The 58,099-nt window shown below is 46.2% G+C and overlaps 4 protein-coding genes and 1 pseudogene across 4 annotated transcripts; 2 read left to right on the top strand and 3 right to left on the bottom strand.

The window, feature by feature from the left end:
* Positions 1-1,185: 1,185 nt before the first annotated feature.
* CCT7 (chaperonin containing TCP1 subunit 7) lies at positions 1,186-19,094 on the bottom strand. The gene is made up of 12 exons (XM_043603687.1): positions 18,933-19,094; positions 13,575-13,728; positions 12,840-12,946; positions 10,704-10,829; positions 9,867-9,919; positions 9,342-9,513; positions 5,489-5,653; positions 4,456-4,644; positions 3,669-3,766; positions 3,155-3,287; positions 2,492-2,698; positions 1,186-1,558 (listed from the first exon to the last, which is right to left on the bottom strand). The coding sequence occupies exons 1-12, from the start codon at positions 18,936-18,938 to the stop codon at positions 1,337-1,339; spliced, it is 1,632 nt and encodes a 543-aa protein (XP_043459622.1). The 5' UTR covers positions 18,939-19,094; the 3' UTR covers positions 1,186-1,336.
* Positions 19,095-20,087: 993 nt separating this feature from the next.
* On the top strand, positions 20,088-24,162 carry PRADC1 (protease associated domain containing 1). Its single transcript, XM_043603689.1, has 5 exons — positions 20,088-20,254; positions 22,175-22,275; positions 22,802-22,911; positions 23,193-23,360; positions 23,611-24,162. Exons 1-5 carry the CDS (start codon positions 20,188-20,190, stop codon positions 23,729-23,731), a joined length of 567 nt encoding a protein of 188 aa, XP_043459624.1. The 5' UTR covers positions 20,088-20,187; the 3' UTR covers positions 23,732-24,162.
* A 440-nt stretch (positions 24,163-24,602) lies between these two features.
* SMYD5 (SMYD family member 5) lies at positions 24,603-36,512 on the bottom strand. Its single transcript, XM_043603688.1, has 13 exons — positions 36,380-36,512; positions 32,452-32,560; positions 31,585-31,724; positions 30,996-31,117; positions 30,534-30,603; positions 29,817-29,921; positions 28,978-29,040; positions 28,690-28,760; positions 28,280-28,386; positions 27,833-27,889; positions 26,888-26,982; positions 26,169-26,239; positions 24,603-26,072 (listed from the first exon to the last, which is right to left on the bottom strand). Exons 1-13 carry the CDS (start codon positions 36,473-36,475, stop codon positions 25,928-25,930), a joined length of 1,251 nt encoding a protein of 416 aa, XP_043459623.1. The 5' UTR covers positions 36,476-36,512; the 3' UTR covers positions 24,603-25,927.
* A 1,845-nt stretch (positions 36,513-38,357) lies between these two features.
* On the bottom strand, positions 38,358-43,306 carry NOTO (notochord homeobox). Its single transcript, XM_043603690.1, has 3 exons — positions 42,844-43,306; positions 41,099-41,313; positions 38,358-38,693 (listed from the first exon to the last, which is right to left on the bottom strand). Exons 1-3 carry the CDS (start codon positions 43,193-43,195, stop codon positions 38,535-38,537), a joined length of 726 nt encoding a protein of 241 aa, XP_043459625.1. The 5' UTR covers positions 43,196-43,306; the 3' UTR covers positions 38,358-38,534.
* A 13,641-nt stretch (positions 43,307-56,947) lies between these two features.
* On the top strand, positions 56,948-57,968 carry LOC122466997 (annotated as a pseudogene).
* Positions 57,969-58,099: the final 131 nt, after the last annotated feature.

The following is a 58,099-nucleotide window of genomic DNA, read 5'->3' as shown; positions in this document are numbered from 1 at the left end:
ACTGTCCAGTCCCTCAATGGCTTGGCCACCTCTGCCGGAAGTTCTAGGCAGCCAATAGGCTTTAGCCTGGGAGAGACCAAAATGCCCGTCACTGGCCTTGACTACCCCAGCTTGCAAAATGAAGTCGCGCCACTGATTATTACTCAGGTCTTGAAAGATTTAAAGCCAGTAAAAAGACCAGGTGCTTAGGCTTAAATTGTGAGTGGCTCTAGCATCAAACAGGTAGATGAGCATAACTCTGAGCCAGCTACTTTTATGTTCATAACAAAGGTAGAGCAGCTGAGGCTCAGAAAAATTAGTTTACCCAGAGACTATCAAGTTAGAAGGGAGGTCAGACTCCACAGTCGGGACCTGATCACCACCCCATCCCTGCTTTTGAGTCCATCTAACCAAGAGGGGATCAGACTCAAGAGACTTTCTTTCTAATCAACTTCCAGTTGCAGGCAGCAAAAGCTTCCATGGCTCAAAGTGACATAGTTACTCACCTCTACCTTCAACAGTTACTAACTACAGCTAGCTGCAGGCCAGCTCTGAGGACTAGTATAAACGAGAACGCAGTCAAACCCTGCCGGTTTCTAGTTGATCTGTGGTGGCCACTGCAAACCTCCATTGGTCAGAAGAAAGCAAAAGGAACCCCCAAGACCACTGGTGGTCAAACAGAGAAGACCATGTGGGTGCTCCTTCAGCCACCTCTCCTCAATGGACTTTCAAGATAATCACTACAGAATTTAAAGGGAATGTGGCCTCTTTATACATTCCTCCGAGAGATCTTGAGTAAGAGAGACCAGGACACTGAGCCAAAAAGAATATACAAGTGGAAGGAGCAAGCAAGGTAATAGAATACATTGATTCAAACCCACAGAAGTCCTCGGAGCACTGCCTGGCAAGGCCAGGGCTAAACAAGATGACGTCAGAAGAAAAGGAAGGGACTCCACATCCCCTAACTACTTCTGGGACTAAGAGAGCGCTCAGAGTGAAACTTCTGGACGGAGGCCCCTCAGGTGGAGCTCTGCTGGCAGAGTGGACCCTCTGCCTTAAAAACCAGATGCTGTTGAGGACTCAGTCCGATAGGAGAGAAGAAAACTTTTCCATCTGTCAGGTGAGTACATACAAAAGTAAAATCCTGAGCTGGAGTCAAGACATTTAGCAGTAAAAGTCCGGTGCCCAAATAATTTGCAAAGTGAATTCTAAGTCTTAAGCTTTATTTAAATAACCTCAGTGAGAACAGAGTGGGCCAATTACGACCCCTTCCTTGTAATACCAACTAACCAAGACGGGGAGAGTAAGCATACCCTGCAGCCAGCCCGCCGGCCACTCATGAGGGACCGGGTGCCTCTCAGTGGGGGCGGCCCCGGCCCCGGCCCCGGCCCGCAGCTGGGGGAGCGTCCACCGTTGAGCGAGGGTTTTTGATGGTTTCATCTACCGACACGATAAGGCAGGCAGCCTCAGAGGCTGCGGTCAGGGCATTGATGCGCACCATAGCTGGCTCCCACACAAAGGCCTCAAAGTTGTCAGCAATGTCCTCGTTGTTGATGTCCACTCCATACCACATGCCCCCCTGAAAGAGCAGGAGAGGAGGGGAGGTTAATAAGGAACTACTCTCAAGTTTCTTCTTGCAAATCCTCCCAAAGACAAGGTCGTTAGGAAACCTCATACTCTGAACTTGCCAGCATTTCCCTAAGAAAGACGGCATCTGTCTGGCATCACACAAAGAACCTGAAAGTGCAGGTCTTCTCTTCCCACTCATGCCCCCAACGACCACCCCCTTCAAACCCTAGACATGCTGCTCACACAAGAGCTCTGGGCCCTCCTCTAGGCAACATGCCGTGTTTTGGGGAGGTCCAGTCCTCAGGTCACCCGAGGACCGTGTATATCACACCACAGTTCTCAAGAGGAACACTTTCCAATCCCTTATCTCGCTGCTTCCATCAGTCCCCACTTCGGATGAGGGAATGGAGATGCAAAGAAGTGAAGGGACTCTCTTAAAATTCTAACAAAGGCAGAAGCAAGGTCACGGAGCGCTGCTGTCACAGTACTGAGCACTTAACAAATATCTCTAAACAAATGTTTGCTAAATAGCAAACGAACACATTTAAGTTCTCACAGAGATCACAACTTAAGAGATGGTACCGCCGTGGCTGGACTGCCCAGCAGCAGGGCTCTGGCATGCCTCGCCACCACTGGGAAACCCAGTAACGTGCTCAGCGTGTGCTTCCAGGGAGGAGGCTGCAGGGTCCCCCTGGTTCCTCTGATGGCACCACAAGGAGCTATGATTATACTCTTGGTAGAAGCACTGAAGAAACCCTGGAGGCTCCAGTCCTGGCACTGTGGCTTTCCCTCTGCCCTCAGAGGACACACAGTTGAGTCGGTACTAGGTTTAGTTCCAGCCCTGTCATGGGCCTGAACACTCTATGGAGCTTGAGTAAGCATAGCACACACTCAAAATTTAGCCCCATGCACCCAATCCCTGGACTCAAGGAGAAGGACCCACCTGAGCATGCCGAGCTCGCAGCTTGTTGAGGATGTTTGTGGCATCAAAGCCAGCATTGTCACACAGCTGGCGTGGGATAATTTCCAAGGCCTTGGCATATGCCCCAATTAACAGCTGCTGTTTTCCTGGAACGGTCCTTGAGTAATCCCGCAGGTACTTGGAGAGCTCCATCTCAATGGCCCCGCCACCAGCCACCACTGAATCGTTCTGCAGAGACCAGACCCACCTCTTAATGCTAACAGGCCCCTGGCTCAAGGTCCAGCCACAGCAGAGTTGGACCAGCCAGTCAAAAGGTCCTCCCAGCACAGAAAGGGAGTAGTTCCTCATTCCTCCCTCATCCCAAACCCCAGGAAGCCTAGATGTGGCTCTTGTCTAGCACATTCCAACCTCCATCTGGTGGACCTTATGGTTTCTGACTATCTCCAAGGTCACCTTGGACCTCAAGGGCATTGGTACAATCACTGAGATGGCTAAGGACAGTAGCTCCACTGTTTGTTCACGAGAACAAGTCTTAGCCTTTAAGGCAGCATGACCTATTTTGAGAGACTGAGGCTGTCTGTCTATGATTTGTGAGGCAATCAGGGCTAACAGGCCACCCAGGGAAGGATAAGTTATATATGGCAGAAATCACCACAAAGATCCAGGAAACCCCCTGTCTACTACCTTGATGGCCCTCCTGACAATCATGATGGCGTCGTGCAGGGACCGCTCCGTCTCCTCCATGAATTGCTCAGCACCACCACGGAGGATGATAGTACAAGTCTTGGCCTTGGGGCAGCCAGTGAAGAAATTATACCTACACCCAGGATCAAATCATACATGTAAACTTCTTTCTGCTGCCAACCTGTTGTGTATGACCTCACCACGTTCGCCCAACACTCAACAGCTGCTCTTTTATTCCTCACTAGGGTTTCCAATCCTACTCTTGAAGAGTTTTGGGGAAGGTCTGGGGCTGTAACCCTAGGGCAGAAGATACTGTAGAGTCAGACTTTAGACCCAACTTGATCTTCTGCTCTCCTGAAATAGTTTATATCTGAGTTCTCTATGTCCCAAAAGGTGAGACCTTAAAAAAGAGCGGCACATGTTGTATACCACACCCAAAAGATGGCAGAAGGCCAGACCCAGGCAGGTCTCATGAGCTCTGCAAGCAGGCAGCCCAGGCCTATGGCTTGCTTACCTCTCGCCCCCAATCTGGGTCTCTTCAAAGACCTGGCAGCGGCCCAGCACATCTGCTGACAGAGCATTCACACTGGTCTGGATGGAGCCTCCACAGGCCTGAGGAGCACAAGAAGATAAGATCACCTTCACGTGAAGCCAGAAGAGAGCTTCCTGCCACCTAGTCTCAAAAGCCAATTCCCATGCTAGACCCTGCCACAGTGCCCCAGGACTCCCTGCACTGGACAACCTCCCATTTACCTCCCTAAAAGAGGAGAAAACAAAACAGAACAAAGACCTACGAAGGGCAAGCAGGCCTGGTCAAAAGGAGATGGAGACCTTTTACTTCACCCAACACCCACGCCCCCAAACTAGTGTGCCTTGGGCCCAACAACTAAAGTTATGATCAGTGCTTTAGACCTAACATATCTTGTGGAGATGCTCAAAAAGAAAAAGGAGAAATGTGGCCGAAAACATCAGTACTTGAACTGATCTAGCTGATCAGAGCATCACTGCTAGGTTCCCTCACCAATCAGATTTCCTGACTTGCTCTGGTTACAACGAGCACATGCACATGGGATTGGAGTGCTTCACAGCAAAAGAAAGAAAAAGAAAAAGAAAAAGAAAAAGAAAAAGAAAAAGAAAAAGAAAAAGAAAAAGAAAAGAAAAGAAAAGAAAAGAAAAGAGAAAAAGGTTTAGACAGGCCTAGTCACAGGCCAACCTGACAGTGCACTCCAGTATACCCGTAGTAAATTAAAACCCCTCCAGGGCCACAAAAGCCAAGAAGCAGCCTGCGAATGTTTAGTTACCATCATTGTCCTCTTCAGATCCTCCTCTGGCACTCGGCCAGCACAGAACATGTCCCTGTCGGCAAAGTACTGGGTGGCCACATCCCCGATGGGGAGTTTGGACAAGACGACTTTGGCTCCGGAGTGATGGATCCTCTCTAACTTGTCATAGAGAATGTTCCACTCAGCATCAACAATTGCCTGATAATCCTGAAGAGAGACCCAGAAAAGGATAAGGATGCTTGGAGAGGGGAGGGGCGTGAAGGGCAGGGGGGAGATTAGCATATATGGTAGGTTAAAATATACTCCCCAAAATAAAACGTGCTGATATATTTGGGAATTAAAAAGGGTAAACAAAATAGCCTCTCCTCAGTCCAAGTAACAAGAACCCTACATGAGAACTCAGGAATCACCTAAAACTTTCAGACACCAAAGTAGAAAGAAACCCCAGGACTGGGAGTTACTCCACAGCTGGTATGCCAAGGTGTGAGAAATAGTTTAGCTTGGCAGAGTTGTAGATTCCTCTAAGATGCTGTACCCATGGAGTTCCAATAACAAGATCCATTTCCTCCAGAGGCCACTGTGTTTTGGCGACACATTACCCAACAGCACCTAATTATAGCTGGATGACACTGCTACTCGAGATAGCCTTGGTATTATCAGTGATGGGAGCTCACCTAACCCTACAGTGTGGGACCCAGTGTAGGAGGAGAGGGGCCCTCAACTGCCCAGGTAAGAGGAATCAAAACACTGGGCTCAGTGTATGGGTGGAGGGCAGCTGCCAGCCCCTTCCCTGGGGCCAGAGAATATTTCAGCAGGTCTCCCCTATCCAAGTCTCCTCAGGTCCCTATCCAAGTCTCTTCACTCACAGAGAGAAGAGTGAGAAAAGAAGTGGGCCTAGTATTTGGACATCAACATATTCAGGGGGACAGGAGGAGAATGGGGCTCATAAGGAGCCTGAGAAACAGCTGGGCCCAAGAGAGCCACAAAGACCCAAGACTTTGGCCCAGAATGCTGACCAGCTCCATGCCTCTAGCCAGCTGGTGGGACCTACCTCAACTGTGTGGACTCTGATTTCAGCATTATCTTTTTCAGCTTTCAGCTCAAGCTCAACATTTAAAAGGGCAATCATTGGATTATTGTACTTTTTGGGTTGCATTTCAAACCCAGCGTAAGAGAAAGTCTTCTTGAACGCGACGCCAGCTACTAGCTGGGACTCCTGTTTAAAAAAACAAACAGTTAACAGTTCAGTCACTACTGGCATGAAATGAAATCAAGCTAGTGCTATGCTAGACTAACATGTGTCCATTTCTGCAAACATGAAAGAGTTAACCACGTCTTTATTTCACTGTTACAACAAAGCCTTTCCACTTTCATAAAAGCTAGGAAAAATACAAAACATATTTTGGTTATCCCTTCAGTATAAAGAAAATCAATCATTCAGCTTACAGGGACTAAGCATGGGAAAGGCCTGTTTGGGCTATTTTCTAAGACTGGCCTTCAAAGCAGGAGCCAAGGGCTAACACTGAATGTATTTACCGACAGTGCCAGGCAAGGAACCAGGCATTTATGAATAAGGCACAGGCCTCTTCAATCCCAACTCACCCCCCAGTCTTCTACTGGACACACCTACACACGCTCCTACTGCACGCGCACACACACAGTCCTGTGTGCAGCATCCTAGGTCTTTCCTCTTCCCAGGAGATGAAGCCAAAAGATCTTAAGAGTCAGAAATTCCCTGTACAGTTCCCAAGCCACCACTGTGGCTTCCCGTGGGTTGGATTTAACAGCAGGGCATACATAGTAAGAAAGCATGTTGCACTTGGGACTGACTTTAGGACTATCTAAAGACCTGGGTTCAAATCTCAGATCTCTTTCTTGCTAAATGACCAAGTCATTTCCCACACGATAAAAAAGGGTATTTCCGTTCAATACCTCTATGTTCTCTGCCAGTGCTAACCTAGAATACTGTCGTCTATCAGTGAACACATACGTGCATCATTCAAATTCACAGCCTCCTATAGGGGGTGATGCCTGAGACAAATCAAGAGGAGCAGAAATCAGTCAAATAGAAAATGGAAAGGATGTTCCCAAGAGGCAGAGGCAGTGTGGTGGCATCAAACAGTGCATTTGCCGTTGTGGGAATGTAAGGTAGAAGGCAGAGGCCAGTTTAGGAGAATCTTACAGGCTCTGCTAAGGACTACCTCTTATCCTGTACGCAATGTGGAATCCCAAAAGGCTTTACACAGGACAGAGTAAATTGTGGAGCTTCGCCTTTCAACAGAAAATAGGATTGATTTAGGGGACATAAGACTGGAGGAAGGGTGACCACTGCCAGGACAATGGTCTTGGGAATAAGTAAAAAGACAGCTTGAAGAAATAAAGAGTAAATTGGTAGACAAAATAAGACAATGGTGACTGAAAGGTTGTGGGAGTTGGGAAAGATTTTCAAAGATAATCCTGGATTTCTGGTGAGTGAGTCAATGGTGGCGATACCAACTCGTCAAGAAACACAAAAAACGGTTTCAGGTTTGGAGAATGAAATAATGAGTTCAGTAGCAGATACAAGAGCATGAGGTTCAAGGGAAAGTTAAGGGCTGAAGATACACATCAGGAAGTTCTGTTAATCCTGAAAATAAGTCAATAATCACTACTACCATTTATCGAATTCTGTGTGTCAGGTTTTGTGTTAAAGGTTTTACATGCATTTAAGGAATGGGGAATAGTCTGAGGAAAGTGGGTTGGAGCCTCTGGCCTTCTCACTAGATAAATTAGTTTTATTTGTTTATTTTATGAGAGAAAGGGAGAGGGAAGGGGGTGGGAGAGAGAGACAGCGCACGCGAGCCCAGGTGTGAATGAGAGGGGCAGAGTGCAAGAGAATGTTAAAAAGCCTCCATGCTCAGTGCAGAGCCTGACACGGGATTTGATCCGATGATCCTGGGATCATGACCTGACTGAAATCAAGAGTCAGATGCTCTACTGACTGAGCCACCCAGATGCCCCAAATTATTGTTTTAAAAAAAAAAAAATTTTTTTTTATTCATTTTTGAGAAAGAGAGAGCGCAAGTGGGAGAGGGGCAGAGAGGGGCAGAGACAGAGAGAGAGAGAGAGAGAGAGAGAGAGAGAGAGAGAGAGAGAGAGAGAGGGAATCTGAAGCCAGGCTCCAGGCTCTGAGCGGTCAGCACAGAGCCCGATGCAGGGCTTGAACTCATGAACCTCAAGATTATGACCTGAGCCGAAGTTGGATGCTCAACCAACTCAGCCACCCAGGCGCCCCCACCAAATTATTATTTTTGATCCCTAGTTGAGTGAACTGGCCAATCTAATCTCAAGAGTCCAGGGAAATAGGAAGGCCCAGGAGAAGATGGATGACTGTTACCAAAGTAGTGGGTAAAGACAAAGTCAGTAAGCCATGATGGGCCAAGAAAGCACTGGTACCTGGGGCCAAAGACAGGGGAGTAACTCAGATGACCTCCAAACTCCTCACAAGTTTTATTACAGAAAGAGAACCTCAGTCCACTGACATGTGCCATGACAGGAGGAAGGACAACAGAGTGGGAATGCAACTCAGAAGGGTAAAAGTCAAAGAACAGAAAAGTGAAGGGCCAGGCCAGGCTATAATATTTGAAGCAGGTCTTGCCCCATCCAAATCCCTTCAAGCTGGGTCACGAAGATAGAGAAAATTAAGTAGGGCAGGCCAGAGTGGAGAAAGGCCAAAGCAGCATAGAGATACCAACAGAATGCTTCCGGATACTACTGTGTTAAAAAAGAACAAGTTACAGTTAGGTTGTGCAATGCAGTAGCCATGAACCACATGTTGCTATTTAAATTTAAATAAATAAAAATTAAATTAAAAATTTAGTTCTTCAGTTGTACTAACTGCATTTCAAGTGCTTGGTAGCCACACATGGCCAGTGGCTACCATAAAATGGACAGCACAGACATGTAACAGTTCTACCGTGACAGGAAGTTCTATTGGACAGCAATGAATTAAAAGCCCCACATGCTGATATGGATCAAATTCTAAAATAAGTTGTTAATGGCGCCTGGGTGGCTCTGTCAGTTGAGTGTCCAATATTGGCTAAGGTCATGATCTCATGGTTCACGAGTTTGAGCCCCACGTGGGCTCTGTGCTGTCAGCTCAGAGCCTGGAGCCTGTTTCAGATTTTGTGTGTGTCTCTCTCTCTGGCCCTCCACTGCTTATCCTCTGTCTAAAATAAACAAACATTAAAAAAATTAAGTTGTTACATGGACAAAAGTGAGTTACAGAACACTATGTATTATAAATAAGCACTTGTTTTTAGGAAAGCAGTATTTACATATGTATTTACAGATGCGTAAAACAATTCTGGAAGCACCTGCTCATACACACACACACACACACACACACACACACACACACACACTCACTTATTAGTGGTTGTATCTGGGGCAGGAGTGGTGAATGGGATGTTTATTTTTTTCCTTTAGGATTCTTTTTACATTTAGAACTATGTATCATCTATCCAAAATAAATGAATAAAAGAAGGGACATGGTCATAACAGCTTGGGCATGTCACTTGGAGAATGGACTGAGAAGTACTTCTCAGGCTTATTAACTGAGAGGGTCATAGATAATTTATCAGATGGAGCTAGTCCCATCCCCTCCCACGTTACACTAAGATTCTAACAATCAACTAGTTCAAACTGCTGTTCTGCTGACAAGTAAATATAGGTCCACAGAAATTACAAAATATATCTACAGTCACAGCCTGCAGAGACAGTATGGGGAATACAACTCCAGTCTGACTTCCAGCTCAACACGCATTCTCTCTATTCCTGTAACATGTGTTCATCTCCTGTACCAACCTGTGTGAAGGGTCAATATGAAAGCATAAGGCCTCCTAGGGAGGATGTAGCAGGCTTACCTCTAGGGCACCACCCTGCACCTTTTTGATTCCAATCATTTTAAGCTGCAACAGATCATCGAGCATCATCACCGCATCCACCACCATCTTAGCGAAGAAGGCTTTCTGCTGGGAAATCAGCTTGGAGCTCAGAGCGGTCATGGCACACTTCTCCAGCAGCTTCCTCTGCTCCCTGGGACACAAGGATAGGTGGGACTTGTGTCAGGTCTGGAAAGCCCCTTGTCTGAGTCTATTGCAATGTGTAGGGGGCTTCTGTTCTAGCCTCTAAACTCAGCCCACATCAACTTCATCTTCTACAATCTTTAGGGCAAATTATCATTGACAGATGGTGACTGCAGTCAAAGACCTTGTATGTGACAGCTTTAAAATTACAGTCTACAGCCTCTTTTGTGCTGTGAGCTGGGGCACAGCCAAGGGTCTAGCAAGAGCCAAATAGCCCCAGGCCCATATAGGGTGGCAACACGCTTCTACATCCAATTTGGCCACAAAAAGTCAAGGCTCTGACAAAGCCCACTGCAAACTTACACTTTGTCTTCCTTCTTCACGGTCACAGCAATCTCTTTGATCTTGTTAACTGCCTGCCAAGAACAGAAGCTGAGTGAGTCCCTGGTGCCAAAGGCAAACTGGAGAGGTGGGTCCCAGTCTCTCTTGCCACTCTCCAATCTGTTTACTCCCAAATTGTAAGCATTTCCACTCTGCAGCTGAAACACACTTCTGAGTCTTGTTGCTGCCCGGAAACACACAGCTCTATGGTTTAGAAAACTCCCAGCGACAAATATACAGTAGGTATAGTTCTGAAGAATCATCAGGATATTTCCAGGACTTAATTCTGAATATGCAAGGAACACTAAAACAGATGAGTGGAAACAAGCTAGGACACTCGATTGGGCCAAACCTTCTGGCTTAAGAAAAACACTCATGACAACTGCTAGCACTATATATTATTAGACACGTTATGTATGGCATACATATCTGTATGTTATCTTAGTATCTTTTCAAAAGCACTTCTCATATGTGATCTCATGTTACCACCCTGAACCAGATATTTAAGGGAGAAAGTAAAGCCTAGAGGGACCGACTTGCCTAAGATCACACAATGAAGGTCAAAGGTGAATAAAAGCAGGGTCTCAAGATATGTGTCATGAGGAACTTTAGATAAAACGAAAAACCTCTCACTGAGTCAGGAAACCTGAGGCTTAAAGAGATTAAGGAAATATCTAGTCAAATAGCTACCGAATGGCAGAACAGAGATTCATAGGGAGAATTGAGAAAATGTCCAGGGAACCCTGTTACCTCTCTCTATACTCCGCTAAAGGTATTATCCTGAGAAACACAAGGCTAAGGTAGCCAGTATTCCCATACCAACTGGGTGGCAGTGCGGAAAGCTCGGATGATGATCTGTGGGTGCAAACCTTCCTCCACATAGGGTTTCACCTGCTTCAGAAACTCTGCAGCCAGCAGGGTCACTGAGGTGGTGCCATCACCGACCTGGAAGAGGATGACAGGAAATTCACATTTCTCAGAGTGAGGAATAAGGCCTGAGACTCCATTTTTAGGCAACCTACCCATTTAAACTAGGGACTGTTTAAATGGGTGTGAAAAGTTTTTTCTGGAAGCGTAGGTGATTGCAATGAGTACAAGGAAGGTGACAATAGTTAGGTATCTATCCCATCAAATGGCTCTGAGCTACAAAATGAATTCCTCAGCCAGGCCCATTCTCCAAAAAGGGCTGATTTTGACAAAGTTCTTCAGGATATGAAATCATATACACAGACTAACCAACAATTTATTTATTACATACAGGCACTATGATGATTAAGACAATCCCAGTCATGCTTATAATACAATACTTATGTGTCTGGTAACAAGAGGCATGAGACAAATATTCTTCAAGGAGCACAAAGTACTATAGGAGTTTACATAAAGATAATTTACAGCCAAATCCTACTAAAACAAACCTTCCAGGACCAGCCAAAGTCCTTTATATTTTAAATACTGTTTGGAATTGACAGATCACTAGTCTGCTAACCTTTCTAATGTAGTAATATTCCACAATGGGATCTAAACCCTTTATTTATTTATTTATTTAAGCATTTTATTTATTTCTGAGAAAGGGAGACAGAATGCGAACTGGGGAGGGGCAGAGAGAAAGAGGCACAGAATCCAAAGGAGGCTTCAGGCTCCGAGCTGTTAGCATAGAGCCGGATGCGGGGCTTGAACTCACAAACCGTGAGATCAGGACCTGAGCCAGAGTCCGACACTTAACCGACTAAACCAATCAGGCACCCCTCTAAACCCTATTTTTAATGAGGGAGAAGAAGAACTAAAACTAGCTTACCTCTGATTTGGCAGAAATTTATGTTCAGCTCACTTATGTCCATTGTGTAATGTGAGGGACTCTCAAAGGGGGAGAAAGTGTTACTGTGGTAAAGGGTATAAGCTGCCAAATTCCTGGCCAGAAAGGTTTTAGTCAGTAACAGGTCAAATTCAGACTCTTCCCACTTTAATTTCATATAAGCCATACTGTTTTGTAGGCTACTGGGTCCTAATACACCTTTTTATATAACTTCAGAACCTATCTGTAATACTGTAAAATGCAAATCCGTTTCTGTCAACATTTAGTATCAAGACTCCAGTGTTAGAAATGTTTTAAAAGATAGACTGGTCAATGCCACAGTATTGTACACTTAAAAATGGCTAAAGTGAGGGACGCCTGGGTGGCTCAGAAGGTTAAGCAGCCGACTCTTGATCTCAGCTCAGGTCTTGGTATCAGGGTTGTGAGTTCAAGCCCTGCACTGGGTTCCACACTGGATGTGAAGCCTACTAAAAAAAACAAAAAAAAAAAAAAACAAAAAAAAAAAAAACAAAAAAAAAAAAAACAAAAACAAAAACAAAAAAAACCCCCAAAAAAACCTAAAGTGGTAAATTTTATGTTATCTATATTTTACCAATATTAAAAAAAAAAAAAAAAAGATAAACTGGAAACCTTAAAGTTTCCAGCCCCATCTTAAAAGGTGACTAACACACGAGAGCTTAAACTATTTACCAGGTAACTGAAAGGAGCCTGGTCCTAAGATCTCAGCTACATGTAGGGAAAGAGTATGAATTAAAAAAAATTTTTTTTTAACATTTATTTATTTTTGAGAGACAGAGTATGAGCAGGGGAGGGGCAGAGAGAGAGGGAGACACAGAATTCAAAGCAGGCTGCAGGCCCCGAGCTGTCAGCATAGAGCCCAACGTGGGGCCCGAACTCACAAACCGCGAGATCGTGACCTGAGCCACAGTCGGATGCTTAACCAACTGAGCCACCCAGGCGCCCCAAGAGTATGAATTTAGGAGATTAACTTCATCTAAATACTTTATAATTTATAAGCACATACTACTTATGACATCATAACTTTAGATATATAATCAAAAAACTTTTAAGACAGAAGAGCAAAGGAGCAAGCAGACATGTGTTTCAACCTTCACTTAAACACATATGCTTGATCTTCCCACCTCAGCATCTTGGGACTTGGCAATGTCCACTAACGTCTTTGCTGCAGGATGGACGACATCAAGGAGTTTCAGAATTGTGGCCCCATCATTAGAAATCGTTGCTTTGCCTTAAAAGGAACAAACACAAAGTAAAAATTTAAAGACCTTTTCTCCAGTTGGACTTGGAGCCCAAGCACACTTTACTGGGATGGGGTAGAGGAGATCATGGCATAAATAAACTGATCTTTTTATAGATTTACTCTGTGCACAAAGGGCCACCTAAAATCACAAACTTCTGAAGACCATGAGCTACCGATTTTCTCTGAACAGCATTTAGCATACATTGAACTGGATGTAGAAAATACTAAATGAGAATGAGAAACCATTTAGATATTCTTGACGTAGCTGATACCTACCATTGTCTCACATGTCAGTTAATATACTAAAACATGAGGGGGAATTCTGTCTTGGTAATATGATACAATGGGAATGACCAAAGTTAACTCAGATAGTTCTCTTTCATGTTTCCAGGCTGCATCTCTCTATGAGGCAACATGTTCCTGAGCCCAAGTTCTTCCGTATATTCCTGTAGGGTTCAGCATTCAGGACAATGTATGAAATGGAACCATCTCCTAGCGAGCAATCCCTCAGAGACCTTACAAGCAGTGGAATTTCTGATACCAACTTCTGCTAGCCCCAGCACTCCCCAGGAGTCTTCTCTTCTGCACACTGGCCTGAGGAACCCTGCAGACTTACCTCGGCCATCTACGATCAGCTTGTCCATGCCACGAGGGCCCAGGGTAGTTCTTACAGCTTCTGCAATCACCTGGCAGGCACTGATGTTACTTACAAGCTGGGGGATGCCTTGGGAGCTATCAGTCCCCTCTTTCAACAGGATAACTGGTGTGGGCTACAGAAGAAAGCAATTGACTGCTTTTAATAATCATCTACTACAATGAAATTCAAGGAGGGAGGGGAAAAGAAAAATGTTCTCATCTCTCTCATAACAGAAATACCTGGAGGCCTTTTGTTATTTTTTTATTTGAGAGAGAAAGCACATGCACGCACAAGTGCAGGAGCAGGCTCCACGCTCAGCGCAGAGCCTGACTCAGGATTTGATCCCACAGCCCTGGGACCATGACCTGAGCCGAAATCGAGAGTCGGACGCTCAACCAACTGAGCCACCCAGGCACCCCTCTGGAGGCCTTTAAAACCATATTCCCACTGTCCACCACATAGATTTCTTAACCAGCCTCTACATCCATAGATAACGCCAGGACTACAACATACCCTACAGGCATGCTAGAAAATGGTCATGAGAAGCATGATTTAGTCTAAAAGAACAAATCAAATACTGTGTTCTCCAGGGCTCGACTGGACGAGCATAGCCTTTTCAACTTCAGACACTATTCCCTGTGTTGAAGAATTAGGTCAGAGCACAGGAGGAAGAAGCCCAATGTTCACCCTCTGGCAAAGCAACCACTTATCTGCATTACAGCTTAATCCTAGGGAAGCTGATGGGGCACTGATGCAAAACACGAGGCGCCAGCAGCTTCAGGTGGTGTCCTGGAGATGCCCAGGCAGGCAGCTTTACCACAACGCTCAGCTGGAGAGCAGGGAAGCAGCATGTTGTCCCGCCTCACAAAACAAGTCTAATTCATACAGCAGTGTTTCCATTCCCGTGCTGGTTCCAGAGCTTCCTTGTGACCAATCTCCAACCAAATGTCCCACAGAAGTTTTTCTCTATTTTGCATGCCAGTCTTTGTTTTGTTTTGTTTATTTATTTTTGAGACAGAGAGAGACAGAACATGAACGGGGGAGGGTCAGAGACAGGGAGGGAGACACAGAATCTGAAACAGGCTCCAGGCTCTGAGCTGTCAGCACAGAGCCTGACGCGGGGCTTGAACTCACGAACTGCAAGATCATGACCTGAGCCGAAGTCGGACGCTTAACCGACTAAGCCACCCACGCGCCCCTGCATGCCAGTCTTGAGAACAATCACTATTCCCAAAGGGGCTTAATTGGCAGACCTGCAGAAACTCTGGGAAGACAGGGATACCCGCGTAAAGGCCTGCTTAGCTGCCTCTGTTCCAGTGACCATTAGCCTGACAGTAATTCCTCAGCTTAGCAAACTAGAGTCTGTATCAAAACCTGTGCCTTCAGAGATGAGCTCATAAACCAGACTCAGTCTTCCCTGTGTTTGTGACTAATTTTGTATGTGTGAAACAAAACAGTAAAGATAAAAACTGTTTTAAAACTTGTTATGCTATGTGTGTGCTATTAGGCTGCAACTTAAAATTTACTTCTTACCACAAATTGCCATAACAAGTTTGAAAGCCACTGCCCAGGCCCACCCCTGTGGGTGCTTCAGATGAGCAGGAAAGGAAAGCACAAGGTTGTGTCAACTCAACAATAAGGAGTCAGGGATTCACACACCAGAAAGTCTAGTGACCCATGAGGCTGACTCCATATTCACTGGCCAATTCCTGAAAAAGTTCAACTCCTCTGGCTAGTGTAGCAGGAGGGCAGTGGGTAGACAGAAGACTGGAAAAGGGCTGAAGAGGCAGGTGAGAACCAGATGGCATACTCAATTGTAGATCATGGTAAGGAGTGTAGATTTTATTCCTACAAAAGGAAGGCCTGGAAAACCTTTTAGCAGAGGAATGGCATGTTCTTTTTTTAATGTTAATTTTGAGACAGAAGAGAAAGCGGAAGCACATGCGCCTGAGTGAGCAGGGTAGGGGCAGAGAAAGAGAGAGAGAGATTCCCAAGCAGGCTCAGCTCTGTTAGCGAAGAGCCCCTGTGCTGATGCGGGGATTCACCTCACATACAGAGAGATCATGACCTGAGCCAAAACCAAGAATTGGACACTTAACCAACCAAGCCACCCAAGGTGCCCCACGAATGGCATGTTCTGATTTACATTTATCTACATAAAATACAAAGAGAGAGAAAGCAGGAGGCAAGATGTAATATGTAAGTGCATAAAAGGGGGCTGGAAAGATGTGCATCGAATGCTAACGAGTAAGAGTGGAGGTAAAGAGGGTTCTGACACTGTATTATATGTTTTAATTTTTTTCTAATGAACAAACTTTTTTTTAAGGAACGCCTGAGACAGGATGCCTAGGTGGCTTGGTTGGTTAAGTGTCCAACTCTAGATTTTGGCTCACTCAGGTCATGATCTCACAGTTTGTGAGATAAAGCCCCACATCAGGCTCCACTCTGACAGCACAGAGCCTGCCTGCTTGGGATTCTCTCTCTCTGCCCCTCCCTTGCTAACGGGCGCGTTCTCTCTCTCAAAATACTAAACTTTAAAAAAAAAAAAAAAAAAAAGCAACTTTAGTAAGAATGCCTGTCAGATAATCCCCTAAATCTGGGGTCAGGCATGGGCTGGAGGGAAAATTCCTTCCCTTTCACCAGTGTCCCAGGTCTGGAGGCAAGAAATGGCTTCTTTGGCCAAACTTCTTTCAAGCCTCTTCCACCTTTTGTAAGGAAAAAGGTGTCCCCACCTTCTCCTAGTCCTGCTAAATTATTCCTCATGGCAGCCCCCAAGCTTCCTTGCTTCATCCTTGCCCCAGATAGTCTTACATTTCAAAACAAAAACTAACTTGGGTCTCAAGTTCATCTTATTGCCTTCAACAAATTTTCACCTCTCCAGCAGGCTAACATCAATGCATGTAAAGATTTTTTTCTCACCCCCCCCTAAACTGTACCCCTATTTATAAGAGCTACCCTGGCACCTTCTGCCAAAACCACTTTCTTGGGGCACCTGGCTGGCTTGGTTGGTAGAGCATGTGACTCTTGATCTCGAGGTCATGAGTTTGAGCCCCATGTTGGCTGTAGAGTTTACTTACTTAAAAAAAAAAAAAAAAATATATATATATATATATACACATATATATATACACACACACGTATATATACATATGTGTGTGTACATACACATGCGTGTGTATATATATATATATATATATATATATAAAAAGACATTTTAAAAAACAAAAGTTTCTTATCAACAGGCCAGCGATTCACCAGAGCCCCAATTCTTCTAACATATTTTCTCAACAGCAGCCAATAGGGGCACCCCGAACAGAGGATCCCGTAATTCCCTCTTTGCTTCCTCGTGGCGTAATTTTTATATCACCATCAATCTTAAAGCATGACCTTCCCAAAGGTAAGGACTATAGGAATCTCAATTTGTGGAGCGCCTAGATTTGGCCACATAGAAAGCAATATACAGCAGCTTATGGTGTTATAAATTCAACTTTACATATACTTGCACATGTTTCATTCAAACCATGAACTAAGATAGCACCAGCTTCTAATTTTTGGAAAAGCACTGGCAGTGTGGTGACACCAAATCCACAGAGAGTTCTTAAATACAAAGCAAGGAGCAGCTGCCCACAGTCCCTTTGTTCCCTATGCTTTGTAGGCCCTACAGAAGTCTCACATTCCAAAAGGAGAGATATAAACAGCTAATACCACAAGGAAAAAGAGCAGGGGTCAGTTCAGGAAAAACCCAAGTGTGGTGGAGCATCCCAGTAAAGGGTTTTATCACCAGATAGAAGAACCTTGGTCCTGATCCTCAGTTCTTTCAATGCCAACCAAAACTCTTATGGTAGCCTTGTCAGCAGGATAGATTACAGGGAGGAAAGGAAGCAAACCACTACCTAGCAGAATAGCTAACATTTGCCAATTGCTTATTGATGCTGGGCACTTCATATGTATTAGCTCAATGAATCCCTTCTAACACACTGAAGGCCACAAATTTAACATGCTCAAAGTCACACACATAGTAGGTGGCCCACCCTAAGTTACAAAACTAGGCATTCAGTGCGGCTCCAGAGCCCTTACTCTCAAGGGCTCTGCTGACTCTGCACAGAAGATGAAGCCGACTTCAAGAAAAGGTAATGCTGAAGAGGGACTGAAAAAGGGCAGTACTGGAGGTATAAAGGGGAGAAAGTACAGATAAATCCTAGATTCCTTCTCTGTGGGTACAACTGGATTCACAGGACATTCCCTAACAGAACGCTTCATATGTATCAGCTTGACATCTACCAGGACAGGAAAAAGCAGCAGAAGCCCAGAAAAGAACAGAGAACTTCCTCTGACTGATAGAAATGAGTTAATTGCCAAGTGCACTACAGGGAGCAGTAAGTATCCCAGTCAGCGTTTTGCCTCAAACACCTTCTTAAACGCTGGCCCTGTTCAACAGCAACTCAAGAGATAGCAGGAGGCTTGGGAATCCAATGGAAGTTATCTACAACTGAGATGGCACAAAAAGATGATGCAGAAGTGGGGCGGGGGGCGGCCCTGCAGGATTCATCAAGACCCCCAATTCAAGAAAACGAAACCCAGAGTTAGATGGCCAACTAAGAAAAGCCTGGCCCGAGGCCAAATCCGGAAGGGCAAGACAGGGTTGGAGTCAAAGCCCGGGTCCTTCCACCTCTGATGTGCTGTCCCCATCTGCCCTCTCCATTCTCCCGGCTGAGGAGCTGCACCCGCAACAACCAGCTGGGTACAGTATATTCAGCAGGCGCTCAATACGCGTTTACTTAAGCAATGAACGAGTGTTAAAGTACAAACCAAGTCTGTTTCCATTTATGTGGCAGCAGGCGGGCTGACCGACCGGCAAGCAACCCTAGGTGAGCCCTTCCGCTCAGCCCAACACAAGGTCCCCACGCTGCCTCTGCCCTGTTCTAGGAAGCACACGTTTTTACATCCTACATTTCCCCAGGCACCAGTGCTTCCCAGTCGGCCCGCCGACCGCGTATGCACGCTCAAGTCGGGACTCATTTAACACGGGTTACAATTGCGGGGGGCTCCAAAAACCGGGTCCCCTCAGCCGGCTTGCGGCCCCGAAGCAGCTTGGGACTTGTAGTCCCCAGTCGGCCACACCAGAACCTTCCCTCCAGCCCCACGAAGTCCTCGCCCATGCTCCGTGCTCCGGCCGAAACAGGCCGCGGAGAGCCGGGGTCGCCCACAGACAAGGGGTGGGGGCAAAGACAGAGTTAGTAGGCAGTGGAGGGCTCTATGGAACTGACCCCGGCCGGGCGGTGCCACCCAAGGGCTAGATGGCAGCGGATGGCGACAGATAGGCGAAACGCCACTCACCATCATTTTGGAAGTTCGTTTAGAGGCCCGCTACACCTCTCTCTTCTCCGCGTCGGGGCCGCCCAGCAACCCCACAATCCCCCGCGCCAGAGAAATCCCCAGAAGCTTCGCCGAGCCGTTGGCTCGGGAGAGGAAGGGGACGGGCCACTTCCGCTACTCTATGGTTTGCTACCACAGAGTCAGTACGGCTAGAAAGGCCAGAGGCCTGGGCCTCGGAGGGAGAGGCGTTGGTTACCGAGGGGTCGCAGGATTGTGGTTATGCATTTCTCTTTGAGTATGTAGACTCCTTTGCTCGGCTCGCATTACCCACTAAACCCTCATTCCTTCGCCCACCTCCGAGAGCCAGACCAAGGAACACAGTAAGCACATTTATTGAACGCTATGGGACAGGCTTATGGTAAATAAGCAAATAAGCACCTGGTGAGAGATCTCATAAGCCCTTCCAATCCTATGACGTTGGTACTGTTATGTCTATTTTGTAGATGAAGGAACTGAAGCTGAGAGGTTATGAAAGGTGTCCACAGTCACAGTTGTACACTAAATGGTAGAGAAGCAGGCGTGGGCACCAGGCACCTGGCCCCAAATCCCGTTTTCTGGCTCTTCACTGACCAGAGCCTCCTCGAGGGTGGGGATCATCAAGCCGCGACCCCAGCGCGCAAGCGCTGGTGGAACTTGTCAGAGGACGAGCGGAGGGGAGGTCGCGGGAGACCACCTGGGCGCTAGACGAATGCCTTCCCAAGGAGGGAGGTGAGGAGGAGGAGAGCACAGCTGGGAGAAGCAAATCGTCATCTTGCGAGGCGGCCGCAGGGAGGATCCAGCCAAGACCGCAAAGCTGACGGCCACGACTTTCCTGGGCTGTAGTGAGTCCAGCGGGGCGCCCACCTCCAGTGCTCTTTCCTCCCCGCCCGCCCGCCAGCCAGCCCACCAGCCCGCGCAATCCTGCAGTCGAATCCAAACTAAGAAACGCTGGGGCGCGGGTTGGGAGGGGTGGCAGTTGCTGTTAAGAGTTTAGGCCAATCGGTCCTAGGCCCCACTTCTCTCGACCAATAGGAAGTGGGCTAAGGCGCAGAGGCGGAAAGTGTAGCTACAGGAACAGGCATCAGAGCCAATCAGCCGTCGGGCCCGTTCCTGTCCGCCAACCAGCGGCAAGAGCGGGTCTGGGGGCGGGAGGCCGGAGCAGCTGTCAGGCTGAAGTCCAGCGAGCTAGCACGGTGGGGCGGCTGGAAGAAGCGCGGCGCCGGGCCGGGCCCTGGAGATGGTCCCCGGCGCCGCGGGCTGGTGTTGTCTCGTGCTCTGGCTCCCCGCATACGTCGCGGCCCACGGTGAGCGGAACGGGCGGGGCTGCGGGGCGGGGCTGGCCGTCTAGCTTGCTCGCGTCTCGGGCCGGGAGTCACGGGTCACCTTGGGACCCCGCGAGTTCGAGGCAGGGCAGATCTAGGGACGGGCGACTGGAGTGGTGGGTGCTGGCCCCCAGGGACGTGAGCAGGGCGCGGCCTGAGGCTGGGCTCTGAGTCCTCAGCTCCCCACGTCGAAGCAAGACTCCTCTCCACGCCCCCAGTAGTGCGGGCCCAGATGGCTGAAGGGGCGACCAGGAGAAGGAACAAGGGACAGTTAGAGGTATTCCAAGCTGGAGATAGTATGTGAGCCCTCACATACATATACAGAAACACACATTCTTACACGTGGGCCCCCACGTACAAGCACACACGTACACACACAACCTGTTTGCACCTAAAGGAGCACATAAGTATATACACCCATACACATACGTGAGCACATACATATACCACACTTGATTTACACAGATCAGCAGATGCAAAGGCCAGGCAAGATGTGTGTGGTAAGGAGGAGGGGTTTAGTGTTAAAGGCGGCTCATTGGAAATATATCTGTATCTCATGGAAAGTCCCCACTCTCAGGATGAAAGGCTGTAAAGCCCAATGCCAAGCCAATGGAACTCTATCTGGTCTCTGTGATTTGGGCAGTAGAGGACAGCTAAAGCCACAATCAGTCCTAACCCCCTGACACACAGTAGTGGCTTCATAGTTTGTTGACTATTTGACCAGCTTCCACACTTCCACATTCCTCTATCTCTCTGGGCTAAGGCAACCAAGGATTCAAGTCCAGGCAAAACATCAAACTTTAGTGCTGTAGAGAGGATCCCACACCCCAGAAAAATCTGGTTGTTCTGGAAATTCTCTCCCTCAGTGCCACTGAGCTGAAAATAGTTGTTCACTCCTTCAACAACCTTTATTGAGCACCCACATATCCTAGCCACTGTTACATAATGTGGATACAGCATTGAACTAAGCTACAAAACTGTGGGTTTTGCCTTAGTGGAAGAGACAGACATTAAACAATTCTGAATAGTGTATAATTACAAATTATGTTGAAAGTGTCAATGGAGAAAAAGTACATTTTGAATGGGCACAGGGAAAGGGCAGTGATAGGGCAGAGGGGTTTCTCTAGAAAGTGACATTTAAGCTATGACCTAACCAAAGAGCAGAAGTGAGCCAGGTGAAGAGGTAGAACTGGGTTGGGGGCAAGGGTAGGAAGGCTCCAGATAGAGGGAACAGTTGCGAGAAGATGCAGAGGTGAAGAAATTGAAAGGAGGCCAGAAAGGAGTAGATAAGGTTGTAGTAGTAGCCAAGGGCAGATGGAACAGGACCCTGCAAAGGGTAGTCGTTGAAGGGTACTGAAGCCATAAGAGTGGTGACTTGATCATATTTGCTTTAAGATATTTCAAGAAGACCCCTGGCTGTTGTTTGGGGAATGGATGGTAGAGAGCAAGAATGGAGGCAGATAAACCAATTAAGAAGCTGGACCAGTCAGGACAAGAAATGATAGTGGCTGGACTAAGAGAATGGCAATGGAACCAGAGTCAACTTTTAAGTTTTAGTACAAATTGTTTTATACCTAGGCTACCACATCGCCACCTTGAAACTCTCAGGTCCACTTTAGAACAAAGAGGGATGGATCCTCGGAACACAAGAGCTCTCACTCTTCCTGGCTCATCAGTGCAGCAGCAGCAGCTGTTATCTCTGGGGTTACTAACACTATCTGCATCAGTTCTATCCTCCCCAGGACAGAGATCATCTATCTCACCCACCTGGAGGACTCACTTGGCTGAAGCTGGGTCCCTGAGCCCAGATTATAGCCAGCCCAGTTGTACACAAGTGGTCCATGACCTGAACCTGAACCAGCTTGTTCCCTGGAAGTTTCTTACCTGTACTCTGTCTTTCAGGCTTACGCATCCATGATTATTTGTACTTCCAAGTGCTGAGTCCTGGAGACATTCGATACATCTTCACGGCCACACCTGCCAAGGACTTTGGTGGTATCTTTGTAAGTTCAGGGAGACCCTTTTGTCTCTGCTCCTGTCTCCACCCCACTAAGTCAAGGTGACCGTCTCATCCCTTCAACCAATACCTGACTGCTAGGACAGGGAAGGGTGCACAATCCAGGCCTGCCCTCCAGGGGCTGCTGTGCAGGAGGGAAGGGCTTCCAGCTAGCTATTCCCTGGGGTGTAATACAGACTTGGGCACCAGACAGGGAGAAGCTGTCTTCTCTGGGGACATGAAATCGTAAAAAACCAAGGGCTCTGCTAGCTGTCTCTGCACTATGTGGCTTACGGCAAATTACTTCCCCTTTCTGGATCCTACCAACTCCCCTACATATCTCATGAAAAGGCACCGTGGAGTAGGACAACTAGATAAGCCTTTGTGAGAATTTAGTAAAAATACTCTAGTGCCCAGCACACAGAAACCACTCTATGTTTCCTTCAACTTTGTGAGGAACCGGTAGAATGGGATGGTCAGCCTGGTCCTACAACAGGTATGTCTCCTCACGCTCTGACCTAAATGTCTTTCAGCACACAAGGTATGAGCAGATTCATCTTGTCCCTGCGGAACCTTCAGAGGCCTGTGGAGAACTCAGCAACGGTTTCTTCATCCAGGACCAGATCGCTCTGGTGGAGAGAGGGTAAGGAGCGGACAGACACAGGCACAAGAGGAGGGCAGGTGTAGGTTAGATTCTGAGATCAGTGTTGGGAGTGGTGCTTTGAAATAGCGGTTCTTAAATAATTCATGTTTTTAATGGTCTTTAAGAGATGTCTTAAGATTACCCATGCCTTTTGGCCATTTACGTATGAGCCTTTACAAAAAATTCTCCACGGTCCTTCTCTCATCCTTCCGGTGTGACAGTCTGGAGAAGGGGTAGCTAGGACCCTGCCTTTCCTTTGGTCTCATCACCACCTCTTCCAGGGGCTGCTCCTTCCTCTCCAAGACACGGGTGGTGCAGGAGCACGGCGGGCGGGCAGTGATCATCTCTGACAACGCGGTTGATAATGACAGCTTCTACGTGGAGATGATCCAGGACAGTACCCAGCGCACAGCTGACATCCCTGCCCTCTTCCTGCTCGGCCGAGATGGGTGAGGGCTCCTTGTCTCTGGCTGTATCAGCACCAGGCTGGGTGCCATGACTTGGGGAGGTCAAGGGCAATCACCAGTCCCTTCCCACAAGCCTCTGTTGGAGGGCCGAGTCCTTGGGCCAAAAATGTTGGAGGGCCCCAGTTGAAGGGCCAAGTCCTTGGGCTCTGGAACTCCCAGAGTGATGGGGACAATGGGGCATGATGGGGTGCTGAGAAAGTGACCATCGCCACCTTTCTTCATGCCCTCCCAGCTACATGATCCGCCGTTCCCTGGAACAGCATGGGCTGCCATGGGCCATCATTTCCATCCCAGTCAATGTCACCAGCATCCCCACCTTTGAGCTGCTGCAACCGCCCTGGACCTTCTGGTAGAAGAGTTGGTCCCACACACCAGCCATAAACAACTCTGGGCTGGGAAGGGGAAATCCAGGAATTCTGCGATTTGGGATTTGGGGATAGCATTTGAGGACAGGTGGAGCCGGGTAGGGGAAAAAGGCTTTGGCCTTGGCTATGCTAAGAAAAGCTGTGCCACTGGCCTTCCCTTCCTCGGGGTCCCCAAATGTCTCATGCTATGGGAATAGACAAGAGCCAGGCCCCAGAGCTTCTGGACTAGAATCTGGAACACAGGGGCTAAGGGCAGGTGGCCTGAGAGCCATCTGTGACCTGTCACATCCCACCTGGTTCTCGCCTCCCCTTCCCAGGGTCTCTTCAGTGTACTTCACAGCAGCTGCTGGAGTGGTGTTTGAGGAATTAATAAACCCTCACTGACTTTTTAGCAATAAAGCCTCTCATCAGGGTTGCAACTGTGTCCTAGAATAAGAGCATACAGGGGTGGGAGGGGCCTTCACTCTCTCATCTGGTCCCATGCCCCTGCTTTGAAGGGAGGAAACTGAGGCCCACAGAGGGTAAATGACTTGCTCAAGGTCCTTTAGAACCAGTGCTTAGGCTGCTAATCTTGGATCCCAGCACACTCTACCTCCTGCTCAAGAACTCAGGAAGCTGTAGTTCAGTTCCCTGAGAAGACTCCTCTGATAGCCTGGTCCTGGGGATCCACGCTGGACCTCAGAGGAGGTCCTTGCTCTTGGCATTTGCACAGCATTGTAGATATGACCAGGGAGGAGCCTGCTGGGGGGCTGCAGCTCCCATCTCCTGCCATTGCCTGGTCTAAAACTATGTGCCTCTGTGCCACCTATGTGATTGCTGCATGCCTCAGACAGCTTGTCAAGTCATTCTACACAAAGCATTCCTGCAGAGGCCTGTCACCACTCACACTTTATTGAGAACAGTGGGCAGGCGGGGGCATGAGGGGTGCTGGCTGCTGTGAAGAACCCAATAGGCCAGACAGGTGAGCTCCACCTGGCTCATGATCTAGGATAGAGCCTATGGGGTGGGCACCTGCCCTCTCAGAGATCCCTCAGCAGGGGGTTGTGGCAGCCCCCGCCCAGGGAAAGTAGGCAAAGAAATCGCAAGTGATAGGCTATAGTTCCCACAGCATCCAACCCAAGAGTGAGGGGTAGTACTAATCTGGGGGTGGAGCGGCAGGTGACACAGACAGGGCTTATCTCAGAATATCTAGCCTAGCTCCTCTAGGTTTCTGGAAGACTTCAGTGTTCTTCTGTGGAGACCCTAACGATGGAGATTGAGGCCGGGAGAGCTCCTCACTGACCCATGTTAAACTGATCCCAGGGAAGCCTCTTGAGCATCTGAAATTAAGGAGCACAGGCCTGTCATCACTCAGTCTCAGCCATGCTGCTAGAGTCCTCAGTGGGAAAGGAGTGTGAGGAAGGGGTCATCTCCCCACATGCCCCTCTTGAGAGAGGCAGAGGCCTCTTACACACCCCACGTGGCCAGCTACTGTGCCAGGGCCTGAGAGGCAAGGCACAAGGTACAGAGATTCTGGAATCTGGGGAAGGGGTTATACTCTCCACTCCCCTGGATGTCCAAATAGTGGGGGTGGGGAGAGGAAGGTATCCCCCTGGTTCAGTGTCCCCAGCACAGAGCCTTAGGGAAGGTGCTCTGGAGGCCCAGTTGCTCCTTCCTGCCTCTCCTAGCTGTGCCAGCAGGAGGCAGTTGCCTTAGCAGCCACAAAGGTGGGAGTGGGGAAGAAGGTGAAGGCATCTCACCCCTCCCCTTTCTTCTTCAGTGCCGTCAGGCCGATCTCTTGTTACCCCCGTCTGTAGTAGGTAGAAAGCGGTGAAGCCTCAGGTGGACAGGGAAGCATGGCCATGGGGCCAAGTGGAAGAAACACTGTTTCTGACCTCTGTTGGAGTTGCTCGCCGACTGGAGTGGATACCTCAGTGTGTGTGTGTTTTGAGGGGGCAGCACTGAGAGGCTCAGTGACCACGCAGAGCCTGAGCCACTCAGCAGCAGTGTCCAGGGCATGAGGTCTAGTGGGGGGTGGCGTGCCTAAGGTCCAGCTTCTGTACTACTCTCTGGCAGAAACAGAGCTGGAATGGAGGGGGGGAAGCAGGCAACGGGAGTGGGGGAGTTCCTTCCAAGCCTCCTCTCTGGGGGAAGTCCCCCTTTTCCTGCAGGGTCTGGGGCAGGCCCCTTCCAGGCAGGGTGACATCACACATCGGTCATCTCATCCCCCAGCTCTGCATCCTCTGGCTCTCCTTCCTCCTCTTCATCCTCCTCCTCCTCCGAGGTCACGTTGGGTTCATCGGCCTCTGCCAGGCATTTGGGGCAGGAACAGACAAACAGATAGTTCTCCCTGCAGGAGATGGGGGGTGGTGGTGAGGGTGAAGTCAGGCAGGAACCAGGATGGAGCCTCCCAGAGCCCAGCCACCCACCACATCCCAGCTGGCACCTGAGGATCTTGTGGCGGCTGTGGCGGCTGCGCTCCCGCTGACAGCAGTCTAAGTAGCTGATACAGATTTCCTGGAGGGCAGAAAAGAGGTAGAATCTGACAGTCTGTGCTGTCTCTTAGATGGGATCAGGGCCTCCCCAACCACTGTCCCATCTCCCAGGAGCTAGGCCCTCATTCATTTCCCTGTGCTCTCAGAAGGCCACCAAGAGGCTCAAACAACCTGTGTCTGAGACAGAGAGGGGACAGTGGTTAGCCTCAGGCCACGACTATAGGCAGCCAATGGCTAAGGTCTGTGGCCATTGTCAGAGGTTATCTTGACATGGTGCTACTAGCTCTGGAAGAAGATTCAACCAGGCTCTGCGCACTGTGCTAACAGCCAGGACTCCAAACTCCAAACCCACACGTGCACCCATAGCCCACGCTACGAAGAGCCATCTCTTGTTTTCTTGGAAGCTGTGGATTTGTTGATCAAAAGGTGGCTGGGGACAAGAACCTGGGCATGCACTTGTCTCTGAACCACTGCTCTGAGGTTTTCTGGTTATTTTTTTGAAGAATTGGGGGTACTGTGGGTTTGAGCATAACCATGGGTAAAAAGACTCCTGCCCTGGGTCATGTGGGGATCAGCTGAACAGCCTGAACTTGGGGCTCTAGCCACTGTTGCTTCCAATCCCTGGAGAGAACTTGCAAGGCCCACCCCCCACAGCTCCTAGCCCTCTCACCTCTCCTGGCTTGATATCCTCCAAGGCCGTGACATGCAAAAGGAAGTTGTTTTCTGGGAAGGAGGTCTCTGCATTGGGGACACAGCTGTGGTTACCTGGGTCACAAGAGGCAAGAAATAAGGACTGCTGACTAATAAAAATAACAGCCTCAACTTGCAAAGAACTGGGTCCCATCCTTCCTTCTTTTCTGATCCCTGCTAGGGCTACATAGGTCCTGGAACCCAAATTTCCTGACTCCCTCCGTCCAGTGCTCTTTCCTAAAGACCACAGAGCACAGGCACAAATGCACTTCCTCTTGCCACCCCCTCCCACCTGCCATCACTGCCCTTGCTGTCCTCAGCACTGGGCAACTTGTTCTCAATTGTGTTCCTAGTGTCCCACAAAGGGAAGGACAGGGCTGTGAAAGGGACCCCATGCCAGACACTTAACTCAGTTGGCAACTGGATGTCTGGTAACAGCTGAGCCAGTCCCCCTGTGAGCCTAGTTTGGGAGGGGTAGCATGCCCCAGACCTTGGGAGGGCTGACAATGAGGAAACCAGAGGGGGGAGGCTGAGATCTGGAAAAGACAGTTGCGTGATTGGCTCTGCTCCTCCCTGTTAGGTGCTGATGAGACCAGCCTTCTAGCCTAAACTCCCTCCTCCCAGGAGCCTGAGGGCAGTGGTTGTGCAAGGCCAATGCTTCTCTTTGCAAGGAACAGAGCTCTGTGTCCTGCCTTAGCACAGGGCCTGGCCCACTGGAAGGTTTTATATATAAACATATATTAAGGCACAAGCAATCCAATGAATGAATGAATGAATGAATGAATGAATGAATGAAAAACTGATGCAACAAAAAGTCCCAGGAGAATCCCCAAGGAAGCCCAGACCTAATCCTGCTCCCAGACTCCTCCCCACCAGCCTAAAAGGGGCTGTGAGAGATGTACCCCTCCTCAATGCCGGGACTCACAGCAGCTCTGAAGCACAAAGAGGCCAGATCCTTCACAGTTAAGAAACTCTCCAGTTGCTGTAAGACAGTAACATTGTAGATGTTATTCTATCCATTTTACAGGTGGAAAAAGAAAACTAGACTTACAAGGATAGGCACTGGTTCCACTGTCTTGCCACCCAGTCACTACCATTTCATCTAAACTTGCTTCCAGGAGGCATAAACCTTGCTTTTCTATAAATGACATCACCTTACTTGTCCAGCACCCCCCTCCCCCAGCATCCAGACTCTATATGGACCTCAGGGTCATGTCTTATCTTATTTGTCCTGTGGATAGATGTGAAGCTTCCTATAGGCACATAGGGATTACCTTCCCCAACCATTAGCTCAGAACCCCCTCGGGGAGACTGTGTGTCTGGCTAGGGGGTCATTCAAGGTTGGGTGAGACCAAGGCTCCATCTCACCAACCTGCCTCGATGTCCTTGTACAGCTGGTCAATGAAGGCGTCCAGCTGCTCTCGGTCCTGAGGCTTCAACTCCAGAGCGTCACAGGCATGGACCCACTGGCTCAGGGAGCTGGGGGTCCCAGGCATCCATGGTTGGAGAGAAGGAGGCCCAGCTCCCAGGGCTCTCCACCTCCAGAGAGGTTAAGCCCATTTCTTTCTCCAGGGCAGGGGCCCATCTTCCCCAAAAGACCAAGGCTCCCAGGAGCAAACTACCACCTCAGTCTTTCTGACTCCCACCAATGCATCCAGTCCAGCTCTCCTGCCACAGAATCAAACCCTAATCTTGAAAGGAAGTGTGGCTACCTTCCTCTGTCAATCTCCCACCCAAGCCCTGACAGACAAGTGCAATAGCTTTGGAACATTCTCTCCTAACCTGGTCCCAATTCCTTGGCCATTGGTCCCAACAAGAGCAAAGAGAGACCGGAATCCATCTGGTGTGAACCACTGTGGGGAGAAAGAAAAATGAGTGCTCAGATTACAGCCACTCGCTTTTCCTCCTGAAACAACTCTCTGTTCAGGAAGTCTTCTGTGAGTCAATCCCATCCCAACTTCACACCGAGTCAGTCTTGTCTTAACTCTCTGAGTAGGAGATGCTGACCCGGTTGCTCCTGGAGAGCTGGAATGACCAGGAGGCCGCTGGTCCCACCTTCCCCATGCTCACCTGGCTGAGCGCCTCCTCATAAAGGGCCTCTGTGAAGAGTCTCCGCAGAAGTTCCAGCTGGCCCTGGTTTAGGGGAAGCAGGGAGAGACCTGTATCCTGGGGATTTCCCACTAGCACCCAGGCAGGGCCCAGAAGACCAGGTAAGGAAAAGAAAAGGGGCCAGCTCTGTAGAATGAACTTTCCCTGAAGGCAAAGGAAGGCCACAGAGTTCTTACTTCCAAAGAACCCTGGCAGTCTGTTGGCCTGTTCCAAGCCAGAGTGGGGAACCCCAAATTCCTATTTTCCAGGAGGGCTGAGGCAACCTGGCTTCAGATGACTGTCCTCGCGACCACCTTCCAGGCTCCCTGATCTGGCCTCCAGACAAGCTTGACGACCCCCTCCCTCTCCTCAGAATAAATGTAGGAAGGCCCACCCCAGCTGCCCTTGAAACCCTGCCTGCACCTTCAGGCAGCTCCTGCGTGGAAGTCTGCTGTCCTCAGTGAGAATGTGTAATCTTTGGGTGGGAGTGGGCACTCAGCACATTGGCAGCTAAAATGGTATTTCACGCCTGCTCCCTGACCCTCCTCTTTCCATTATACTGACTTACCCGCCACTATCCTATCATGAGATTCTGCCTTACCATGTCAGGGCACCCGACCCCTCCTTCCTGTTCACCCCACTTCTCAACTTTCGGTCCCTGTTAGGTCACAAAGTTAAATAGTGGCAAGAAGATAGGTTCTCTGAATAGATTTTTGGCTCCAGGCTCTGTGGCTGGCAAAGGACCAAATGTGGAGCTCCCCTCAGGTAGCCACAGAACATCCAAGGCTATTGGGATGAGGGGATCATGGGGGAAGACTGACCTTGAATTTGTCCCCCAGGAGTTTGTGGACAATCTCCTCCTCCTCATTGGCTGTTTTATTACAGAACTGGGAGAAGAGCCTGATCCAACGATCTTTATCCTTAGCCTGCAGGGAACAAATATACTTCAGGATCACATTCACATATGCCTGGGCGTGCAAGCGTGTGCACGCACGGACTCAGGGACACCCATCTCCTTGCTGTGCCTCATACCCAGGCGGGAGAGTAGCCTGTGATTCTAAAGCCTCTGCCATCAGCGAAACACCATCACACATGAGATTCTAGGTAGACCCTTCCTTGGCCTGGGGACTTCCTTCCCATCCTGCCCACACCCAACCATCTCCCCAACTGGGCCAGGCTGGCCAGTTCAACAACACTTGGAAAAAGAGGAGAATGGGGTTGTGGAGCTCCAATACTAACAGAATGGGTTGGAGTGGCTTCTCTCACTTTACATAAGAGGCAATCCTGAGAAAGTGGCACCTGTAAATTGCATGTGTGAACTGTTGCTGCACAGGAGGTCCTCTCCTAGATCAGAGGCTGCAGGAAAGATGAGTCTCCTGCCAGATTTATGGTTAGCTGCTCCTGAGTTTACACAGCAAGCAGCTCTCCTTTGGAAAGCGCAGAGGGAACTCTGCATCCAAGCAGAGTGAGGAGGAGACTGAGGCCAAGGGGCACATGAGGCCAGAAGGGGCTTCCGTGGGAGGTCTGGGTGGGCTTACCTGCTTCACTGTGGCCACCATCCGCGCCATCAACATGATGCTTGCAGTCTCGGGGGGGTAGTGAACACTCCTGGGGAGAAAGAAAACGATTTGGTCTGGAAATCCCCTCCCCAGTAGCTGTGTTCAGGGAAGCCCAGTCTGATCACTACAGAGAATCCTTCCTATCAACTCTATTTATAACCAAAGAGAGATGTCATTGGCAAGGATGAGGGCAGGCCTTTACCACCCCATGGGCTTAATGAATGGGGCTCTTCCTGGGAGTGTGTAAAATGCTGAGGGTAGTGGGACTGGCGGCTCACACTGAAGGCAGGGGGTTGGGTGATGTGACTTCTGTTTAACCCTAAGACTGGAGGAAAGATCTGGGGATGGCAGTTTAAGAAAGATGACTGCATCTGCTGATCTCAGGCGGGCAGGCAGGTCGAGAGGGAGGATAAAGGGAAGAAGAGATGAAATGCTACCCACCTCCAGGCCTCCTGTAGCTTATTGAGAGGATGCAGGGGGTCGTCCTGGGAGGGCCCTGGGCACAGGACCTGATGGTACTGCTCGGCGGCCGCCAGCCGACACTCCGCACTGCAGTACATCACCTGGTGGAGTGGGTGGAGGTCAACACCCTAGGATCTGGCCATGGGGTGAGGCACAGACCTTCCTTAGTGGTACTCACCTCCTCTGACTGCACTCCTTCTACGAACAGCCCCTGAGCAGTAGCTCAGTGACATCGTAAGATGAGAAAGCACATACCGCCCGGGGGCATGTGAGAGGGGCACCCAGGCTTGTCGAACTATGGGAAGGAGAGAGCTTTCAAGTAGAGGGAAGAGCCCCTGCCAGGCTCCTGGGAAGAGGGCAAGTTCCACTGAACCAATTTTCTAGGTAGCGGGACCGGGACAGGGAGAACACAACTGGAATAGTTACAGCCTTTTGAATGTCTTACCCTACATTATGGCTCTCAGGGGCCACGAGCAGGTCTGTTGTCATTCCTGTCTCCCCAAAGAGGACTTCGGCTAAGGCTTCTCCCACCAGCTCCCTTTCAGGTGCACTCCGCAGGGATGCTCACCTGGCAGTGGGGACAGTGCTGGTGGAGGTCCTTGCGCACGGCACACAGCTCAGGGTGAGGCAGAACCTGGCCCGGTTTCCCAGTCAGCCTCTGGGCATTCTCCTCTGCCTTCTCCAGTGCCCGAAGGCAGTGGTCACAGGCTGAGGGAGAGAGCCCCATTTGACAATGTAAGTGTCTTTAGAGCAGGGGCCACATTTTGTCTTTTTCACAGAAGCATCCCTAGGGCTAAAGATAGTGCCTGACACTTGGTAGGTGATCAACAAATGTTTGGGAAGTAAGTGAATGAACAACTGTGTTAAAGAACAGAATGGGTGCATGATTTCACATGCATTCAAAAGCAGATTGGGATTTAGTCTATAGGGCTCCCCTCCTAACCCCCCCAGACTGAGCTTTCCCCACATTCTGGAGCCAACTGACCCTCCTTTCATGTTTGTCTCTAGCCTAAGAAAAGTGTGAAAAAAGCACGTGTCTGGAAAAGCTAAGGGCATCCTACTTGTTTCTGACCCCTAACTCAGCCTGTTTTGACCAAGGGGCGAGTGGCCTCCTCTTGGTGGAGAGCTGCCCTTTGGCACAGAGCCCTTCCACATGATATCCAGTCCCTGATACTGCAGGTCACACTGAGTTCTGCCTGCCTGACAGTCCTCCCCCAGGAAGCAGGCTGGAAGAGCCCATCCCTCGCTCACTCCCAGCCCCAAATGGCCTAAGACTAAAGACAAGCATGATTCTCAGGCACGGTTCTCCAAGATGAGCTTTTCTCCCAACACCTGAATTCCCAGAGACATCAGCTAGTGGGAATGTATGTAGCTCTCTTCCATGCATACAGGCAGCTGGCCCAGCAGCCATGAGGAGTGGACGAGATGTGCTCACCTCGGTAGCGATAAAGTGCATTCCAGAGAAACTGTGCAGCCACCAGGGGCTGTTCTACAAAGATGGTCTCCCCTTTCCGGATCAGCTGTGTGGCAAATAGGCCCTTTCCCTAACAGGGAGAGAAGGAATAGGATGGCCATAAGGAGAGAAAGAGGACATAGCTCCCAGAGGGCTTCCCAGCATCACCCCCCGCCATGCCTCCCTCTCAGGAGAGGCCTCTGCCTTGGGAGGGTTCATGGAACATGGTCACCTCCCCTCCCCCCCTCCCGCCGACCAACTACCTCCTCTGGAAATGTAGCTCTGACCTACTTTCAGTCACACCTCTTTCAGCCTGCTCAGAGCAGAGGGCCTGGGATGGGGAGGGAGCCACACTGTCAGCCAGAGGAGAATTTTTGGAATGGCCAAAGCAGGGCCAAGTCTCACGGCAGGCTGGAGCCTCCTGTACTAGCAGTCGGTAACGACAGGGCAGTTTTCTTCGAGTCACCCATCTGTCCCTCCAGGATCCTGGCAGTGACACCGCTGCTCAGGGTTGCAAAGGACTCCTATGCCACAGGAGAGAGGGAGGCCTCGCCTGGGGAAGAATGTGCCCTATTTCCCTGGTCGATGGGGAACTCACCAAGTTCTCAGAGTTATGCTGAAAGGAAGGGTGAATCCTAGCACCAACCCTAACACTACTTGCTGTGAACCTTGGAGCCAACTGCTTCACTTCTTTTTCTTTTTTCTTTTTTTTTAAGTTCATTTATTTAAGTAACCTCTACACCCAACGTGGAGCTCAAACCCATGACCCCGAGACCATGAGCCACACACTCCACCGACTGAGCCAGCCAGGCACCCCAGTTGCTTCACTTCTTGGCAATGGTTTCACATATGAAAAGCATCATAATGATACCTCCCAGGTAGTTTCCAGGATGCCATGATATAGCACAGGTGAATGTACCTTATGAGCTTTAGTTCCTTACTACTCTAAGTGAGATGATAAGTGGGCAGCATGGGCATCATTTGGACACCTGTTAGAAATGCAGAATCTCAGGCCATGCCCTAGACCTGCTGCATGAGAATGTGCATTTTAACAAGATGCCCAGGTGATTCAAATGCACGTTAAAGTCTGAGGAACTCTGGTCTAAAGCACTGTAAACATCATGTAAGGCATGAAGGATGAGAAAACAACTGCTGAATTGCTATTTCTCAGATGTGCAAAGGGACTCAGGAGACAGCTTCAGAACCCTGGCAGTTGCTGGCTCTGCCGGGCACTTGTTCCCACTATTCACTTAGAGGAGAGGGGTGGTGCCCCTGCCAGCACTGAACTGTCACAAGAAGAGAAAGAAATTAAAAAAAAGATTTGACATAGCAGTAAAACGTCCTGTCATGTGGCCTCTCAGGTAGCTCCCTGTTTCCTTCTAGCATTGGCACTGTGGCTAGATAGCAGCACCTCCCAAAGTCAGAGAGGCAGGGATGTGTAGACCAGGAGAGCCCTGAGCAGAGGGGGACAGCTGGAACAAAACCTCTGGCCAAAGCCGTTGATGCAGCTTTGGTTGTCTTCTTAGAACCCCACCTCCATGCCTTTTAGCCCTGGACCCAATCTGGCAAAATGAAAACATGGCCTTATTTTATGGGACAAAGGAGTATGAACATGGACCCACATTATCGCTGACAATCTCAAATCTCAACATTGGGCAAATATCAATGTCTTTCCCTCTCTTTCTGGAGGATCAAATGCAGAAAATATTTGGTAATCAAAATAAAGGGAACAGAATCAGAGCTGTTCCTTTATGAAACTACTCATCCCCCAAACATAAGGCAGGGTTCCAAGAAAGCCACTCTCATTAAATATTAATTACCAAGAGGCTTGGAGAAAGCTTATGCCTTGAGTGGAAAGGGCATAAACTTGAAAAGATATTTCCAATTTGAAAAATAAATTTTAGAAAAAAGATTGTGCAAAACTCTAAGACCATGTAGTAAACTTTAAGAGCTTTACTAAATGGATAATTTTCTAGAAAAATACAAATTACCAGAACTGAATTCAAAAGGAAGGAAAGCTAGAGAAAGAAGCAGTGCTGGTATCTGGCTGACCCACACCAGTATGGCATTCTGGTTGGCATCCACTGTCTTTGGTCAGACAGTATCATGTTCTGTCCCTGGCAGAGTAGTTGGTAAATCTTTGAAATATCATTCCTGCCCATATCGATAGAAGCAATACAGAAAATAGTCAAAAACAACCCCCATGTGAGGCCCCTAGTCCATATGGTTCATGAGCCAGCTCCCTCAAACCAAAGAATAAGTAATTCTCATGCTATTTAAAAACTATTTAGTAACAGAGAAAAAATGGAAAGCTTCTCCATTTTACCAAAAAACAAGCATAACTGTGATGCAGTAACCTGAGGAAGATAGCACAAAGAAAAAAACGTCACAAACCAATCTCTCTTGATGAACATAGATGCAAAAAGCCTGGAGTAAACCACCTTGTCAGCATGTCTGGGTGTGTATGTGATTTTCTCCAGCAGAAGATCGTGTGTGGGAATAGAGAGAGCAGCCAGCTCATTCTTCCAGAGGTGGGGTTTGACAGAAGGCTGGGACAGGACAGCTGGGCAAGCAGAGTGGCTGAAGTGATGAGGTCAGAGGAAGAAATAAAGAAGAGAGGGGCTGAGAGATAGGGGACTTAGTGAAGGGAAAGGTCAGTGTCTCTGCTTGCAAGGAGTGATGGAACTGGGATACCATCAAATTGAGCCAATCAAGAACAGAGGTGGAGACAGAGATGTGAGCAGCTGAAGAGGCCAAGGATATTGGGGAGCTGCTTTACCACAGAAGGAAAGGAATGCTCCAGATGCACTGGAGAGGAAAGAAGGCAATGGAAGGTTGGGGTGGGGAGAGCAGGAGGCAGATGACTAGAAGGCTGACATCTTGGGCAGGGACCAGGTATATGCACTGCTGGTATACATGATAAATTATTCAACCTCGTCAGTACACAGACTTGTAAATTAAAACAAAGTGATACCATTTTGCACGTATCAACTGGCAAAGTTAACTAGTAAAGAAAATACTCCGATGAAGAGAACAAAAGGATGTGTGCACAGAAACTGAGCTCCAGGACCTTTGCCCTCAGGGATGAAAAATAAAATACAACGCAAAAGTGCATAAATAAGTAGGTGGCTGAATGAACTGTGGCAATCCCTTGAAACAGACTATTCCTCAGCTCTTAAAAATATGTATAAATAGGTTTATTGATGTTGATTTACTGCTGCATCAAACAGAGGTTCCTAAAATTGTGACTTTAGTATCCACATATTTGCACAAGTATAGGATTACGAGTGATTTTTATCTTCTCTTTCCTTACATGCATTTAGAGTATTTTTCTACAATTAACTTTTAAAACACGATAATATAACCACAAAACCATATTGCTTTCCTGTTTCAATGCTTCAAATGCTCCCACGGGCTTCGAGCTCTAGTCCAAATTCCTTAGCATCCCAAGGCCTTTGTGAAGCGTCCTGGGCTCTCTCCCCACCCCATTCCTAAATCTCACTCAGAAAGTTCCCCGAGGGCCCACTCTTTTTCATACCTCAGTACCCTCTGCTCAGCCAGTCCCCGCCCACTACCCCCACTGCCCAGCAGCAGAGTACTCCAGCCTGGACCAAAAGGCCCGGCGCCCACCCGGCCCCGCCTGGAGCAGCAGGAGCAGGGCAGCCGGAGGGCGCACCGGGTCCCGTAGGGAGGGGGCGCGCACGGAGACTTCGGAGCCCCCCGATTCACTGCGTGACCGCCCCGGAAGCCTGCGCGCGGGGACAGACGGGGAGCCCCGGGCCGCGAGGAAGGGCTGAGCCGCAGAGTCGGAACGGCTCAGGAGCTTCTAGGCTCAGGGCCTAGGGTCCCGCGGGGCTCTCTCCAAGGCCGGACACGGTAGGTGCCCCTGGCGGGTCTGCCTCGGCCTCACCTTAGCGCTGCTTACGAATCGGACTTCCACGGCGACCGGAGCCCGACCCGACACGCCCACGCAGAAAGAGAACACGTCGCACGTGGAGGCCGCCATCTTGGGCGCGCCTCCGCCTTCTGACCCTTGACCTCGCCTCGACCCGGGGGGCCCCGCCCCTCTCTGGCCCCGCCCCCGGCGAGTGTGTCTCCAGGCTGCTAGGGTTTGCGCGCTAGCAAGTACGAATTGGGAAATTGGGATCCTTTAATCTGTGTTCAGGTCGATTGGTTCGATGGCTGGATGTCGCTGGGTCCGCGTTTTTTACATCTGTGCAGTTTTGCGTCTGTGTCTTCGTACGTACCTATGTAACATAGCCGGTGCGTGTGTGTATAGTTTTGATGTATCTGTGTCCAGTTCGTGTTTTGGTGTCTGTTGTCTCTGTCCACCCAGTGTCCCGTCTAGAGTCAGGCACTCTGGATCCAGCCATGGGGTGGGACAGCGGCCGGCCAACTTATACCCTCTCTGACCTTCTACCTGAAAGGAAGGACTAGCTTGCCCTACCTCCCCATCTACAAAGTCGGGCGCAAGAATTCCCTTCTCCTTGGGCCTTCTGGCAGCGGGGCAGAAGCCCTTCGACAGATCAAGCTGGACTTGTGCTTCTCTCAGACCCTTCAGGGGCTTAAGGGACTTTGCAGCCTAGGGGTGGTAGAAGGGGGTAGATGGTGGAGCTCAGGTCTGAGGACCCCTGAAATTGTGTGCAGAAGTGAGTGTACATATACATATTGTCCTGGGAACAGCAGAAGGCCCTGTTCTCATTCAGGACCCCAAAAAGCTGGAACCACAGCTTTTTGACTTACAGCATCTGTCCCCACAGCCAAGTCTGACAACCATGCGTCGTTTCCTTGTCCTCCAATTGATTCTGTGCTCCTTGAAAAAGGATGTGTCTGCTTCTGTTATGGTCTCATGGTCATACTGGGGGATTGGGTAGGCCCTAGTAACTGTTGAATAGGTTAACTGTTGATTTTTTTTTTTTTTAATTATTTTTAAAAGGTGAGTCAATTGAGGAGGCAGATGCTGGAAGTGGTAGATGCAGGTAGATTCCTTTGATTAACAGTGGACTTTGGGTCCAGCATTAGGAAGGATTTCCCTGAAGACAGGGGGAGAGAAGAGTTCTTGAAGCTGGACCCTGGCCTCAAGCCTGTGGCCTAGTGTCTAGGAGAAGATGGTCTACCACCACTTGGAGGCATGTGGTTTTTCACCTCTGCTCCCTGCCCTTCCTGTCTCCCTCAGAACGCTGCAGACAGCAGTGGGGACCGTGCCTTCTGTCACCGGCAGGTGGCAGGGCAGGCCTCCTTTCACCAGCTCCCCTCTACCCAGAAGCCATTGGAGATTCTAAATCAATACTCTGAACAGAGGCCTGCCCAGGAATGTAGAGCACTAGAGAAATGAGCTCTGGAATTGCTGGTGACTGGCCTCACAGGGGTAGGCTATCAGCAGGCTTCTTAGAAACGGAGCAGATTCCTGGGAAGGAAAGGGAACCATGAGTTAGGGGCTTGAAGGGGAAAAATTATAACTGTCTCATGGAAATACAGCAGAGTTTGTGAAAAAATGCCTGCTTTGGCAAAGGCAGAGCCAAATTTCTCTGTACAATGATGGATAGGGGTCAAAGTGGGTAGCTAGAGGGAAAAAGATGGGGTCAGGGAAGCATGTCTGTACCTAAGCAGACAATTGGGGTTGAACTCCTAAAAGTGGTAGCAGTTCAGACAAAACAAGAAAACTTTGGGAAACTCTGAAGTAGGCTAAATGGTTTACCTTTCCCTCCTCTTTACTCTCATATCCACCATCTCTGGTGGGGAAGAGGCTTCTAGGCCCAAATACTGATTCAAGGAAGCCCCTTCTCCACAGGCAAGCCAGGAAAAGATTAATCCCTGGAGGGGCCAGTTCAGTTGCAAGCACCACACCCCCAGGTGAAGGGAACTTATAAACCTTAACACTTGCTGAACACTTAGCCCTGGGCCTGGCACCCCGTAACAGCTTTACAGACATCCTGTCAGCTCTGGGAAGAGTAAATTGTCAATGCACCCATTATACAGATGAAGAAAAAAGGCTCAGAAGTTCCCGTGGGTGTCCCCAGGAAGAACTAGCCCAGACAGCCTGGGTTGAGGTTTTGTCCCAGTCCTCAGCTGGCCACTCCTGACTCAGTGTCTTCTCTCTGGATGCTGCTGTCAGAGCTGCTGGAGGGCTCATCCTGGGAGGCAGCCATGGCAGACACAGCTGGTAGCTTCAGCCTTTGCTGCTTCTGATACTTGACCCTGCGGTTTTGGAACCAGACCCTCACCTATAATTGGAGGCAATGGTCAGAAATTAGAATGTGACCAGCAGTTCCCACTGCTTCCCCCATTCCCACAGTGGCCCCTGATCTCTGGTCCGCATTTGCTCTTCCTTCTAAAGGAAGCATCTCCTTCAAAACACCCTTCCCTATAATTTTAGACACATTCATTCATCCAACAAGTATTTATGGAGCTTCTACTATGTACTAGGCACCATCCTAGGTGATAGTGATACAGTGGTGAGCAAGAGAGGTATGGTCCCTGACCTCATGGAACTCACAGTCCAGAGAGAGAGAGAGAGAGAGAGAGAGAGAGAGAAATATGGAAACAAAGAAATCCATAAACACAAATGCGAGTATGAACAGGGGTCTGGCCCTCCCTGAGGAAGCAGCACTTAAACTAAGGTTCACCAGATCAGAGGCCAGTTTAATGGGAACAGAAAAAGCAGGCTGGGGCAGGGGACAACCTGTAGGAAGGCTCTGTGGTAGAACCAAGCTTGGTGTGTTGGAGGACCAAAAAGAAAGAGAGTGTGGCTGAAATAGCTGAGAGTGAGATGGGGAAGTGAAGGAAGGGAAAATGGAGAGGTCAGCAGAGCCCAGATTACCTAGGACTATGGAGGCTATGGATAAGGAGTGTCAGCTTTCAGGCTACTAAATGGGATGTGACATAGTCCTGTTTGGATCTCAAGTGAATTGCACATCTGGCTGCTCTGTGAAGAAAGGATGAAAGGAGATGCAGGGAGACAGCTGGGGGCTATTGCAATGATCCAGAAAGATCTGGGACTGGTGAGAACTACGGGCAATGAAAAAAAAATGAAGCGATTCCAGCTATACTTTGGGGGTAGAGGTGACAAAGCTTGCCGATGCAATGGGAGTGGGAGAGAAGGAAGAATGTAGGATGACTTGGTATTTTGAGCAACTGGATGGATGGTGGGACCATGAGTAGGGAAAGGAACAGATCTGGAGAGAAAAAGGTCACAAACTGAAGTTTAGACTTAAGTTGAAATGCATACCCAGGAAACATCCAAGTGGAGACCTCAAGAGGGTAGATAGAGGGATGCCTGGGTGGCTCAGTTGGTTAAGCGTCTGACTCTTGATCTCACCTTGGGTCATGATCTCACGGTTGGTGGGATCAAACCTGCGTATGCTGTATACTGACAGTGTGGAGCCTGCTTGGGAGTCTCTGTCTCCGCCCCTCCCCCACAAACGTGTATGTGTGCTCTCTCAAAATAAACAAACTTAAGAAAAAAAAAAGAAGGTAGGGGTGCCTGGCTGACTCAGAAGAGCATGCAACTCATGATTTGGGGTTGTGAGTTTGAGCCCCATGTTGGGTGTAGAGATTACTTAAATAAAACAAAATTTAAAAAAAGAAGGTAGATAAATGTACAAGTTAGGAAAAAAAGGAGTGAGCTAAGATACAAATCTGGGAGTTGTTGGCTTATAGATGGTATTTAAAAGCGTGGGAATACATGATGGGGCACCTGGGTGGCTCAGTTGGTTGAGCATCCAACTTCAGCTCAGGTCATGATCTCACCATTCGTGAGTTCAAGCCCCGCGTCCGGCTCAGCCTGGAGTCTGCTTTGGATTCTGTGTCTCCCTCTCTCTGCCCCTCCCCTGCTCATGCTCAGTTTCTCTCTCTCTCTCTCTCTCTCTCAAAAATGAATAAACATTTAAAAAAATAATAAAATAAAATAAAATAAAATAAAATAAAATCATGGGAATAAATGAGATCAGCTACAGAGACAATTTGAGGTCACAAAGAGTACCCTACAAAGTTGACACAGAGGAAGTGGCCAGAGAGCTGGAAAACCAAGAATGTGGTGTCCAAAAGCCAAGAGAAGAATGTGTTTACATAAGAGGTCAACTGTACTGAGTGGGGAGTAAGACGAGGAAAGCATGTGTTGACTTTGGGAACATGGAGGTCATTAAGAGACCTGGAGGAGAAGTTTTGGGAATGGTAGGGAAAGAATTCATATCAGAATGAGTTAAGTAGATGGGAAGTGAGGACATGGAGTGACTGTAACAAATTCATGGGAAGTTTGCCTATGAAAAGAGCAGAAAAGTGGTATAGTAGCTCAAGTGAAGTATAGGGTTCTAGTGAATATTTATTATTATTTTTAATATTTAGTCCCTTGAACACACTTAACTTCATGGTCAGCTCCCTTTTTAACATGGAAACATAAGTTCTAGGTTAATATCTAGATTAACATAGTTGTTCCCATTATGTGATTTCAAACGGGACTACTTTCCTCATTCATGTAGGAAGTGTGCCAGTGATTAGGGCCTGTCTCCCTCAGTGACCTGGCACAGAGGAAGAAGGCCCATGTCTTCCCCTCAACCTCACCCAGGGCCTTCTGGGGAGCAGTGTCTGCCCCCAGGCACAGCCCTGACCCCACAGGGGTCCCTGCTCCCACCTGGTTCTCTGTAAGGTTGAGCTGGGCTGCCAGCTGGGCTCTCTTCTTCCCCACTAGATTGTGCTGTTTTGTAAACACTTTCTCCAACTCTTCCAGCTGCTTCAAGTTAAACATGGTCCGAACCCTCTTTTGAGGTCTCTCAGTGTCCTGAAGTTCCTCGGCTGGAGCCCAGTCTGGAGTGCCCCAGAGGCCTGAGCAGTGAGCCAACTCTAAGCCTAAAAAGCAGATACACACACACACACACACACACACACACACACACACACACGTATTTAGGTATTAAATATGCATAAAATACCGCTGGAAGAATAAAGAGACTGGTGTCATTGGCTGCTTCTGGGGTGGAGTTAACCAGGTGACTGGGGGACAGGAATATAAGGGGAAACTCTTCTCCATCTGTCTTAGGAAACATTGTGGAGTTTGAACTGTAGGAATGGGTTACCTATGCAAAAACTAACTTGAAAATGAGGGGCACCTGGGTGGCTCAGTCAGTTGCACATCCAACTCTTGGTTTTGGCTCAGGTCACGATCTCATGGTTTGTGGGATTTGTGCTGAGTCAGGCTCTGCGCTGACAGCCTGGAACCTGCTTGGGATTCTCTCCTTCCCTCCCTCCCTCCCTCTCTCTCTGCCCCATACCTGCTCAAGCACACACTCTCAAACAAACAAACAAACATACATTAAAAAAAAAAAAAACTAATTTGAAAATGAGATTAACTGTAATACAAAGCAGTAAGCTGCAATTCAGACCTCAGCTGTGTGAGGCAGTTAGGGAAAGTTGTTTTGGGAACTTGGGCATGTCGCTCAGATGCAGTGGCACGAATCTGGATGGGGTTGAGAGCCTAGGCTTTCTCTGAAGGGAAGGGTGGAGAAATGCTCAGCTGAAAGGGGTGGAAATGCAGAATGGAAAGAACCCAGGGAGTAGGCACCAGGTAAGATTGTGTTACATGGATCTTGGTATGGGTTGACAAGGCTTGCGTTAATCTTGCTCCTGTTTTCCTCAAGGGGAGGTGGGGGACCGTGAATCAGATTGCCAAAAATGGCAAAAGCTCCTGTGGGTGGATGTAAATGCTAGAGGAGAACGTTAGGTACACAGTTAAATTCTCGTTGGGGTTTAAGTGCCTGAGCCCCAGAGCCCGAGGTTCCTCTTTTAAGAGCGCGATACGCAAGCAGGCTCAGAGAGCAGTTAAGTGTGGGGCTTTATGCTCACCCGGACTGGGCGTGAGCGGTGGAGGCGGTACTGGGGTCCCGCCATTTGCCAGCTAACAGCTCCTCGATGAACCTCACCACCGCAGCAGCCGCTTCCCCCAGCTAACTGGGCCGCGCGTTCCAGAAGAGAGCTACTTTGGGGAAGAGTCTAAGCTAACAGTCATTATTCAAAGGGGCTGTGGAAGGAGCGAGAGACTAATTCTCCAGAAGAGACGCTCTGCAGCCCCAGGGCTGGTCTTGTCCCAGTCTTCCGGGGCTCCCTCTGACCTTCCCCGCACCTTCTGCTCTGCACCCGCGCGCTCACACACATCTCCTCCCACCTCAGCAGCGTGCGTGCGGGGGAAGCCTCGTGCAGTGGTCTGTTCTCGGCCAGTCCCTCTCTTGGGCTTCGGGTTCAACGGCAAGGTGAAGGGTCATTGGGCCCCTTCCCACCGTGCGTGGTTCTCAAAACTCAGGGACGTCTCTATCCTGTGCCCGCTGTCGCGGCTGCCACGCTTCGGCCGCCCGCCGGGTTCCCGGGCGCCCGAGCAGCTCGTACCTGTGACGCCGAGGCCCTGGAGGCCGTAGAGGTGAGCCACGCGGAGCCCCGTCCGGGGCAGCTGGGGGCACGGCTGGTAGAGACTCACGCTCAGGTAGGCCGGCAGCCACGTCGCGGGAAACGGGGAGGGAGCCGAGCCGAGGTCCGCGGCGACGCCGGACATTGGGGCGGCGGCGGGGGGCGCGCGGCGGGCAGGCCTGGCCAGGATGGCCTCGACGGAGAAGGAAGACTCGAGGCGCCCGGGAGCGCGGGGCCTGCCTGGACCCGCGGGGCGGCGCTGGAGCTCCGAGGTCTCGTCTCCTGCGCCTGGGGGAGCGGGCGGCCGGCTGCCTTGCGGCACTGGGCTGGGCATGGCGCGGCCCCTGCCCTGTCGGGCACAGGGAGTGAAGCCACGGCTTGTGGGCAGCCGTGCAGGGAGCGCGAGGGACGAGGGGGAGCACCACGCAAAAGGGAGAGAGACTTGTTGGCCGGGAGCATTCCCGGCGGTGGACGAGGGCTCTTAAATTTGGCGAGGCGGGGCGGGGCCGGGGTCGGCCTTTTCTTCCAGCCGCCTAGGCGGGGCCACCAGCGCGCTGCGAAGCCCCCACCCTCCAAAGCCGGTCAAGCCGCCAAGTCAAGGTGGGCACTCCCTCCCTTAACTCCGTATTTAAAAATGCCCTCCTTGGTGCGGTCGGAAAAGGACCCTAGCTCGCTGCAGCTTCACCTGGGGCTAAACAGACTTTAAATACATACATACATACATACATACATACATACATACATACATACATAAAATCTAATTTAAATATATTGATAAATACAGTGAAAAGTAAATTTCCTGTCCCCCAGCCACTCAGTTTCCTTGAGTGGAGACACCTCCATGGTCACCACTTTCTTTTGGATTTTTCCAGGAACTTTCCTCTGTCTAAAAAGGTGGAAGGGGAAAAAACTGTAACAGTTCCAGTTTAAGAAATACTCTTTATTACCAGTACATAGGAGTTACTACAAAACTCCTTGAGTTCTGTAGGTGTAGGGCCGGCATTTGTATCCCTGGTTTACAGATGAATAATGAGTACTTCTAGCTGTTGTCCTTGGGCAAATTACAAGTTACTGTTTGTGTTTCCTTACCTGTAACGTGGATGGTAATAGTAGCTATCTCATGGAGTTGCTGTGCGGATTACCTGAGCTAATGCATATAAAGCATTTAGAACTGGCCTGGTGCTTGGTGATCGTCTTGCTGGGATTGTGGAGCTCCCAGGGCTTCTTGCTTCCCAGGCTCCTACTGCATTCTGCCTCCTCAAATTAATGCCTAACATTGAAACTACTCAATCGAAGGCAGTTCCATGTCATTGTCAACAGGCATCAGCTATTTAGGACACAAATATGCCTCTGTCCGCTCTGCCATGTGGGGGACCAGGGGAACCTTGCTGGAGTGAGCAGCTACCTGTCCTCTGTCGTTCCCACTCAGCAAATACCGGCCCCACCTTCTGGACAGTACCCCAAGCAGTCTGGAAGCTGAGATTGTGGGTGAAATCATCAGTGGGTGGTCTAGATAGTCCCAGTGTAGCCATACTGTGGAGGGTGGCGGGGGGGTGGGGGGTGGGGGGGTGGGCTAAGTCAGAGATGAGGGAACACAGTGACAGCTCTGGGGAAGGATGGGTGAGATGCAAACTCAGAAGATAGGGTGTCACTTACCTGAGGTCAGACTTACTGGGGCAATCAAGTGTAAGTTCTGGAGGACCCCTTCCCCCCATAACTCCCAAATCCTACACACACCACTCCATTTCTCAACATATTTGCTTTTAAGGAGATTTTTCTCTAAGAGGGAGGGGCTATGTCACCCCCCCAGGACTCCCCCCCGCCACACGCCAATGGCAGTATCAAGGTGCCAACAGCATGCCTATGAGGAGGGACATGGGCACCCACTTCTTCAGACCCATAAAGACAATAACAGCTCATGCTGTTAGGGGTCAGTGGAGCACAGGGATAGAAAATGTGGATTTGGGGCTTCTTTCTCTCCTGTGTGTGCGCACTCTCTCTCTCTTAAATAGATAAACTTTAAAAAAAATGTGGATTTTGGGGTTGGATAAACCTATATTTACATCTCCATCATTTCTATTATTGGCATAGTGGAGACTGGTTTCTAGCAAATCTTTGTTTTGATCCATACTCTCAAGTCACCTCCTAAATTTCCTCACCTGGGAGACTGGAGTGATGATTTAGGGCAGTGCTTCTCATGCATCAGGATCACCTACAACATTCATAACACAGATTACTGGGCACCATCCTGAGAGTTTCTGATTCAGTAATGTAGGTGCTGCTTAAAAATATTAATTTTAGGGGCGCCTGGGTGGCGCAGTTGGTTAAGCGTCCGACTTCAGCCAGGTCACGATCTCACGGTCCGTGGGTTCGAGCGCCGCGTCAGGCTCTGGGCTGATGGCTCGGAACCTGGAGCCTGTTTCCAATTCTGTGTCTCCCTCTCTCTCTGCCCCTCCCCCATTCATGCTGTGTCTCTCTCTGTCCCAAAAATAAATAAACGTTGAAAAAAAAATTTAAAAATATTAATTTTAAACAGTTTCTTAGGTGATGCTGATGCTGTTGATCTCGGAACTGTACATTGAGAACCAATGACCAAGGTGATGGTATTTATGAAGTCTTATCTTGGTATCTTTGGTAGCTGGCATAGTGACTAAAAAATAATAAGTGAAAAATTGCGTTTTTTTTAAATATTAAAAAATCTATCTAATGGTCAATAAATCTTAGCTTTTCTCTAGGTCTAGATTTCAATTATAAATTCCATTCTTCATCCTAATTAAAAATTTACTGTTGTCTACATCCCCTGATTGTGTATATACTAAAAAATAATGTAACAATTTTTTTTTTTAAATCTGTCATTTCTGTGACTTTGGATAAGTGGATTATTCACTCCAAGCCTCTAATTTCTTGTAAAATGGGAATGATTTATTAAGTGAGAAAATAATACTCACCTGATGGGATTGGTACATGAATTAAATGAGATGGTGTTTTTAGTTAAATGGTAACTATTATGGGGAGGAGAGAGGCCATTTACATTGGTAGATGTGTTGGGCTAAACTTCTTAAAAGTGTTCAGAGAGAGATAGGATGAGGACAGATTTATAGGGCCAAGGGTCTGGTTTGTGTCACTTTATGCACTGAGACTCTCAATGGGCTAATCTGCAGCAGCAGGCATCCTGGAATTAGGGGGAGTTGACAAAGAACGAGAAAAAACTTGTTGGAAGAAGATGGAAGGCTTAAGAACATTTTAAGTCTATTTGTGCTGATTTTTTGGTAAAGAATGTACTCACTGTGTCTCTAGCTCTGGAGTTAGTACACAATTCACTGTTCAGTACATAGTTATCTGTTTTCTGTTATTTCACTTAGGCTATAAATTCCTCTAAGGACAGGTATTAATATTCTCAATTTAAATATTACTAAAAAGAGCAAGAGAGGTTAACAGACTGTCTACATTTAAATCTCTTAGCTATGTGTCATTTAGCAAAATGTGGTTTTAATTTGCAATTATTTCCCTGAAGACGTTTATGTTCAGCATCTTTTCATAAGTTTATCAACCACTTGGATATCCTTTTTTGTGTGAAGTGCCTGTTAAGTGCTTTGCTTATTTTTACATTGGGTTACTATCTTTTCTTTATTCATTTGTAAGATGGTTTACATATAGATAGATATTTTGGGATCAAGTTCTTTGTTGCACTGTAAATAGAAGAAAATATCTTCTCCCATTCTGGGGTCTGCCTTTTCATTCTTTTATTGTTGGTCTTTTTATGAACAAAAATTACCAATTTTAATAAAGTTTAATTATCTGCTTTTGTGTCCTTTAAAAGAAACCTTTCCCTGCCCCTAGTCATGAAGATACTCTCCTGTTATTTTTTTTTCCTTGTTATTTTAAAATTTTCTTTTTTTGAACGTTTATTTATTTTTGGGACAGAGAGAGACAGAGCATGAACGGGGGAGGGGCAGAGAGAGAGGGAGACACAGAATCCGAAACAGGCTCCAGGCTCTGAGCCATCAGCCCAGAGCCTGACGCGGGGCTCGAACTCACCGACCGCGAGATCGTGACCTGGCTGAAGCCAGATGCTTAACCGACTGCACCACCCAGGCGCCCCTTCCTTGTTATTTTAGCTTTTACATTTAGGTCTGGAATTGATTTTTGTGTAGCTGTTAGGGAAAAGATTTTTAAAGGATGAGTCAAAGGGTGCCTGGGTGGCTCAGTCAGTTGAGCGTCCAACTCTTGGTTTCGGCTCAGAAACCACATTCGATCTCACATTTTGTGGGTTGGAGCCCTGCATCGGGCTCTACACTGACAGTGCTGAGTCTGCTTGGGATTCTCCTCTCTCTCACTCTGCCCCTCCCCCCCCCCCCCCCCCCCCCCCCCCCCCCCCGTCTCTCTCAAAGTGAATAAATAAACTTAAAAAAAATTAAAGGATGAGTCAAAATCTGAAGCTATAAATGAAAGTATTGATTGATTCAAATACACAAAAATTTAAAAATTAATTGTAATGATGGCTTGTAACTGTACTTTTGTTTTCTACATGATAAGAGATTAATACATTTAAAGAAAAAACAATTTCTATGTAAAAGCTAGTATTATTCTAACTTTGGTTTGTAACTGCAAATCTTCCTTTCTACATAATTTAAGAAACTAGCACATTTAAAATATTTATTTATGTTTTTTGGCATACAATATATAAAGATGTAATTTTGTGGCAAAAACAACTGAAAAGAGATGGAGACAAAGCTGTAAAGGAGCAGAGTTTTTGTAATATTATTGACGTTAAGCTGGTATAAATTCAAATTAGAGTGTTATAACTTTAGGATGTTTAATGTAATCCTGATGGTAACCATAAAGAAAATAGTTATAGAGTATACAGAAAAGGAAATGAGAAATGAATTTAAACAATTCACTACAAAAAAAAAATCAACCAGACACAAAATAAGACAGTAATGCTGGAAATGAGGGACAAAATAGCTATTATAAGGCATATAGAAAATGAATAGCACAATGACAGATGTAAGGCCCTCCTTATTGGTAATTACTTTAAATGTAAATGGATTAAACTTCCCAATCAAAAAACAGAGATTATATCCCATCCAATGAGAAAAGAACTTCTTTGATTTTTCTCAAGGGTCGTCAGACATACTCCACTAAATATGGTCTACCATGTCCAACTGGACAAAAGCAGTGCTTTTTTTTTTTTTTTTAAGGGGGTGGGTACTGCATAGGGAGAAAAGCTCTACATGTGCATTTCTTCTTGTTTGAGATTCACAAATTCCCTTTATATAATGGTCTATCAATGTGCTGTACTTCGTGTATGAACATAAAAATATCAAAGGTGAACTTTGGAATTAATCTAGTTATGTCCTCCAGAGAGAACAGAAATAGGTTAAAGAGAGATAATTACATAGAAGTGGTTTAATAAACAGTTTAGTATCATACCTGATTCACTCTTACTCAGGTCACGGAAGTGACTTTCTGAAGATGGGGCTGAATGAAATATGGCCAATCAATTTATTCACAGACCTTGACCTTGGTTTAGTTGAAGTCATATGCATATGTCCATCCATATTGTATACCAATGGAGTTGAATCTTAGTTTTAACATGACTTAAATGTAAGCCTTGAAACAGTGCAGCCTTGGAAAGGGCAGTACATCAACCAATAGTCAAGACACCTGGGTTCCAGTACCAGCTCTGCCAACAGGTTTTGTGACTTTGGGTAAGATCATAATAATTATTGGGCAGTTGTTAGGCTTTGAGAAACTGAACTAGGTATTTTATCATATTAAATCTTAATAGCCACTTTGTAAATCAAATAATACCTTTACTTTGTACAGGTGAGGAAATTAAAACTCTGAGAAGCTGATTAACAATAGCCAAGATCACTCAGCTGGTAAATGACAAAACTAGGGTTTGACACAAGCTTTTCTCTACACTAAAGTATTTCCATCATTTAATCTTTTGAGTCTTAGTTTATTTCTTTGTAGATGTGAAGCTCTGTATTCTTTGTAAATTTGATGTTTTTTGATTTCAGTGTAAATATTTATTTATTTATTTTTATTTTTTTTAATGTTTTATTTATTTTTGAGACAGAGAGAGACAGAGCATGAATGGGGGAGGGGCAGAGAGAGAGGGAGACACAGAATCGGAAGCAAGCTCCAGGCTCTGAGCCATCAGCCCAGAGCCCGATGCGGGGCTCGAACTCACGGACCGTGAGATCGTGACCTGAGCCGAAGTCGGATGCTTAACCGACTGAGCCACCCAGGCGCCCCTCAGTGTAAATATTTAAATGTAATATTCTGTTCTTTTTTTTATTAGTAGTATCCATTTTATGACTGTTGGTAGATCTTTTTCTTAGTTTGTATTATCTCTATTGAAAATTTACTTCAGTCAGATTTATCAAATTATGAAATCCTTATTTGGATTGGCTTAACATTCCGTAGCATCATGGTTTAATTTTACATTTGTTATATTTGTAAAAGAAAGTTAAATATTACAGAATTTGGCTCCTGCAGTCAAAAACTACAAGTACCTTTTGCTGAAAGTAGAGATGAAAGCAACTTCTATCCCCTCCAGCAGGAGATACCTATTTATGTCCTCCAGAGAGGATGTTCCTCAGAAGGATGTTCCTCATATTTGTTCACCCAAAGGGTAGGGGAATAGAAGCACCTACAATCATTTGCCAAACTCCTCCTCACTTTCGCTATCACTTTGGTCTGGTGCCTAAAGATAAAATTGTTATTGTGTATATGGGGACAAAAAGGGAATATTTATAGATAGATAAAAACAAATGATCCAAATCTATTATATCAACACTATATCTCACTGGAGATCCAAAGACACAAGGAAATTGAAAGTGGGACAATAGAATAAGATATTACATGCAAATAGTAACCAAAAAAGAGCAGGTGTGGATATACTAATATCAGGCAAAATAGATTATAAACCAAAAAAGGTTATAAGAGACAAATAAGGACATTATATATTACACAAAGTTCAACATAGCAAGAAGTTTAATGCAAATAGTTACGTACTTTGTGACGGACCAAAATATATGAAGCAAAAACTGATAGAACTGAAGGGAGAAATGCACAGTTTTACAGTAAAAGCTGGAGGCTTCTATAACCTACTCACAATAATGTATAGAACAACCAGACAGAAGATAAGTAGGGAAATAGAAGACTTAACACAATAAAACTATTAAATCTAACAGACATATATAGACCACTCTACCTAACAACAGAATTCACATTTTTTTCTCAAGTGCACATGGAACATTTTCTAGGATAGACTATATATTAGGTCACAAATTAAGTCTCAATAGATTTTAAAATATAGATTTTAAAAGTATCTCCTCCAACAGCAATGAGATGAAGTTAGAAGTGAATAAAAAAAGGAAAGCTGGAAAATTCACAAAAAAACTAAGCCACACACTTTTAAACAAACAATAAATAAAAACAAAAATCATGAGGGATATGAGAAAATCTTAGAGATGAAAAAAAATGAAACATAACATACCAAAACTCATAGGGTTCAATGGAAGTGCTACCAAGGGGGGAATTTATAATTATAAATGCTTACATTCAAAAGAGAGATCTCAGATCAACAACATAATTTTCAACTTAAGGAAATAGAAAAAGAAGAATAAACTAAAACCAAAGATAACAGAAGGAAGGAAATAATAAAGATTAAAACAGAGATAAATGAAATAGAGGATAGAAAAGCAATAGAGAAGATTAATGAAACCAAAAGTTGGTTCTTCAAAATATCAACAAAATTGCCAAACCTTTAGCTAGATGGACTAAGAAGAAAAGTCAAGACTCAAATTACTAAATGAGAAATGAAGATGGGACATTATTACCAATTTTATAGAAATAAAAGGATTATGAGACAATACTATGAACAATTGTATGCCAAAGTTGGATAACCTATATGAAATGGACAAGTTCCTAGAAACACACAACCTACCAAGACTAAATCACAAAGAAATAGAAAATTGGAACAGACCTATAACTAGTAAGAAGATTGAATCAGTATTCAGAGATCTTCAAACAAAGAAAACCTCTGGACCTGATGGCTTCACAGGGGAATTCTACCAAGAAGTACTAATACAATCCTTCTCAAACTTTTCTAAAAAACTGAAGAGGAGGGAACACTTCCTCATTTTTGTGATGTCAGCATTACCTGATACAGGATAGCCAAACAAAGACACTACAAGAAAACTACAGTCTAATATCCCTGATGAACATAGGTGCAAAAACCTCAACAAAATATTAGCAAACAGAATTCTGTAGCATATTAAAAGGTTATACACCATGACTAAGTGGGATTTATTACTGGAATGCAAGGATGGTTCAACATATGAAAATTGATGAATATAATTCACTACATCAACATACAGGGGGTAAAACACATTATCATCTCAACTGATGCAGAAAAAGTATTTGATAAAATTTAGCACATTTCACACTTTCATGATAAACACTCAACAAACTAGGGATAGAAGGAAACTATCTCAACCTAGTAAGAATCATAGAATAAAAATGCATAGTAAACATTATATTCAATGATGAAAGACTTTTCCTCTAAAATCAGGATCAAGGCTTTCACCACTTGTATTCAGAACACGACTGGAAGGGGCGCCCGGGTGGCTCTGTCAGTTAAGTGTTGGACTTGGGCTCAGGTTATGATCTCACGGTATATGGGTTCGAGCCCTGTGTCCAGCTCTGTGCTGACAACATGGAGGCCGCTTGGGATTCTCTCTCTCTGCTTCTCTCTCTCTGCCGTTCCCCTATTCACGCTGTCTCTTTCTCTCTCAAAATAAATAAATAAACTTAAAAAATTTAAAAACAAAAACAGAATACAACTGTTGGGGCACCTGGCTGGTTCAGTTGGAAGAACATATAGCTCTTGATCTCAGAGTCATGAGTTTGAGCCCCCATTGGTGTAGAGATTACTAAAAAATTTCCAACAAGAAATAAGGGGTGCCTGGGTGGCTCAGTTGGTTAAGCATCCAACTCTTAGTTTTGGCTGGGGTCATGATCTCATGGTTCATGTGATCAAGCCCCACATCAGGCTGCTGCATGCTGACAGCACAGAACCTGCTTGGGATTCTCTCCCTCTCTCTTTGCCCTTCCCCTGCTTGTGTTATCTCTCTTTCTCTCAAAAATAAGTAAACTTAAAAAAAAAAAGAAATAAAAGGCATCCAAAGTGAAAAAGAAGTAAAATATCTCTGTTTGCAGATAATATGACTTTATATGTAGAAAACTCTAAAGATTCCACACAAAAAAAACCTGTTAGAATAAATCATGAATTCAACAAAGTAGCAGAATCAAAGTCAACACATGAAAATAATTTGCATTTCTATACACAAACAATGAACAATCTGAAAACAAATTATAAAAACAATTCCATTTACAGTAGCATCAAAATGAATAAAATACTTAGGAATTAACTTAACCAAGGAGGTGAAAGACTTGTACAATGAAAACTAGAAAGCATTGCTGAAAGAATTGGAGAAGACACAAATGGAAATAAGATTCTATGTTCATGGATTGGAAGGCAATATTGCTAAAATGTCAATGCTACCCAAAGTGATCTGTAGATTCAATGCCTATTAAAATCCCAATGATGTTTTTCACAGAAATAGGAAAACCCATCTTAAAATGTGTATGGAATTTCAAGTGACCCTGTATAGCCAAATCGATACTGAAAAAGAAGAAAAACACTGGAGGACTTCTACTTCCTGATTTCAAAACTTAGTTCAAAGATACAGTAATAAAAACAGAGTGGTATTGGCATAAAGCAGACATATAGACCCATAGAATAGAATAGAGAGCCCAGAATTAAACCCTTATGTATATGGCCAAATGATTCTTGACAAGGACTCCAAGACCATTAAATGGGTAAAAAACAGTCTTTTCAACAAATGGTACTGGGAAAACTGTATATCCACATGCAAAATAATGAAGGTGGACCCTTACCCAACACCACATACAAAAATTAACTAAAAATTGCTCAAAGACCTAAATGTAAGACCTAAAACAATAAAACTCTTAGAAGAAAACATAAGACAACAGCTTCACAACATTGTATTTGGCAATGATTTCCTGACTATAACACAAAAGGAAAAATAGACAAATTGGACTTCGTGAAAATTTTTAGTAATTTGTGCATCAAAACACAACTATCAACATGCCCTTGTTGTGATGAGTACTGGGTGTTGGACGAAAGTGTTGAATCACTATATTGTACACCTGAAACTAATATTACACTGTATGTTAACTGGAATTTAAATAAAAACTTAAAAAAAGACACTATCAACACAGTAAAAAGACAACCCACAGAATGGGAGAAAATATTGGTAAATCATATATCTGATAAGACAATTATAGCTAAGATATATAAAGAACTATTACAATTCAATAATAAAAAAGCAATCCAATTAAAAAATAGGCAAAGGATCTGAATAGATGTTTCACCAACGATGTGCAAATGGCCAATGACCATGTGAAAAGATGTTCGACATCGCTAAACATTAGGGAAATGCAAATCAAAACTGCAGTGAGATACTACCTCATACCCAGTAGGATGGCCACTACCCAAAAGACGGGAAACAATAAGTGCTGGTGAGGATGTAGAGACATTGGAAACCTCATGCACTGTTGATGGGAATGTAAAAGGTAAAGCTGCTATGGAAAACAGTATGACAGTTCCTCAAAAAATTAAAAATAGAATTACCATATGGCCCAGCAATTCCACTTCTTGGTTTTTACCCAAAAGAATTGACAGCAGGGTCTGGAAGAGATATTTGTACACCCATGTTCACAGAAGCATTATTCACAATAGCTAAAACATGGAAGCAACCTGTGTCCATCAGTGGTTGAATGGATTAGCAAAATGTGGTATACACACACAATGGAATATTATTCAGCCTTAAAAAGGAAAGAAATTCTGCCATACACTATAACATGGATGAAACTTGAGGACAATATACTCAGTAAAGTAAGCACAGAATGACAAATACTATATGATTCCGTTTATATGAAGTACATGTTCAAAATCATAAAGACAATGTATAATGGTGGTTTCCAGGAGAGGGTGAAGGGGAGTACAGGGAGTTACCATCTAATGGGTAAAGAGTTTCAGTTATACAAGATGAAGAGTCATGGGGATTGATAGGGATGATGGTTCTACAACCATGTGAATGAATTTAATACCTCTGGACTTCACACTTACACTTAAAGATGGTAATACAACAACAGAAAAAAGTGGGAAAAAAGACAATGGAGACATCTCTTCAATGTATTGAGAGAGATTATCCACCTAGAAGTTTATATCCTATAATTTGGATAACTATAATTATATATCATAATACTAAACATAAATATAAAGTGACAATTTTATGTCATTTAACATATTAAACTATTATTCAAGAGAGAGGTAAAAATGGAAGCATTTTCAGACATACAAAGACCGAGAGAGTTTGCTACCCGAAGACGCTTCTTTATAAGAGACATGTTAAAGAGTAGATTAGCAAGAAAAAACAAAACTCAAAAGGCACACACAAAAAAGCATAGAGGTTTTTTAATCTGTCAATAAATTTTCATGAACTATTAATTATTAAGAATAATGTTTTTAAATTACAAAATTAAAATTTCAACAGCAATAATAAAATTGGGCATATTAAACAATGGGCCTGTTAAAAGGTTATTGTCATGATCAGGAGAAGAATTAAAAATATTGACTAATTTTATTTCTTAGTAGCAAAAATAATAGTTAAGATTGTATATTAAAAATTCATGGACAAAGACTAAAAGAACAGAAATACAATACATGCTTTGAAACCAGCAAAGGGTTTATTTTATTTTTTAAAGATTAGAAATTGATTTTTATTTTTTTTAAAGTTCACTTATTTATTTTGAGAGAGAGAGAGAGAAGGGGAGGGGCAGAGAGGGAGGAAGAGAGAATCCCAAACACTGTCAGTGCAGAGCCCCAAGCAGGACTCGAACTCACAAACTGTGAGATCATGACCTGAGCGGAGATCAAGAGTCAGACGTTTAACTGACTGAGCCACCCAGGTGCCCCCAAAACCTTTAAGCAAAAGGTCTTAAAAGGGGAGCAGTGTGGATGTGGAAATTTTTATCATTTTTCTAGAAGGTAATAAAGGAGACACATTTTTTAAAAAAAGAATTGTAGACAGAAAATACAAAGAAATTGGAGAAAAAAGTCCAAATCAAATAGCATTCACACAACATGAAAGAGAACCTTACCCTATGTTTAACTGAGATGAGTGTTTCTAAACCAGAAAGAGATGGTAGGTCAGGATAGCTTTCCTAACTCATGGTTCTTGAATTTGCTCTTTAAGATGTTTTAGTGAAGAGCTATATATATATATGAAAATACTATTCTCACGATCTCTGCCTGAAGAATCTACTGGAAAAAAAAACTTCAGACAACCAAAAATGACAGGACAGAAAACAGCATAAAGGATAGTGGCAACGATCATCAGTGGTCCTTATTATCACAAACCTGAATCTGATCAAGTCTTTAGATCTAACTGCCAAGTCACAGGAAATACAGTGACCAGAGCAACATGTTTAAACACCACAGGGATGCAATCACAAAATCCAGAGTACAGAGAGAGAGAGGGAGAGGGAGGGGGAATAGAGGGAGGGAGAGAGAGAATCCCACACCTAACAGTGCAGAGCCTGACGTGTGGCTCGATCCCTCAAACCATGAGATCATGACCTGAGCTGACCCAAGAGTCAGATGCTTAACCGACTGAGCCACCTAGGCGCCCCACTATCTATCTTCATCAATAAATAAATCGTAAGAAAAAAAAAGATGAAGAGAGAACCTATAAGTTAACAGTCATAAGAGACATATTAACCAATTGCAATTATTAGACCTTATTAGGAGTCAAAGAAACTGTATAAATATTTATGAGGTAATTGAGGAAATTTGAATACTGGAAATTGAATGACATGAAAGATTATTGTTTTATTTTTTTAGGGATCGTAATGGTATATTTAAAAAAATTTTTTTAATGTTTATTTAAAGAGACAGAAAGAGACAAAGCATGAGCATGGGAGGGGCAGAGAGAGGGGGAGACACAGAATCTGAAGCAGCTCCAGGCTCTGAGCTGTCAGCACAGAGCTGGACGTGGGGCTGGAACTCATAAACCACGAGATCGTGACCGGAGCCAAAGTTGGACACTTAACCCACTGAGCCACCCAGGCGCCCCTGGAACGGTATATTTTTAAGGTATGTTAGTGATATTTCTTTAGGTTGTATATAATAAGTCCTTATGTTTTAGAAAAACCTGCTGCACTATTTACACATGAAAATATATGGCATCAGAATTTGCTTCAAAGCAATCTGGGATGGGTGATTGGCCAACACATGGTTGGCAATGAGTTGAAAATTGTTGAAACTGGCTGATGAGTGTATGGAGTTTCATTATAGTAGTTTTTCTGCTTTTGTTTATATTTAAAAATTTCTGTAACAAAAAGCTACAATAAAAATAAAGACTAGCAATAAATGAATTGTGTTCAACATAAGTATGTAGGAAAAAACCAATAGGGGAAAAAGCTAAAGAAAATAGAGGGAAAATTCAGATAAGAACAAAAAGTAATGAAATAGAAAAAAAAAGATACAGTTAATAGAAAAAGATGGTACAGTTGAGAAGACCAACAAAATCCAAAATGGTTCTTTGGAAGAGATAATAAAATAAACAAACCACTATGAAGATTTATCAAGAGTAAAAACAGAAAAGGTATAATAGAAATTATTTGGAATGATGACAGAGTAGGCTGGAAATAAAATAGAGATTATTCCATTCAAGACAAAAATCATAAACCAATTATCCTATGATGCTAAAGTGCTAAGATGTTAAGTCAAATCTTAGCAATTTGAATTTGGTCATTTATATAAAAATAATCATAATCAAGTAGGGTTTGTCCTGAAAAGGTAAGGAATTTCAACATCATAAAATCTCTTAAGGAATATACCATATTAACAGGCTTTCGGGTTGCGCTGCCAGGTGTCCAAGAGGTTCTCTGAGTTCCCACTCAAGTACATCTGCAATTCAAAATGCCGCACCCATCCCCCCAAACTCAGCCCTCCAACCCTAGTAACTCCCAAGTCTTTTCTGAGGTGGACGTTGGAGGGGAACAAGTTGGTTGAATTGTCTTAGAATTGCTAGCAGATATTGTACCCAAAACTGCAGAAAAATTTTGTGCATGTGTACAGGAGACAAAGGTATTGGACCCACCACTGGGAAACCTCTCCATTTTGAAGGATGCCCTTTCCATCAGATTATTAAGAAATTTATGATTCAGGGTGGAGACTTCTCAAATCAAAATGTGACAGGTCGAGAAAGTATTTACGGTGAAAAATTTGAGGATGAAAATTTTTATTATAAGCATGATCAGGAAGATTTATTGAGCATGGCAAATGCAGGTTGCAAATACAAATGGTTCTCAGTTCTTTATCACAACAGTTTCCCTCTCCTCATTTGGATGGGAAACATGTGATACTTGGCCAAGTAATTAAAGGAATGGGTGTGGCAAGGATACTGGAAAATGTAGAAGTGAAAGGTGTAAAACCTGCCAAATTGTGTGTTATTGCAGAATGCAAAGAATTGAAGGAAGGGGATGATTGGAGCATATCTCCAAAAGATGGTTCTAATGACAGTCATCCATGTTTCCCTGAGGATGCAGATATAGATTTAAAAGATATAGATAAAATGTTACTAATAACAGAAGACTTAAAAATATTGGAAATACTTTTCTTCAAATCCAAGAACTGGGAGATGGCCATTAAAAAAATATATGAAAGTTTTAAGATATGTGGAAGGTTCAAAGACTTATTGAGAAAGCAGATAGATTGAAGCTGCACCGACAGCTTTAAGCTGCGAGCTGAATATTGGTGCTTGTAAACTGAAGATGTCAAGTTGGCAGGGAGCAATTGGCAGTTGTTTGGAGGCTCTTGAAATAGACCCATCAAATACCAAATCATGGTACTATAGAGCTCAGGGATGGCAAGGATTAAAAGAATAGATCAAGCATTGGCTGACCTTTTTGTTTTTAATATTTATTTATTTTTGAGAGAGGGAGAGAGACAGACCACGAGCAAGGTAGGGGCAGAGAGAGAGGGAGATACAGAACCCATGTGAAGCAGGCTCCAGGCTCTGAGCTATCAGCACAGTGCCTGATGTGGGGCTTGAACTCATGGACCATGAGA

The sequence above is a fragment of the Prionailurus bengalensis genome, chromosome A3, assembly GCF_016509475.1.
Source record: "Prionailurus bengalensis isolate Pbe53 chromosome A3, Fcat_Pben_1.1_paternal_pri, whole genome shotgun sequence".
NCBI lineage: Eukaryota > Metazoa > Chordata > Mammalia > Carnivora > Felidae > Prionailurus > Prionailurus bengalensis.
The sequence above is the reverse complement of the archived record's forward strand: the minus strand, read 5'-3'. Positions and strand labels throughout refer to the sequence as shown.

What these genes read in the sequence shown, in the direction of transcription:
- CCT7 (XM_043603687.1), bottom strand. An exon ending in TCAGAGTCCACACAGTTGAG is followed by an intron (nt 4,645 to 5,488) that starts GTAGGTCCCACC and finishes GTCTCTCTTCAG; the next exon opens with GATTATCAGGCAATTGTTGA. An exon ending in ATCTGAAGAGGACAATGATG is followed by an intron (nt 3,767 to 4,455) that starts GTAACTAAACAT and finishes TGTGCTCCTCAG; the next exon opens with GCCTGTGGAGGCTCCATCCA.
- PRADC1 (XM_043603689.1), top strand. Translation starts at nt 20,188, where the DNA reads ATGGTCCCCGGCGCCGCGGGCTGGTGTTGTCTCGTGCTCTGGCTCCCC. An exon ending in CGCATACGTCGCGGCCCACG is followed by an intron (nt 20,255 to 22,174) that starts GTGAGCGGAACG and finishes TCTGTCTTTCAG; the next exon opens with GCTTACGCATCCATGATTAT. An exon ending in AGGACTTTGGTGGTATCTTT is followed by an intron (nt 22,276 to 22,801) that starts GTAAGTTCAGGG and finishes AATGTCTTTCAG; the next exon opens with CACACAAGGTATGAGCAGAT.
- SMYD5 (XM_043603688.1), bottom strand. Translation starts at nt 36,475, where the DNA reads ATGGCGGCCTCCACGTGCGACGTGTTCTCTTTCTGCGTGGGCGTGTCG. An exon ending in AAGCTACAGGAGGCCTGGAG is followed by an intron (nt 30,604 to 30,995) that starts GTGGGTAGCATT and finishes CTTTCTCCCCAG; the next exon opens with GAGTGTTCACTACCCCCCCG. An exon ending in GTACAAGGACATCGAGGCAG is followed by an intron (nt 27,890 to 28,279) that starts GTTGGTGAGATG and finishes ACTGTCTTACAG; the next exon opens with CAACTGGAGAGTTTCTTAAC.
- NOTO (XM_043603690.1), bottom strand. Translation starts at nt 43,195, where the DNA reads ATGCCCAGCCCAGTGCCGCAAGGCAGCCGGCCGCCCGCTCCCCCAGGC. An exon ending in CCAGGGCCTCGGCGTCACAG is followed by an intron (nt 41,314 to 42,843) that starts GTACGAGCTGCT and finishes TCTGCTTTTTAG; the next exon opens with GCTTAGAGTTGGCTCACTGC. An exon ending in TCAACCTTACAGAGAACCAG is followed by an intron (nt 38,694 to 41,098) that starts GTGGGAGCAGGG and finishes CTCCAATTATAG; the next exon opens with GTGAGGGTCTGGTTCCAAAA.